General features: G+C 44.3%; 6 non-coding genes across 6 annotated transcripts; all 6 read left to right on the top strand.

Moving 5' to 3' along the window:
• Nucleotides 1-15,340: 15,340 nt before the first annotated feature.
• Nucleotides 15,341-15,431, top strand: Trnay-gua. The gene is given in 2 exon segments: nucleotides 15,341-15,377; nucleotides 15,396-15,431. It is a non-coding gene; the product is annotated as a tRNA-Tyr (tRNA).
• A 4,144-nt stretch (nucleotides 15,432-19,575) lies between these two features.
• On the top strand, nucleotides 19,576-19,665 carry Trnay-gua. Its single transcript is given in 2 exon segments — nucleotides 19,576-19,612; nucleotides 19,630-19,665. It is a non-coding gene; the product is annotated as a tRNA-Tyr (tRNA).
• Nucleotides 19,666-26,736: 7,071 nt separating this feature from the next.
• Nucleotides 26,737-26,827, top strand: Trnay-gua. The gene is given in 2 exon segments: nucleotides 26,737-26,773; nucleotides 26,792-26,827. It is a non-coding gene; the product is annotated as a tRNA-Tyr (tRNA).
• A 3,003-nt stretch (nucleotides 26,828-29,830) lies between these two features.
• Trnay-gua lies at nucleotides 29,831-29,921 on the top strand. Its single transcript is given in 2 exon segments — nucleotides 29,831-29,867; nucleotides 29,886-29,921. It is a non-coding gene; the product is annotated as a tRNA-Tyr (tRNA).
• Nucleotides 29,922-37,955: 8,034 nt separating this feature from the next.
• Nucleotides 37,956-38,046, top strand: Trnay-gua. Its single transcript is given in 2 exon segments — nucleotides 37,956-37,992; nucleotides 38,011-38,046. It is a non-coding gene; the product is annotated as a tRNA-Tyr (tRNA).
• Nucleotides 38,047-39,949: 1,903 nt separating this feature from the next.
• Nucleotides 39,950-40,040, top strand: Trnay-gua. The gene is given in 2 exon segments: nucleotides 39,950-39,986; nucleotides 40,005-40,040. It is a non-coding gene; the product is annotated as a tRNA-Tyr (tRNA).
• The last annotated feature ends 32,049 nt before the right edge of the window (nucleotides 40,041-72,089 follow it).

Below are 72,089 nucleotides of genomic sequence, written 5' to 3' on the forward strand. Positions count from 1 at the left end.
GAGGCAGCTGAAACCTCTGGACGTATGACGTCACACTCAGCGGTTGGTTTCTTGGTTTTTCTCACGTCTATCGATACGTTCGGCTCAAATTCTCGTGATACTCAAATTTACGGGACAAAAATACGCAAGAATTCACCTTTAACTCTTTTTTTTTTCCAGTAACCTCTTTAGTTGCTGTTTTTGTGTTCTTTGTGTTTCTTTTCTTGTTTTTTGCGTTTTTTTTAACGAGATGAGCGTAAACATTGGCGATACGAATTGCTCTGAAGTTTGCCGAAGACTAGGTACGTTTTTTGCAGAGCTCAACGCAAGCTCGCTAATCCAGTGTTAGTCGAATCTATCGTCAGCCTTTCATGCACGTGGTATGGACCAGTATGGACAAAGGTTGACGATAGTGCAAAAAAAGTTACCTCAGTTTCAAATTTAAAAAGAGGCCAGTATATACCGAGTTCGTCACTTTTTGCGTGTGAAACGTTCGAACTTCGTACGCAATGGCCATTGTAGTTTCAAAATCCACTTTCTGAATGGCCAGTGTTTCTCTAGATACAGACCAGATATCGAAAAAATGTTTATTACCACTATTATTACCTTATCATCCTAGTTTTCCGCTGCAACCGTGGTGACCAAAATAGATGCCACGGCAACTTGTAAAGCAACTACCTGTATACACTTTAATTGAAATATATAGATAAGGGGTGGCCAAACCGCGGCTCTGATAAGCATATCCCGCCTCCCAATCAAAATAAAATACATTTAGAAAAAAGGCAGCTTCTATTTTTCAGCTTTGTGCCATCATACACACATCGTACAAGGCCCTTGCTTTACGAAAGGGGACTTGCAATAAAGAAACATACTGAGCAGTTGCTTTATGTGTGTAATTTGCCGTGACCACCAACTCGGAAGAAAACAGGGCCAGCTTGCTAGAAACACCGTCTTTTATTCACTGCCATCAAACCACATCCTCTACAGAATTCACCGGCGACCCAGCCAGCCCCATAGTCAATGTTGTGACACCTACCCATGGCCGCGTCAAACATATTGGGCGTGCCCCCTTTACCCCCCCCCCCCCCCCCCCCCTCACCCCGAAAGCACCACCTGGGAGGAGTGACTGGCGCCACCTTTATACATCGCCGAGCAGGCTCTTCAAGCCCTCGCTGCTCATGCCAAGATCGTCTCGGCACAAGTGCTCCAGGAGTACAAGGCCCTTGCCCAATCCCCCCCCCCCCCCCCTAGGAGACCTGGACCAGGGTTTCCTGTGTATAAACGTATAAATAAAGTTAATTCTCTCTCTCAGCTGAGACTGTGAAAAAGAGAGCCCTGCCAAAGCCAGCGCACGAGCTGAGTGGTACTCAAACCGCGTCTCAACACGTTCGCGCGCCCCCGCCTTTGAAGTGCTGTCTTAAACCGATTCTCAGCGCTATTTTAGCAAGCCAGCCCAAATCTAACAAAGTGCCGCCCCCTCTTTTATTGCGGATCTTTACTATTTACTTTTTTATCTTTTTGAATATGTCCGTTTGGGCACCTCTAATATAGATGTTGGTAGAGTGTATAGAAACAAAAGTTCAAAGCTCTTCCGCCTGCTTGCCCTTTTGTGGAAAGTCGAAATCCGTGAGGGCGGGAAACTCCTTTATTCTTTTCAAACTCAGTAAGAGACGGTTTAAAGTCAAGACCATCAAACAATAATCATCAGTTCGAGGAACCTTAAAGTCTGAAGGACGCGAGACCATAACAATTGGGTGGCCATGGTAGTCCTACATCTTCAACGAGTTAAGACTGCACGTGTGTGGTATAAAACGGTAATATTTTTGAAAGCTATATTTCCATTTTTTTGGCATTTTCATGAAGCCTTAAATGCGCGTTTCAGAAAAAAGCAGTCCACAACATGTCGTTTATGCTCTACAATTCTGAAGTTGCATGGCATCCTTTACAAACGAGAAGAATTTTTACGTAAAAATGGCGACCCAAGCCTATATATATAGTTTTTTTTTTTTCAGTTAAAGCTTGCCGGTGTGTGTTTATACTTCCACGAAGATCTGTTACCAAACGCGGAGGGGAAACAGGGGAAAAAAAGGGGGGGGGGGGGGGGGGGAGGCTAATTCGTTGCTGATTCTAAAATCGATACAAACTATTTTAGCTCCGTGTTGCGCGCTACCGAGCGTTCCACACCCTCCAATCGAAGGAGCGGTATCTTCCAAAGAAACAGGTAAAAAGAATCATGCTAGGAAAATAAAATATATGTCTCTCACAAATCCATAAAAGCAGACACGCGAGCAAATAACGAAAAAAAGTGTTCTTGTCATATACTTGTTGTGGCAGGGTGATGAACGTTAATCAACTACACTATCTACTTCGTACGAAGCTGAAGAGCCTCAACTCAACGATAAGTGAAATAGCGCTCGTGGTGTAAGGCCAAACCTGCTTACAGCTGCGTCTAATGCAACTTGTGTAGGGGCGCTCAATCTTGCGCATTAATCTGACAAGGCGGCTCTGATGCGTCGCTCGCTGCACTTTTCTGGTTTGCGGCGTAATCGACATCAAATAGAAAAGAAATACGTTGCATGCTGCTTGCGTGTTACATTTTTCGTTTCTGTATATTATCCTTTTTCATAGAAGATGCGACAGCTAGGGCACACTAAACAAAGCGTCAAAAAGCTAAGACTTTGGTTTCCCTTCGTTAATCTAGTGCACACTTTTGCGAACGTGTTTTTGGCAGCAGTCGGTATGTATAGGAAACTTATTTTATTGAGCACTAGGGCAGTAAAGTCGAGACTTCAAATACTAGTATTGATTCAGTAGAAATCATACGACACCACCTCCTCTGAACAGGCACTTTTTTGTCTTCTGAATGTCCAGAAATAGGCATTTAATATGGTCCTACTTGTCGATATAGGCACCGAGATATGTCAACATTCGACTACAAATTTAAAAGGTCAGTTTATCAGGGCAGCAGCAAGTACGCTGAAAGCACCACAATATTTCCTATTATTCGTTTTTAAAGTACATCTTGATGGTAATAAAAACCATATTGCATATTGATGATTGTCAATTTTGTTTACCACTATGTTTATGTTTATATCCAGGAAATTATTGCAAGGTACGTCTTCTCATTAAGCTCAGCTCTATAATTATGTGCCAAATATTGGTAATTTCAGCAACACTTTCTTTCACATCTTTATGGCTTAGCGTGACATCTATAAGTCACCAAAGCTTGCCGATTTCCAAAAAAATATAACAGTTTTATTATGGATCATACAAGGCACCCTTGTCCGTATAGAAGCTCAAAGGAGCCTAATGACAGAAGCATGAAGGTACATAGGTAGGTTCGAAAATCTTCTGCCGGCTTCATCACTGACGCAGTCAACGCTGGATTACCAGCGTTTTTATAGGGTGCGACAAGAAATACTTGACTGTAAAAGAAGAAACAGTGTTTACGCCATTGATGTCGAAGTCTGACCTCTGCATCATATAATCGTTATGTGAGACAAATTGTGTTACAGTGATTAAGATATACGAGTGGCTTAAGAAAAAGCTGAATAGGTTCTTGAACCAAAAACCGAGTTAGAGGGGAATCCTATTTTTATGTTTATCCCTTGAATCTCAATATCACGTTCGTTTTCCCCGAGGATGTAACTAAACGCGAGAAAACACGAAAAACCTCTGACCAGTAGTTACGTCATAAAGGGATCTTTTGTCCGCCAAGCACGTGCCGCTCGTGTGGGCAGCGCTCGCAATTGCAAGCTTGTCAGGTAAATTCTCCCGCACTGACACCAGTCGTGATGTCGTTTTCTGACCGTTTTGAAACAACAAGAGTGCGCGTGCGTAGCTTTGATAGGTGCTGAAGATAGGCGAGAGCGGAGATTCCGAAAACTTTGGTTATGACGTCACGCCCCCAGTAGGAGGGGCTTCAGATGTACTTTGGAAATGATTTTCTGCAGCCCCCGTGCACCAAATTGAAAGATACTCTCGATATTCGTTGTCCTGGAGGCCAAACAAAAAGGATGTAGGTGTTTTTACTAAAATACAAAGTCGCCTCAGCTTCCCTTTAAAGGGATACTGAACCGAAATCTGGAGTCCACAAAACACGGCGGCAAAAGCGTGCAACGGGATGCTACAAACACCAGAACATCACTCATACAGCGATATCTCGAACAGATGACCCTCTTTTTCAAGAAAAGGAGGCGCATTTGACAGATATGTTTACGTCTTGTTTCTTCGAGAAGGAGAGGGAACGGCCTCGCGTCTTCTCCGCCTCGCCGCCTTGAGGGGGCGAAGCGGAGAGAGGAGGAAACGGGGTATCTTGACGTAGCGCGCCTCGTCGGCTTCGTTCAATCTCAACCTCTTTTCCCAAAAATATGGCCGTCCATTCGAGATATCGCCTTACGAGTGGTGTTGTAGAAATTATAGCGTCCCGCCTACAGCTCCTGCATTGTTTTCTGAAATCCGAATTTCGGTTCACCATCCCTTTAAAGAACGACTTGGTTTGTCGGTTAAGTAGTAAAACACTGTGGAATCATCCTATGCTCAGCCACCAAACCATCGAATGATTTCAGTTGGAAGTAATCCACTGTTATATCTTACTGTACTGTATGGTTATGACTTCTTTAGCGGCCCTGTTAAAGAGGTCACAATCAGATTTGAACCAGCGTGGCACGGCTCCGGCTATTTCTCCAGCCGGAAGCATTACCTTCAGCCAGTATATTACGACCGTTCACGTGTCAGACCCCCCCCCCCCCCCCCCCCCAAAGCGCAAGTCGCCCAAGGAGGTTGATGACTAAACTAATCATTAAATTGTCAATTATCTGCTTATAACAAGTACAAAAATGGCGTGTAAACAGGAACCACAAAGCGAAATTTCAGAATATGAAAATGTATCTGAAAATTCTTATACATTTCAGAGCTGCGGCCTTCGTGGAGCCAATTCAGCACTTGCATCGCAATAGCTGGCATTCACCGAATTCCACGATTCGTTGCCCTGTTAAAAACGCATTATCAAAATAAGCGTTTTATTATTTTTTTGTCTGCTATAAACGTTAGGTTTTTCGTGTTTTTTTTTTTTTCGTTAAATAAGCGTGGCCAAAGCATTGTAAAAGCTCTCCGTCAGAACTCGACTCGGCAGCAGGAGTCTAGCTTAGGGCCACCAGTCACTGCCACAATTGTTACTAAGGGAAATCCTTGTATGTCTCATCGTTCAGTCGACCTTCAAAGCCCTTGAGCGAAAACACGTCGGCGACACGAAAAGTACGAAAAAACTTGGGCGACACGAAAGGTACCAAAAGGAAAGGTACCAATGAAACGGCGCCAAAAGTGCGTCGTCAGAGAATGCGCTGTTTTCAGAGGTTCGCTATCACGTTTACATCGGCGCTTGGGCTTTCGCCTTCAACTCGTCTTAGAGATAACATAAGAGACCTTGCAAATTTTTTAACTGACATTTGTAGAATCCTGGCAGTTTCGAGTATGTCTCTTGTGGCCGCCATGTTGTGCTACTTGAAGTCATCTGTTAGTTGGCGGCATAGGTCGGGAACACTCGCTTGTCATTTTCGCATTTCGGGTTCATCCCGTTAAACTACATTCGCAATGCAACGGTGTTTCATATTTCTAGAAACCACTCGCCTCTAACGCGACTGAAACGTTGATCAAAAGTGTAATGCATGTGTGATAAAAAAAATCTCTGCGCTTTGCGTAGCGCCGCCGAATGGCTTAGCCTTAGCAACCTCCGCTGAACCTATGACGAGGCCGAATGTCGCGCCACCAAGTCGCAGCATCAGCGGCGGTTGCATTCGAGGGGTCATAATGGTGCAATTCTACCTGAATCATTTCTTATATTTCTGTTTCCGGAGGTGAAGATTGTAGTTATACTAATTTAGTTTGGATCAACAGAACGTAAGGGCGCGAGTGAGCTGGTGTATATCAAACATTTTAGTGAAAAACCCGAGACTGGGGTATTGAAAGACGACAACAAGCAAGAGAAAAAGAACGTCTCTTTCTTGTCGTCGTCTGTCAATACCTCAGTCTCGGGTTTTTCTCTAAAATATCTTAGTTTGATGATGTTATAAACCAGCTACTCAATGCCATCAGGCTGCATAGGAATATTAGTCTATTTATTTTTTTAATTTATTTTTAGTGACCCAGAAACAACTTGACGCCTCCTTTGCGGTGCACTTATCAATGTAAGACAGTAGTCAAATTGTTCGGACACGATAAAAAAATAGAAAGTTAGGACGAAACAATGGTAGCAACACACTCTCTAAATTTCCGCTCTGCATCAAAAATATCTGGACTAATATTCACACAAATTTGTTCTAGATGATTATACGGCACGTTTAAAAGATTAGGGAAGGTGTGTCATGGGCGCTCATGGGGTCCTACGACGGACGCCCAAGTAGACGTGACAAGGTAGCGCCGGTGAATAAATTGTACTATTTACGATCGTGTACAGAAATATCAATCCACGGATCGTCTTTGTGTTAAGCAGCGTGTCCAATTTCTCGAGCTCAGGAATCTTTTCATAAGTGTAGAAATAGTTGGGTTAAAAATCGAGCTTGATTAGCACAGCAGAAAACAGCAGGAACCCTTTCTGGCAGCTGCCCGTTTGAACCTTCATCACGTTAGCACCAGTGACGCGACGCGAATAATTTTTGCTCGCGCGTGTATCATGCTCAGCTCGAGTTAATCTTCCAAAACATTCACAAACGCGCTCCACTGCGCCGTATCCTTTAAAACCGCTCGAGTCTCACAGCTCAAGCTGAGCCATTTGTCGGCACGTCGTTTAGTGCGACGGAAGTTAACAGCGTCTCCTTACGGACCCATCGCGTTTTAAGTCGCCAGAAATAACCTTGCCCCTTTCCTCGGACGAGCCCGCCCGCGTAGGAGATCGGAAATAAAGTTGAAGTAACCTCTTCCATCTCAGCCAGCGCAAAAAGCCTCGCCCTTGATGCGAGACCCAAATATATCCACGGCTGCATATTTATAGCCACGTTAAACGTAATTCAAAGACCGGTCGTTCCTTTAGAAACCGCGCATGTCTCGTAGATGGCGCGCTGGGGCGAGCCAAGAGATGAAGAGCGATGCATGGTTGGACAAGGGTGACATGTAGTACCCTTCCAGTGATCGCATCCTACCCGCTACCATGCTGGGCCGTGGAATCCGTTCCGAGCGTGAGCAGTAACCTTTTCCCGCGGGATATGATAAGCCGCGCATTAATCCAGTAACTAATGACTCGGCTTTCTTTCATTGCCTGACTCAGGTAAAAACAAGATGCCAATGAAGAGGTGTATAGACCGTTTTATTGAAAAAGGGCGAGAAAGGAGAGGCGAAAGAGTTACCGGCGCTGTATTGTTGGGTGTGTGCCTTGTCCGAACTTCGTTCGCGCTTTCTTCTCTGTTTTAAACTCCCAAACTTAGAGCAACGGGCTTCGATGGCGACAGACCTCTGGTCATCGGGACACCATTGCTCGGTTATAGGGTGCACGAATAACGACAGAAAGCGTCGAATACTGCCCGAGGACCTATGTAGCTTGCACGGAGTCCGGCAAGTGCGGCTGCAATGTCTTTAAGCTCCATCGCTTTCCACATGACCCCGAGCTCCGGCGGCAGTGGGCTGCGTACTTTTCCCCAACGCCGTCCTCTCGACTGTGCTGCGACGATTTTTTAATGGAGCGCGCATTGAACGCTGTGGCGCCGATGAACATGGTGTACGCTGGGAACATGCGCGCAAGTTTTCTCTTGAAAATTGCTTTTTCAGCTTGTAACTTTTTGTAACGGGTACAGACAACGCCGTTTTCGCTCCATAAAAGATTTAATGCTTTCGAATTAAAAAAATGGGGGGGAGGGGGGGGGCAAACACATCGTTTTGATAAATTCCTAATCATGACGACCCCCCCCCCCCCCCCCCCCTCAATTCCCTGTTCAGCTCAGCTCACTTCAGTGCCCGAATCTTGGGTACCAGCTCAACAGGCTTGTGTTTGCGTTTGCTTGCATTACTAATCATTGATAAACATTAACGACGACCAAAACAAGCTTTTATAGAGTGCACATTCGAAGGCGTGTTTTGCTCTAAATAGAACCAAAGGTAGGAGAGGTGAAGGATGACTGTAGCTGCTTTTTTCTTCAAATAGCACCTGGAAATAATTTTCTTGATTAGTTTTAATATAAACTCAACTTAATCATACCAATTACGTTGTTCAGTTAGAAGTAAAATGAAGGTATACCTGGCTCTTAATAAAGTAACGTGTACCTTTACTGCAGTTCGTTTTTTCAGTGATTATGCAACGCGTTAGAAATCGTCTTGTTTTTGTATTCGTGTGTACTTTTACACTCCTGCAAGAGCCCTGAAAGGGCTAGCTGTATAAATAAACAATAGCCATATAATTCATAATAAAAATTAAAAACAGTGATTCCTAATGACACAGCGATAAGTCAAGTTAGTCGAGTCAAGGGTGGTTCAGAAGAGGAGGAGGAGAACTGGTGCTCGGGAGTCGGGGATAGAGCCGAGATGAGAAAGAGGTCCGCCGCCTCGAGGAAACCTATAGAATGGCCTTGAAAACCTTCATCCTGGGATCCTGGGAACCTGATCTACACGGCTGGACAAAGCGGGACCAACGGACCGGGACATCGCCACCTGCTGCGATTGGTCAGCGCTGCGGAGCTGGCCAATCGCAGCAGGATTCGATGTGTCGGTCCCTTGGTCCCACTTGGACCCGCAGTGTAGATTAGGACCCTTGGTCGTTCGCGGGTCTTTGAAGTTGCTAGTTCTGTATCAGCGCAGTAGATCAGATATTTAGTCAGGCTAGTATGACATTTAACTTGAGGTATTTAACGGACACCATAAAGGAGCCAAAGCACGACCATGTGCTGACACGATGCTCATCTACATCCAAACGGGCAGGGGCGAGTATTTCTTAATTTCTAAGATTTTATAATTTCATAAGATATTTCTCAGTGCGAGTATTTATTCCAAGATTCATTGGTTCTGCAGCAAACAAGTTTAGCTTTGTGTGGTCAGAGCTACTCAGTAAGCTTGCACACTCGACAATAACCTCAAGCGGCCAGCAGAGAACTATACTTAGAAATTCCGAATCAGTGGTTCAGAATTTTGGTCGCTTTTTTTTCAAATACATTTTTAAATAATTATTTGGGTTTATCTTCAAATTGTAGCCAGTAAGGAATCAAAACCTCGGAGCTAATTAAAACTGGTGTTTTTCGGGACGTGAAGGCGCACCCGTTAAATCTTTCGCACCCCTTAAATCTTTCAAAATACAAATGTATCAGTAACTTTCCTAAGATGATAACTTTATCACGTTTGTTTCTTGTACAAGATATGAAGTTCATTATTCCCATATATTTAAATCGATTACGGCTGAGGTCCCCCAAAACTTTTTTTTTTTTGCTTTTTTTTTAGTAATGGGCGTAAACATGCGGTTGCTATTTTTACTTGCTTTAGTGTAAATAAAGATACCGATGAACAGATCACGGTCACATAATAGCCTTTGCGAACATATTACAACAACCGATATTGTTTTGGAGATATTTTAAACAAGCCAAAACTATACAGTAGAAACTTAGCCACCCGTATTTTACTTCAACAGTAGTGTAAACTTTTTTTTTTCAATCTTTTTTTACATGACGGCCTATGTCTGCGCGGTTGCGCATTTCAATGTCTTGAATATGCATAAGTTCTAAAAATACGTGATTTTGCAATTTTTTTATTAGTGTTTTACGACACATTTACTAAAATACAAAACGTCACAATATGAAAACTTAAATATGGTTATATGTGGCTGTCTGAAGGTTTGAATATGTGCTGCGTCGACCAGTAATACCGTAAAATCAGGGAGAGAGATAAAAAAAACCGAGACCAGTAGAGTTACGTTCGGGAACGTCAAGTATTTTTAAATACATTTTATGATAATAACCTAATTAATGAAAATAAAAACCGGAAGGTCCTTTTTAAACTCTTCTTTATCTCCCATCTAAAAAAACATTATCATAACGACACTTCTTACAACGTGCCCCAGAGGTCATTACACACAGTGAGTAACTGACAGGCGCTTTATTTTAATTAAACGAAACAAAAACGGAAAGCCGCATGTTCCAGCAAATTCCAGACGGTTGCCATGGAAACTCAGCCTGAATTAGCCCAAGCGCAATGTAACCACCATTAATAGTAGTGAATGCTAGTGAATAATATGGCGTCATTAGTTTTTATTTAAAAAATGGTGTCATTACTTACTTTGTAATCCGTTGTTCTTGCAAGACACTGCTAATCCTTCGTCCCGTAAATATGAGACGAGGGACTAAATACAAATCAAATAAATATAAATACCTAAAAGCCCAGCAAAACACATCGCGATAACCGCAAAGTAGGTGTAATTGACTGACTAAGTAATGACAACGAAGGCGAAGCTAGTGAAAATATAACATCTTAACTCAGAATTGCAACAAATATGTGGGGGAAAAAAAAAGGCGCCGTGTTTTGTATTTGTCTCTCCGATCCACAGTCACGGGCTCAAAACTTCTGTAAGTGTAGGTTCTGTGTTTACCATTGGGTCATTATCGATGGGTAAAATATATGCGCAAAGAAAAAACGCCAATTAGAAGTGCTTGTTTACACTCTAAAAAGAATGTGCTGTCCTTGAAAGGTTTTTCGACCGACCCAAAAACACTTTCAGCTCTTTCAAGAACGGTTTCGCCTCAAACACTCGCACCCTTGCGCACTAGAAAGGCAACTGGGCAATGAAGAATTCCTTCACATCAAAAAAGGAACTTAAGAGAACATCTTATATGTTTTTCGCGAAGATGAGTTTTCCGGCGATGTGGAAAGGAACCCAGGCCCCATGTCTCTAGCCCAAATAGAAGAATTCAATAATCTTAAAGACACTGTTACAAAACTTCAGGCGAGTCATTCTACGCTTCAGCAGGAAGTCACTCAGCTTACAGAGCAGCAAAAGCAGTACGAAGCGACCGTTTCGGCCCTTGAGGAGCGCGTAGACCAGCTCTCAAGTGAACTGAATTCCCGGAAAGAAACAGGTGATTGCGATACATCTACTCCACCTCACCTTACGGAGGCTTTAAACGAGCTGTCTAAATTAAAAGCGCGCTGCGACGACGCGGAGGGCAGATCCCGCCGTTCTAATCTAATATTTTTCGGAATCGCTGACACTGACAAAGAAACTTGGGCTCAATCTGAGGGCTTGATCACAAGCCTGTGTTCCGAGAAACTCGGTATCGAAGTTTTATCTTCCGGAATTGAAAGAGCTCACCGGTTAGGAGCATTCCATCAGCAGAAAATTCGTCCCATCATTGTCAAGTTTTCATCGTTCAAAGAAAAAGAGGGCATTCTTGGTTCTGCGCACAAGCTTAAGGGCTCACGCGTTGCAATTAGTGAAGATTTTCCACTTTCTGTAAGGCTCGCACGACGTCGTCTTCTTGATTTTGCCAAACCAAAGGGAACGCCTTTTCGGCTGCGTCACGATAAACTGTTCATAGATGGCAAGTGTTTTGTGTTCGATGACGCTATCGGCTCGGTTGTTGAAAAATGTACGTAGCAATGCCGGCGTTCTTCGCGTTTGCCCACTCACAATCAAACTGCCAAACCTCACGTTATCAACAAGATATCTTCTATTCATTCTATTTTGTTTACTAACATTAGAAGCCTAATCCCAAAGAGAGATGATGTGAATTCCTTGATTCAAACATGCAACGCCGACTTCATTGTTCTTACTGAGACGTGGTTGAATCCCGACATATCAGATGCTGAATTGTTTCCTCCTTATCCAAACTTTCGTGTGTACAGGTGCGACAGAATTACTAGAAAGGGGGGAGGCGTACTTTTGGCTATTAATAATCAAATCACGTCTCGGCTCATTCCACTTTCAACCGCACTAGAAGTCGTATGGGTTTATCTCCCTACGGCGCCCTCTGTTGTACTGGGAGTATGTTATAGGCCACCTGATAGTAATAAGGAATTCACCTTTGAGCTTAATAAGTGTCTTTCTGAACTCGCTACTCAATATCCTAACGCTTCTGTTGTACTTCTTGGGGATTTCAATTACCCGAATATTAATTGGTCTACCTTCACATCCACTTGCACTTCCTCTCAAGAATTTATAGATCTTTGCCTAGATTATAACCTAACAAATATTATCACACAGCCTACTAGAATTACCGACTGCTGCAGCAATATACTCGACTTGTGCTTAAGTCAGGATCCTTCTCTTTTTAGCAACGTTACCTACTTAACAGGAATCAGCGACCATCTTGTCATCGACATAACACTCTCTCTCACTGTTCCTCGAAAATCACATTATTGCAAATACATTCGCGACTACGCGAGGGCCGACTATGTGTCTATCAACGCATGCCTCGAAGACTTTTACCAATCATTCTCTGTTAATCTCGAGGAAAGAACCGTCAATGAAAATTGGACGCTCTATAAAAATAAGCTATCCCACTTAGTTGAGCGCTTCATCCCATTGACCCGCATCATATCAGATAACTGTCACCCATGGTATAACAAAACGGTGCATAGTCATGCTAACAAGAAAAAGCGACTTTATAAACGAGCGAAATCTGTCAACAATGCAGCCTCGTGGGATGCATATCATGCGTGTGCTAGAACATACAAAACCGCCATTGCCGATGCTAAAATTAAGTTTTATACTCACGACCTCCCCAACATTTTAACAAATAAACCCAAAAAGTTCTGGAAAGTGGTCAACCCAGCTCTGTCTCTTCCATTGCAGTTCATTAACGACAACGGCATCCCACTTTCAGACGAAGATAGCGCTCTTTACCTTAACAATTTCTTCACATCAATCTTTACTAAAGAAGACTTGCTAAACGTTCCCGACTCATGCCCATTAACTCACCCCCAGATGAATCCTATCATATTTGACCACGCAGGTGTAATGAAAGCAATAGAAAACCTAAAGGTTTCCTCGAGCTCTGGAGATGACCAAATTAATTCGAAGGTATTAATAAACACTAAACATATTTCCTCTGTTTTTCTCTGTGACATTTTCTCACAATCGCTCACGCTTTCCATAATTCCACGTGACTGGAAAATAGCTAACGTAATACCTGTTCACAAAACTGGTGATCGCCAACTAATAAGTAATTACCGTCCCATCTCTCTCACCAGTGTTCCATCTAAGCTCATGGAGCATATACTTTACTCAAATATAATAAACTTTCTTGACTCTCATAACCTTCTTTTTAAACATCAGCACGGATTTCGTAAATCTTACTCTTGTGAAACCCAGCTAACCGCCTTCCTTACTGATATTTACTCAAGCTTTGATTCGAATATTCAGACCGACGCCATTTTCATTGACTTCTCCAAAGCATTTGATAAAGTACCCCACCAACGTCTTTTAACAAAGCTTAACGATATTAATATTCATCCCTCTGTTGTTAAGTGGATTTCTGAATTCCTGATTAACCGTAAGCAATATTCCTCCGTTAACAACGTAAAATCTCCCACCTCTACCGTAACGTCAGGTGTCCCCCAGGGAACCGTACTGGGCCCCCTTCTGTTCCTAATCTATATTAATGACCTCCACCTTAATATCGCTTCTTCTGTGCGGCTGTTCGCCGACGATTGTGTCATTTACCGACCCATTCTTTCAAACCATGATCATCATGCTCTCCAGGAAGACCTAGAGTCTGTAATCCATTGGTGCGAAAAATGGCAGATGACATTAAACTTCAATAAATGTAGATCCCTATCAATTTCCCGCAGTTCGCGTGCCACACCATTTTCGTATTACCTCTCTAACACCCAAGTAATAGCATGCTCATCTTATAAGTACCTGGGTGTTCATCTCACCTCTGACCTATCATGGACTACTCACATAACTTCTGTTATTTCTGATACTAACCGTTCTCTCGGATACTTGCGCCGTAACCTTAAACTTGCTACACCCTCCGTAAAACGACTAGCGTATACTACTCTTATAAGATCGAAATTAGAATACGCCTCATCTATATGGTCCCCATGGCAGTCCTACCTTGCAAATAATCTAGAATCCGTCCAAAACAGAGCCCTTCGTTTTATTTATAACAACTACTCACCATATACCAGCATATCAGGATTACGCCAATCAGCTAACCTTCATTCACTTTCCCTTCGCCGCCGAGTATCACGCCTTTCTCTCCTCCATCGAATTTTCTATCACAATAGCCACCTTAAAGAATCACTGCTATCACCTCCCCATCGTATTTTCCCGCGTCTAGATCACCTATGTAAATTACGTCCAATTCGATCATCAACTGTTTCTCACCAGACTTCCACACTACCATTGGCCATCGAGGATTGGAATTCACTACCTCATAACATCGTTTGTATTAATGATACTACTAAATTTGTTGAAGCCATTACCCTCTTTTTATCTAACCTACCTAGCTAGCTTACAGTGTTATAATTGTGTTTACTGTTCTATTTGTTTTTGTTCTATTGCCACCCCCTTGTATAATGCCCCACGGGCCCTCAAGGAAAATAAATGATGATGATGATCCCTTTCAGGGACTGCTTAAAATAACTTTTTAGGGTGCATAATACGGGACAGGCCGAAGAACCCATAAGAATTCTTTTACGACCAGACTTTATTTTATATATTTTTAGAGTGTATAGAGACACCGTAATTTCGGTCTGCATTTCACGTATGGCGACGCTGGCTTAAGCTGTAGTAGGTAATTTTATCCAGTACAGTACGACTGCTCCTCTGGGGAGTTTAACGTGCACCACAGAGTAATGCTAGATGAATGCGCGCCGGAACGACGCTCAGAATGATCGAAATGGGCAGAAAAGGGCAATCGAACCCAAGATCCGAGCAATCCCCGCCCCAGTGCGCTTCGCGGTTCGTTTCGATTCCTGCCCTTGCCTGTTTCGCACTGCAGAACTCCCGATACCCGGGTTCTGCTGCGCTAGCTGTCGCTCCACTTTTTGCAAGCTGCGGTGAGCTATACCACACACGCCCACGCTCCAACGTCGAAGTAAAATTGTTTCCCTATGAAGAGAAGTTCGCACTCTCCTAATCGACAGGAACGTTGTCCCCAAACGCACGCGTCATTGGAATAATCTTTGAACACCGCATGCTCCTCCAGAATGAATCGCGTTCGCCGAGAGGAAACAGGTGTTTCTAGCAATCCGTCCAGAACAGAACGCCAAGACAGATGCTGGAGGCAAAAATTTCTCCATTGTGTCGAGTCCGCGGTTGCTGAGGCCATTTGTGACGCAATTGTATAAACAGGTTTCACGCAGCTCTTTATGTACTCCCTTTCCTAACGGTAGACCGCATAGCCTATATCGTCGCTTACGTAGGAAAGCAGGGGCGACGGCTGTGTGCCCGTCGATAGCTCAGTTGGTAGAGCGGTGGACTGTAGAGGCTTTCCCGTGCGGACATCCATAGGTCGCTGGTTCAAATCCGGCTCGACGGACGGCATTTTTTTTAATATTTTAAACAGTTTTAGTTGGATGAGCGAAACCCCCTAGTAAGTTAACAATTAAATACAAACGAGAGGAAATGAGGGATGACAAAATTACTCTCCGGAATGAATGATATTATTACTGGAAAGATATGAGAATTTGGTTAAATTTTCGCAAACTGACAGTAATTACAACACATTACAATTACTCCTCAAATGTAATAAAATTAGTTTTACATTAGTTTTCAATCCATTAAAACAGTAATTCGGGAACATTTGATCTAGAGTACGAGCTTCCTGTTGCATCGTCCCTGCCACATGCACCTCAGAGTGAGCCATGCAGAGCAGTCGCTTTGCTGGTGCAAACGAACAACTTTCTTTTTTTCTTTTTTAGATGTGACAATATAAGGAAACGTTTTCTTTTTATCTCTCCCATAAAGAATATTTCGCATTGGGGACAAACGTAATTACGTAAGTAGTCAGGGATTTTCTCGAATTTACCGCTTGGAAGTCATGAATTATACACATTTTTAAATTACAAGCCTGGATAAGTATTTGATTACATTACTCATTAAAACAAGTTAACTGACATACTGCAGCTTTCACAGTAGTGTAATTACAGTATTGTCATCAGTGCCACCTCTGCGTGCAATGAAGATGGGTCTACTAAGCGATGCGTAGGCATACAGAGGACGCGTTAGGAGTAACAGCATTACATTCACGACTGCTGGAGAGTCACCCTTTTGACAGGGTGACCGTACACCGATAACGCTTGAGGGTTGAACGCAGAGTGTTACGGGATTGCTTTTCATGAGATGAGAGTGGCGTCACAAATAAACGTCACAAAAAAGGTACGACACGACCGCTAAATCTACCAAGTCGTACTAATCAATAGTTATTATTGATTAATTATAAGAAAATAAATATAATCCTCTTTCTGCTCCAGAGTCTTTGTCTCTCTACTTCATCCGTACTATTAAGATAGTTTCTTTTTTTTTTCTTTCTTTGCCGAAGGTTACACTGTTTAATGCCTAACAGCTACCGTATTTTCGTTGTTATTTTAAGATTCCGTCAGCCATATTACGTTACTTGCTACCCGTAACAAAAATTTAAAAAAAAAAAAACTTTTCTTCCTCATCTCGACTCAAAAAACAAAAAAGCGTTGCAGTGCACTTCCCATAACGTCAAGTATTTTTTTTAAATAATTTTGTGGTGATAATTTCATCAATAAAAACAGAAACTGAAGAACTAGCTTCGGAATTAAGTTTTGTTTAAAAACTCTTCTCAACCAAAACATTTTAGAAGCTAAGGGGTCAATGTATCTTCCTATAAACTCCATAAAATAATGAAAAAAAAATAAGAAAGGCGCATGTTCAGAAATTTGCAAGATGACCATCAGCCCGCCAGAAGCGCAATGCACAGTCGTGGATAAGGTAAGCTAAAACCACCGAGCGACGACCGAAAGATAACGGTGGCGCTTCCCCGACAGAAGAAGCAAAACCAGTAGCGAGAGATAGCGTGTGAACGAGATTGCGGTGGCAGGCTACCTGACTCAGCCTGATCTCACTTGAAAACTACACGGTTTTGCTGCGTGTTTGCTGCTATACTGGACTCGAGGAAACTCCTCCCACCTCTTTCCCCTTCAGCACAGTGAACGCAGGAGAGGAGGCCGCCTCCTCTCCAGCGTTCGCTGTGCTCAGGTGGAAAGAGGTGCGAGCAGTTACCCATAAACTCTTAATCTGTCACCGACTACAGATATTATCACTTTTGCCTAATCTGAAACATTATGCAAGTGGCACAGGAACGAGCTGTCAATAAATCGTCGTATGTAACACTTCACCACTCCAGAATTTCAAGGAGTAAACGGACTCGTCATTTACAGGAATACAGGTATAATAAGGAATGTTTGAAGATAGGAGTGAGTAGACAGGCCAGCTAATTTGTGTTACACCTTTCTGAAAAATCGTCACCTCCGGTGTTTAAAAATGTGTAATAAAGAATGTCAAATGAGAATTTTTCGCGCACAATACGTGAGTGGAATTTATTGCCCGAGAGTGTTGTGGCCCGTAGCGAGAGCAATTTTTGGTCTTCATGAGCGCGCTTCTTGAGACTTTTAAAAAATGTGATCTGTATACGTATGAATGGGTCTGCTATTGTTGTTTGTACCAGTGTATGTTCCTTTCGAAGTGTCCTTTCTTTTTCTCACACCTATGAGAGTCCTATTGAAAACCAGTAGTATGTAAAAATAAAATAATAAATTAATAAATAAATAAGGCCGCGGCAAACTTGGGTAGGCACTAAAAATAGTAAAGGCAAGTAACATAGAAATGCTCCTAAAACGCGGGAAAAGAATAGTCAGACAGAAGTGCCCAGCATACCCTCATCCAAATACTAACTTTTTTTTTTTTTTGCTAGTACAATTTTTAGTTTTTGGTAAACGCGACTGGTATCTTCTGGTCGTTGCTTTGTCGTTTTATTTTACCTTGTCCACTCTTGAACCTCCCTAAGTAGGCCCCTTAGCGGTCAATTGTGTCAATCGTTTTTTTATTCGATGTGTAGTATTGGCAAGAGACGTATCTCGTAAAACAAGGCTATGATATATACCTTTGGAACTCAGCAAAAGCGCAACACCGTAAAATCAAGGCAGGTATGAATGACCGAAGAAATAAAGAGTAAGCAGGCAAAGTTGGTGGATATTTATAGCATCTTGAGCCGGAGACGGCGGCCGAGAGACGACAAACAAAATAGACGATTTCGAAACAATAGATAGTTCTTGAACCCGTGCCACAGGCACGGGCTCGAAAAAAATTTAAGTCTTTTTTTTAGATTTTCGCATTTGGCCGTCAACAAGAGATTGACGGCCAAATGAGCGAAATTTGCTCAAAAATACATTGCTTGTTAAAGAGAACAACTTGCCACCCTATAACTCATGATCGTGGGCAAACGTACCACAGGAAGGCACCACGAAGTGGCTGCGTAATGACCCATTGAAACAGTTTTTCAGCATTGCATGTTTATGCTATCGGATTCCTTACACCTATTATTATCCTCACATTATTTTTCCCCGCGTGAATCACTCATGTAAACTAAAACACATAAAACGCCACTCATTTTTTTATTCAAAGTCATTCATACCTTGAACAATGATCGATTGAAATAACCTTCCTGCACAAACTGCGATGAAGGTGATATAACAAGATTCTACAGTCTGATGTGCAGCGAAAATAACATCTAGATTTTTTTGTGGCTTTCTTATTTGTATTCTACTTGTGATTATCTAATTTATCCCTTTTATTGTTTGTGCATGTTTTCTTTTGCTGTCATGTCTATGGTAGTTGTTATTCTAGCAATTTTATGCATTGTTAAACTGAAGTCGATTTTGAGATTGTCCTTTTGTGCTGACAGCTCAATTTAGACTCTCTAAGCATCCCAGCAAACCCGAAGTCACAACCGTGCGTAGCTTATTTCCTCGTTAAAAGCGTGTTCAAAGATCGCGACACAACCTTTTTGGAAAGAATTTTCTTCCGAGTGAAGTGGTCGACGAAGGGCGCTTGTCGGCGAGTTGCAAGCGATGGCTTCGCCCGCGGAGAAAAAAAGGAGTCTTATCCGAATGTGTATCTATCAGACTCTCTTCGAAACTAGTTATAATAAAATCATTCGAAATCTGCGCGTATTGTAGGGCTTTCATTGGTTCACATAATGTGGTCCGCGAGAAAAAAGAGTCCACATGTTTTTCCATTGCCCTGAGATGAATAGGCGGTTTTGTAATATAGGACTTGGTATATGTGGCAACTAAGACATCTTAAAAAATATAAGAACAAAAACAACCTTTTTCAAAAATGACTTCAGTGCCCCTTTAAGTCTTTTTTTCCCCTCCATGTGATAGATCAGTTGGTAGGCATTTAGATTACTTATGAATATAAAAAAAATTAAAATATAGATCATGTTTTATACACAAAACAGCTGTTACAGACAATTTGACTAGAGAGGACGCACTGACATTTGCCGGCGAGAAAATGTCACCATTGTCATTTACGTCGAAGTTATACAAACAGGTTTCCCGCACCTCCTTTCCTGTCCTCCTTCTAACGGTAGACTGAATAACCTACATTTTCATTACTATAGATATATGAAAGCTCCAGGGGGTGTGATGTGCCCGTCGATAGCTCAGTTGGTAGAGCGGTGGACTGTAGAGGTTTCCAATGCGGGCATCCATAGGTCGCTGGTTCAAATCCGGCTCGACGGACGGAATTTTTTTATGTGGCTTTCAATTAGATTTTGGCACAATGAGTAAAACACGTCTCAGAGCTCAATAAAATACGTATTAGAGGCAGGCCTTCCTTATTATAAAGTTGTGTTTACTGAGAAACGTGGTTACTGGCAAGACGCTGTAGGAAATGTGCTAATACCCTTTCTGGTAACTGCGTTTCCTAAAGAAAACGCGGCTGAGCTTCTGCCTCTAAAGGACACACGTACTTTATTTGTAATGTGATCTATAGTTTGTGCTCTCGTGTCACTATTTCTTTCTTTTTTTTTTACATGTTTATTGTTCTATGTCCTCCTATCCTTTCCTTCCTCTTTTAAAGGGATACTGAAGCGAAACTTGAAATACACCTATTATGGTCAGAAATAGGTTCAATATGATCAATGATATTCATAAATCGTAATCGCGCGTTTGTATTTTGAACGGATGGCTATATTTTTCACCCTGATGGGCCCGATTGGGCGCGCGCTCAAAAATCGGCCATCGGAGAGCGCGATGCGTCTTGGGATATTGGGCGCATTCGTGACGTCACTTGTGCCGGTCGGGAAAGGCTACGGCGTGAATGTTGTGGTTACGAGCGTTGCCACTTGGTGGCGCGTCGACGATTTACGACCTGTGACAACGTGGCCGTTTGAGATGTGCAAGGGCTGCACGCACGCTGCACCACGGGACCACGGCCAGTCGGCAACCACGGCAGCACTGACAAAACCAGCTCTGAGGCCGGATTCTCAAAGCGAATTCACGACGAAAAAAGTGCGTACGACAAATTTGAGAGAAAACCCGTGCTCTCGAAACGAAATTGTCGTAACCTTTGCGCAGGTTACGACAGAATCCTACGACAGCTCCGAAGCTGTCTTACGCACTTTTTACGATCAAATCAACAAGGCCGACAGCGTCGCTCAGTTACTTGGTATCGGCCACCAACGGACATTTATTTTTCTTCGTGCTCTTCTCGTGCGTCCCGACTTCAACCAGCAAGAAAAAAGGAAGGAGGACTTAAAACAGACCACGCAGGATCCACAAACACACGAGAAGAGCTACAACAGCCACGATTCTGCCGACCGAGCGAGCTCGGCAGAATATAGTAGGCCTAGCAGCAACATCGACTCGGCGCACCGTTGCTCCGACGGTCCTTGGCCAAGACCGTCTGTCCATGACCGGCTGGCCTGCTGAATGGAATATGCCCGCGCGACCCTTGTGGACCCTTACCGGATGAGTAGTTTGATCCTTGAACTAAATTTCAGAGGTCAATATTTTCCCCTTGTCATCTCGATCTCCTTGTTTTCCGAGACAGCGGTGACGAACGCTGTCGTCGAAAAGGGGCTCTCATTGATTCTATCTCCTTGTTTTGTGTGATATAGAGCTCAAATAAACGCCATACGGATTACCTTGGCAGCTCGGTATGTACACTCTGTTATTAGTATGCCATTTTTATTCTGACTCGACGCTACGTCAGTGTCGAGCTATAGCAGTTCGTGGGAGCTACGCGATGTCGGTCTAACCTTTCTTTGCCGAGTGTCATGTCAGTATCGAGTTGCAATCGTAAAAGATCGGTCCAGAAGCGCTTACCGAAACGCGGTCTAACAGAGCGAATCCAGCACTTCGATCAAACGCGCGTGTCCGCTCCGAGTGTGAACAGGTATTTGGCATTTGCGTGGCTCTTGCTGACACCCTCGTAGTTCAAACATATCCTTTTTAACGTCGGCTTGCAGCTCGCGACTCGCAGCAACTAATACCGGCCGTGCCAGAAGCATGCTCGGGCCGTGTCGTGCAAAGAGCCGCAACGAGAACGAGCTCACTGTGGCCAACTACGCTTTGGCTTTCTCCGCCAAGGCTTTGCAAACGCGTTCAGGCCTAGGCGAATTCTGCCGGCACGCCGTATTGCCGCAGAACGGCGCTGCTATTTTGGCACAAGTGATGTCACGAGAACTTCCCCCCATCCACCAGATGAGAATTTGAAATCGTTTAATTATGTTTAAAATTAGTTCTCCTGTGTTTTACAGCGCAATATTTATATTTCCGAGGTGGTGCCTGTCCCTAGCCCATATTTATGCAACAAGATCGGCGCTAAAATTTCGTTTCACTACCCCTTTAACTCCCCACTACCCCCTCCCTAAAACAGAGTAGCCAACCAGGACTCCAACCTGGGTTAACCTCTCTGTTCTTCTTTTTCCGGCTCTCTCTCTCTCTCTCTCTCTCTCTCTCTCTATCTTTCTGGTAACGCGTTATTCTTATGGCTGCCGCAATTGTGGGATTTATAAATGGCTATAGCGAATACCTCATTCCCGTTGTTAGTTTATGGTTTTGTTAATTAAACTACGTAAACTCGTTACCCGCTAAGCTTTGAGTGAACTTCAAATCACACTTCGATCTGAATAAAAAAAGTATGCTTTCTGTCAAAGAAACAAATATAAAAAAGCGAGTCAGCTCAAACATATGTCAAATACGCGTATTTTAGAAAAAGAGAAATATTCTTTACAGTGATAAGACGTCACTGAAAAAATAAACACACGGGCCGACAAAACAACTTATCTGTTTTGTCCGTCCTTGTTCTCATGCTTTCAGTAACGTCTAATTGCAGCGAACGTGCTCACCTCCCAGGTAGCATAAGGTGTAGCACACATGGCCCACGTGGGCCTCACGTTGTCCAAATGAGCTGGGACAGAACCTGCAATACCCCGGCGGGTATTGCGGGGGCTATTTCGTGCCTGTGTCGGCACTCCGTGTGGCTTAAGCATGCCCATTTCGGGCCGCCCGTGCAATACGCACGAGGGTTCCTCCTCGGTTATGCGAGGGAAAAGTTAGCGTTGTGGAAAAAATGAGGGCGCGCCCACTTGGGCTGCCGACACAGTACCCCCGTGGGTCCCACCACGGCTACGCGTGGGCATGCCCAACTTGGGTGCAATGCATCTGTGGGTCCCACCTCGGCTATATGGGGGCAGAGTTAGCACACAGATGGGCTCCATAGGGGCAACGCGTGGGCATGGGTAACTTGGGCTGCCCGTGTAATAGCCCCGTGGGTCCCACCTTGACTATACAGGGGTGTGGTCCACGGGGGCATCCCCCGCTCGGGGTGCACATGCAATGCCCCCGTGGGTCCTACTTCTGCTATATACGGGGGCAGGGTTAGCAGAGAGGTTGGCTCCACGGGTGTATGCCCAACTTGGCCTGCCCATGTTGCGTATAACCGAAGTGATACCCTTTTGGGTATCACTTCGGTTATACGGGGGCAGAGTCGGCGCAGGGGTGGGCTCCATGAGGTTACCGCATGGGCAGGCCCAACTTGGGCTGCTCTTGTGATGCCCCCGTGGGTTCCCCAACTCGGCTAAACCGGGGCAGAGTTAGCCCAAAGGTGGACTCCGAAGGGGCACCGTCTGAACATGCCCAACTTGTACTGCACGCGCGATGCCCCCGTGGGTCCCACCATGGCTATACGGTGGAAAGTTTAGCACAGATGTGGGCTCCAAAGGGGGGAAAACGCGGCCCAACTCGAACTACTTGTGCAGCTCCTAAAATTGCACTTTCCGCTGATGTTAAGAATATTTACTGCACGTTCTGGACATTCAACATAAGAGCTCGGCTTAACTTCATATCAAATAACCGAGCATTTTAGCTTTAAGCGTGAAAGAGAAATCTTAGCTAACTTACTACTCAGCTTGTATGTTGAGAAGGCCTTTTTACGAGGAGCTTAATTTTTTATACGCCGAGTATTTAATTAAAGGGTGAATTTCAAACACTCTTCTGGGAATGTCGAATATGCTCTAACACTACAGTCCTCTGCACCTCAATAAGGTAGAACGAGGGTAAGACGGACCGGGGAGGAGGAAGCAGACGGAACGCTGGAGAAGAGAGGGGGAAACCTCCTTCTCTCGTTAGCGTTCCGTCTGCTTCCTCCTCCCCGGACCTACCTTCTTGAGTTGCAACGAACTATTGGGCAGGAGATCGAACTATAGGGGGCGTTCTGACCCGTTTGTTTTCCCCACGCTCGGTGTTTACTCAACACAAGGCCTGTGCACATGCCGACAGGCCTTATGGGCATGGGCATGTCATCTTCTACAATAGAGCGCGGGCACAGTTTAAAGGGGTCATGAAACGCTTTTCCAACTTTTTCCTGTTTCGCTTTCCTCCTCAACTCATAAATCGCGCATTCCACCAAACAGTTAAAGAAGACGAAAAGGGGGAGTCCCCTCTTGCTCGCACTCTCGTTTGTGTAATCCCGGACACATCCATTCTCCCCCTCGAAGATTAGCACGTCGCTCAAAATTCAGACAAAAGTTGCTTTCCCCACCCCGTACATTCCGAAGCTGACAGTGCTGTTGAAGCTACGTGCTCGTTGGGCCAGCCACACTTGCCACGTGAGCGTGGCAAATGTGGCTGCAGAGAATGAAGTCAGGTGATGAAAGGGAGGCGGCTGATTGCTCCGGCAAGCGCGTAGCTTCCACCACAATGTCAGCTTAGGGGTGAAGGGAATAAGTGAGGTCCGGTTGCGTGTGACGTCAGTTTGGACCCGATAGCGCGCTTTTGGGACCGCGGATGTATCACAGTGAAAAGGCAGAGAGGTTGCGAAGGGGAGGAGGTACGAAATAGTCCGCTCTGTTTTCAAATTTTCGCACTGAAAGTCAGCCTTTTGACTTTCTAACTTTTTTCTTTTGGTCCACTGAACGATGTGCTATTAGTAAAATCCCAATCTAAAAAAATTTATCCCAACCCAAAAATCGTTTCATGGGCCATTTAATGTAAAAAAATACTAAAAATCGACGAAGCGACGTTAAGTGCCGGATCTATCCTCAGAGAATGCGAGCTTGACCCACTTCGGCTTTTGTGCTGAGCTGGGATCGTGCACGCTGCATTGTTCATGCAGGCCGCAGTGGAAACAACAGAGGCCCTCCTCTCCCTCGCCGGAGAACACGAACTCCAGCCGAACGCTGACGCCGCGTTCGGTTATGTCGGCCGAGCGCTGCGTCGTTGTATTTATTGTCCCCATCCGTGTAGTTGTTAAGTTAACCGCTTGGGGCGTCACGGTCTGTCCTCCTCCCCAATATGTGTCTGTAGCCGGCTCTAAAGTCGCTGGATTGTAACTTCCAGATCCAGTGACTTTAGCCGGCTCGAGCTGACTCTGAATCGCGATTATCTGTCCAACAGGATTTTATATGAAAATATGCACAGTTCTTTGTTCCATTTCGTACACATACAATGCCCAATCTTGTCTTACCCAATCCGTTTTATTTATCTATCAAAATGTATCAAAATGGTAATATATATTTTATATATCTGTTGTCCGTCCCGTTTTTTTTTTTTTTTTTTTGCTGTTGGGTTAAAGTTTTAGTATTGAACCTGCTCGCTTGCACTCTTTTTTTAATGTCAATGATTTTTCCACTGGACGTACGGGAAAATTGAGGTACGCTCAATTTGGATGCACCGTAATACCCCACACAGTAGGGAAATGATCAAATGACCCCGAACGAGATGAGGTTCCCAGTGGGACATCATGTGGGCTGCCCGACGGCCCACCGTGGGCCCCGCGAAGGTGGCCCACGTGGGCTGCCTACCTAGGCCTCCTGTGGGTCCCACGAGGAGGGCCCTTATTGGCTGCCCAAGTAGACGCACTGTGGGTCCCACGAGGGAAGCACATGTGCGCTGTCCAAGTAGGCATCCTGGAGGTGCCCTGAGGCAGCCAAGTTGGGTTTCCCATGTGGGCCCACTTAAGCCCGACTTGCAAAACCGACGTGGGACACACGTGGGATGCTCGAGTGGGACACTTGTCATAATAATTTAATTTTAGTAAGTCAAAAACCAAAGCCATGTTGTAAAGCTAAAAAAAATTATGACAAGATTTCCTGCAAAGTGACCACAAAGGTGAACATAATTGTAAACCTGAGACTGGGGCAGGAAGAGGATCTCTTCCTGCCCCAGTCTCAGGTTTACAATCATGTTCAACTTACACCAGCTCGCCTGCATTCTGACTATTTTTTCGTTGACCACAAAGGCTTACGACGTGGCGGGTTCTAAGTGCCTCAATTTAAGCTAAAGTAACTAAAAACAAAAAGTCCCATGTTTACAAAAACATCTGGGCGGGCACCATGGGGTCTTTGTCTTAATCGTTCTACGAGCAGGTCCCCTGCTCACTATGTGACGTTTTTGGGTTTTTTTTCGTGCGATTTGTCGTTTTTGCAGGAAAAGACCTGCTTCCCTCTAAGTAAGTCTTTATATAAGTGCGAAACTCGGCAAAAAACAATGCAGTAAAAATTAGGAAAGCGTAAATTACTAAAAAAAATAAAAACATGCAGGAAAAGCTGGTGGATATCTAACACAATGAGCCCAAAAAGGCGACAAGAAGGTGGCAAGCAAAATATGTTGAGGTTGTCTTTTGAGCTTGTCTCCCTGTGCCATAACCAAATGCTAGAAGCTGGTATAAATGTATTTTATTATACATTTATTGATACTGACAATCTGAATTCAGGTTGTAACCGGAGTGATAGTTAATCAAAAGGGTATACATCACAACAAAGGACAAGACATTCAGTTCTCAAAAATCACATCCAAAACAACAAATACTAAAAAGCAACCCCGTAGCGCTGCAAAACAACAAATGCATGTTTAGGTTCCCGCTTTGTACCGTCCACAACGGGTTCAATGTATCTGCACCAGGACAAAAAAAAATTGAATTCACCCGAATAAAGAGAAGTTTGCACCCTCGTGATAGACAGAGGGGATGAGCGCAAAGACAGTCCAGAAAGGCTCCAAGAAGTGACGGCGTAAGACGCCATCAGAGCAGTCTTTTCGCAATGCATGCTCAGGCCACACCGCTTTACTTTTATTCAACATGAATCGTGTTCCCAGGAGAAAACAGTTATTACAATCCGACGAAACAGACAAGACATGGGCTGGCCCGGGAATATCTTTACTGAGTCGGATATGGTGTTGCTGGGCCTATTTGAGACCTTGTTAGACAAACAGGTTTCAAGCAACCCTTTACGCAGTCGCTCACCTCACGGTAGACCGAATAACCCATATTCTCGCTTGGGAAGGAAAGTGCAAGTAGCCGTTCTGTATCCGTCGATAGCTCAGTTGGTAGAGCGGTGGACTGTAGAGGCTTTCCCGTGCGGACATCCATAGGTCGCTGGTTCAAATCCGGCTCGACGGACAAAAGTTTTTTTTTTTTTTTTCTTTGTTGCAGAAGCGAAAGTCTTTGTCAGGGTGGCAGATATGACTCGTACTGAAAATGTGCTTACTAAGCTATGTGGACGGATGACAAACAGGGCCGACTGTCGAGTAGTGTTAGAACATGTGCTGTTACTGGTAACGCAAAAAATAGTTGGTGAACGCGTTGGTTAGAATTTTTTTTTTAAAGGCTAAGTAGCGCATGTCCCTTGCTATATTACCGTTTCGTGAATCAAATTACTTGCACTAATTACCCACCTCGTTCTGTGTACAATTTTAGAATATATATTTTATATTAAATAAGAGAACTTGAAGAATGAGTTTAAGATTGTAAAATTATGTTTATCTTCCTAATTAAAAAAAACAATTTATGGCGAGATTTAGAACTGGTCTACGAACGTAATAACAAAGTGTGAAAGTGACAGATTACAAGTTCAAACCTTAATTTGAACTAGAATATATAAAAACAAAAAGCCGCATGCTGAAACGAATTCAAGACGACCGCCATGTAAACTAAGCAACACTGTTGGTGCGAACAATGATCACCAGTTTTTATTCCGTTTTTTTTTTCTAACTTTAATGGCTGTCATCAAAAAAAAAAAAAAAAACTATAGTGGTGGTAAGCGCTTACTTTGTGCACTATCACAAGGTTCTAAATTTTATGCCCGATAATACCCTCATGCAAGAAAATTTGAAAAAATCGTTGACTTATTGTTTGCATTAACGCTGTCCCGCAGTCTACCGCCCGAATTAAGGCTCTCGAATGATATCGCGTCATTTTTTTTTTTTTCTTGTGAGATGTTTAGCTTTTGCAAAAAACGGCCTGCATCTCGTGAAAAAAAAGCCATAAAATATCGCAACGGTACTCAGCAAGACGCATCGCAGTTAAAACTACGTTAGTGCAGACGACTAAAAAATAATCCCTATGCAGGCAATACCGGTGACTACATAAAACCTTGAGCCCGAAAGTGCGGCAGAAACGTTCCAAGCAAAATGAACGCTGTCTTTGACGTGTGTTACAAACAAATGCTAACTGGTGCTATAAATATATACTGAATTATTTATTTTTTGATGATGCTAATCCGAATTCCGGTTGTATAGGAGTGATGGTAATTCAAAATCATACAAACCCTTGACATACGACAACACAAATACCAATCTCGAAAATCACAAGCAAAACGACGAATACCAGTATAAAGTAGCATTGTTGAGCTGCGTAACAACAAATGTGTGTGTGTATATATATATATATACCAGGACGGTCCGATAAGTACTTAGCCTCACCGCCCGATGGCACCGCTATCGCGAGACAAATTTACTATCGCGTTGTACATTCTCGTAGACGGCTACTACCAAAATTTCAACCGAATCGGACTCGTAGTTTTGTTTTTACCGCATGTGGAAGCGGGCGTGTCTGCGAATTTTAGAAAAATGGAAAAGGAGCATTATCGGTCGGTGATTCGATTCTTGTCTTGGGAAGAGAAATTGCGCAGTGAAATTAAAGAGCGCTTAGATACTGTGTACGGTGACTCTTCTCCTTCGATGGCGACCGTCAAAAATTGGTTTAACGAGTTTCAACGTGGTCGCACCTCGTTTTTTGATGAGTCACGCCCAGCTGCCCCGAAAACGGCTACCATGAAGGATAATGTGACAAAAATCCACGATCTCGTATTGGCAGACCGCCGATTGAATGTGCGCGAGATAGCTGAGACAGTAGGCATCTCAAAAGACCGCGTGGGTCATATCCTGCATGAAATTTTGGGCATGGGAAAGCTGTCGGCGTGATGGGTGCCACGTTGGTTCACTCCGGACAACAAGCGCAACCGTGAGACCACTTTAGAGCAGTGCTTGACGCTGTTTAAACGCAATCCGAAGGCGGTTTTGCGTCGTTTCGTGACCGTCGATGAAACATGGATCCACTGGTACACACCAGAGACCAAGGAACAGTCGAAACAGTGGATTTCACCCGGGGAACGCGATCCGAAGAAGGCGAAGACTGTCCTATCGGCCGGAAAGGTGATGGCCACCGTTTTCTGGAATTCACAAGGTGTGCTCTACATCGACTACCTGGAGAAGGGCAAAACGGTCACAGGGCTGTACTGTGCCGAATTATTGGGCCGATTCAACACCGATTTGCTGAAAAACGGCCATATTTGGCGAAGAAAAAGGTGCTCTTCCGCCATGAAAACACACCGTCCTACACCTCCGCTCTCGCCACGGCCAAATTGGCCGAATTGGGCTACGAACTGCTGCCCCATCCACCGTAATCTCCATATTTGGCTCAGTGCGACTTTTGCTTGTTTCCGATTTTGAAAAAGTCACTCGCCGGGCAGAAATTTGAGTCGAATGAGGAGGTCATCGCCGCCACGGCAGCCTACTTTGCAGACCTCGAAAAAACGTATTTCAGATGGGTTAAAGAAGTGGGAGCATCGCTGGGTCAAGTGTATCGAACTAAAATGAGACTACATTGAAAAATAAATCGCCACTTTTCCAAAATTTTCGTTTTTTCTTTTGTAGGCTAAGTACTTATCGGACCACCCTCGTATATATATGATTAGATTCCAGATTTTTCCCGTCCACCGGGGGTTTAATATATGCGCTCCTCGAGGTAAAAATAGTATTGTAGTTTTACGAAGAGAAATTTTCACTCTCAGCATATACAGTAAAATTTTTCGCAAGCATACCACAGGACGCCTCCACGAAGTGGCTGCATAACGACGCCTTCGGAAAAGTTTTCGAGCACCGCGTGCTCATGTTACCGGTTTATTTTTATTCAATTTGACACATGTTCCAGGAGAGAACAGACGCTGCATGCGTGGCGGCCTGGGAATTCCTTTGTTACGTCAGATTTGGGGTTGTTGCGCCTACCTGGGATGTTGTTAGACAAACAGGTTTCGGAGATCTCCTTCTGCAGGCCCTATCTAACGGCTGACCGAATAACCTATATCTCCGCTTGCTTACGAAAGCGCCAGTGGTAGCAGTGTACCCGTCGATAGCTCAGTTGGTAGAGCGGTGGACTGTAGAGGTATTCCCATGCGGACATCCATAGGTCGCTGGTTCAAATCCGGCTCGACGGACGGTATTTTTTTTTTTTTCTTAATTATGTTTTTAACAAATGTTTTAATTAGCGAAAGCGTCACGCACAGTTCGAGGAAGGCGAGGTGTATATACTAGGCCATGCGGAAGCAGAACTAAAAGGGGGGTGGTACTCCAGCAGTCTTGACAATAGTACCGTACCGTTGTCGCATTCGTTTTAGGCTGACACGCTGGTTAGAACCTTCGACGTGTAAAGTATTTTCGTTGCTATTATACCGTCTTTTTCTAATCATTTTACGTTACTCGCTATTCGTCTCACTTCGATTATAATTATATCAACATTTTGTCTGAAATAAAAAAAAAAAAATTGGTAGCAACCTTTATCTCCAAAGTCCTATAGTGTATTGAATGCGGTAATTAAGTTGCGATAGTTTAAAGTTGTTTAGAAGACATTAAACCGTCGTTTCGGCGAATCAAGAAAAGCCTTTATTGCTATCAATTTCCCGCTACTCTAAGCGGGAAAACTGGTTGCCTTCGTCTCGTGACATCAATTTCCCCGCTAATTTTAGCGGGGAAGCTAAGTGCGGCATGTCAAATGACGTCTATTTCCCAAATGACCTCTATTTCCCTGGTAGGTTTAGTGAAGACATTTTATTGATCTGTCCTTCGCGTTTCCGTACAGATGTACGTGTCAAGTGTCGTCAGGTTACATGACGTTAGTTTCCCCGCTAAATTTAGTGGGTAAACTGAAGCTGTTTAGGTCACGTAAATTTACCGGAGAATCTTAATTGTTCAAAAGGTAACGTGTTATCATGTCCCGTGACGTCAATTTTCCCACTAAATTTAGCGAGGAATCTAAATTGGTCTATAGGTCACATAACATCAAATTTCCCCTAAATCTAGCGGGGAACGTTAATTGGTGTACGGGTCCAGTAAGGTCATGTTACGTGACATCAATTTTCCCACTATATTTAGCGGGGAAACTAAATTGGAGTATTGGTCACGTGATACCAATTTCCTCTCCAACTTTGGCGGCGTAACTTGATTGGCGTACGGCTCACGTGGCGTCCAGTCACGTTACATAACAACTCAGTTTCCCTGCTAGAGTTAGCAGGAAATACACCCACAGACGGACGGATGGACGACATTTTTACATTGGGGACGTTAAAAGGCATTTCATCCATTAAAAAAAATCGCTTTCTTTCATCCGCGCACAAATGAAAAATGAGCAGTCATGTGTTAACCTATAGAATAGTCACATTCGTCAGGCATCGGCGTGCGTTGTGTTCACTCACCGTGAAGTGCGCGAACCAGAGCGTTCGGAAAAAAAAAAAATGGACATCTGACCATTGACCCCGTAAGTGATGAAGTCACAACAAGGCGATGTGCTCCAAAAAAAAAACCGTTGCTAGGGTCGTTGTTATGGGCAAATGCATGAGGGCCCGTCGCAAAGTTAGAATGTGTCTGCTAAAAAAAAAAAAAAAATATGAGAGCCGTTTACGACTAACTCTAACGCTGAATTGGAGCGCAGCTCTTGAGGAGGAGGTGGGAAGGGGGAGGGGGGGGGGGGGTCACGTGACCTTACGGTTACGCCGACGGCGACGGCGACGGCGACGCCGCTTAAGCCGGAAACGGGCGCCTAAGGGCTGCGCTCTAAAAGTGAATCATTCTTTGTAAGCATTGTTTGTTCTCGATATCGAATCATCAAGATTTCTTTTTTGATCGTCTCAGTGCCATATTCGCGACTCCAACTAACTATAGGTGGCGCCACTCATTTTCCAAGATGGCAGGTTTAGTGAGGGTCAGAGATGCGTGCCGCTGTTGAGCCTGTCTAGTGTGCTGGCTTCACTGAGCGACATAAATTATTTCTGGTAATTCGAGGAAGATAATGCTTTATGAGCGTAGGTCACCTCTTTAACCTGAAAACAAGAACGGTGTTTAGCGTATTAATTACGGAAGGATGCGCGTTTTAATTCTGGAGCGAAACCGAAACTAACCTCTATTTTGGATTTAATTTCTCGAGAGATGTCTTAATTTCGGATTCTTTCATGACTCAAGATGTGTCTCACATCGTAATTATTTACTTAGAAAAGTTGTTCGCGGAAACTTTATTTTGTGACATAGTGTTCGATCCAGGCTGATATTCGTCGTTGTTGAAAAAATCAGTGCTGATATCTGTGCGTTCTCGCTGCCTTTTTCTCGCTCAGATAATTGTCATGGGAAATAATGACAATTATACCAGCACAAGAATAAGAAAATAATTCAAATTTTTACAATATGTCCACGAAACGCATAAACTAATAAACGCTGCTCTCACTGCAACAGCCCAAGACGAAATCCGAGTCAGACGAAGTGTGTGTGTGTGTTTTTATAGCACCGCGTGACGCGTAGGACTTCATATTACATCCAGCGTTTAACTGTTTGTCTATCTTGATAACTATGTTAGAGTTTTTCATATCCTACAAAGAAAACAGATATTATACCTTTCTGGAAAGACTATTATGGTTGAATAGAGTATTCTCGTGATCTTGGCGTTAATTAGAGGCATACATTGCCGAGATTTGTATTATAATAATAGTATTAAAATTCACATATTTGAATAAGTAATTATTCAAGCTCTAATATAATTTGCTGCTTATGATCTAATTTTAAACTCGCGAAGAAATATGACAATGAAAACTGTGCTAATTATCATCACTGGTTCCAATTGCTGCATTTTAATTACAAATAAAATAAAAATAGTCTAAAATCAATGAAAACATTCTAGCTAATGTGAGAAATCCATGTAAAATTACATTAATTGTGGGTAATGTATATTGTGCTATCAAAGTCGCGACTTTTGACAATCGGCGAAACGTCCAAAGTAGCCGCCAATATACTTCCAGACCAAATGCCCAAAACTTAAAAAAAGCCTTTTTTTTAATTACTAGTTTTTTCATAACATTTATTTACTTTTGTATTTGCTCGCCGTTGTTTTGCCAATCTCAGCCTTTCCAGTTCGAAGGAACGCCTACCTGCTTGCACGTCTGCTCACTGCAGCACGTTTCGTTGGCGTTGGAAGCCGGTGAAACAGTAGTGAGTTTTAATATTGCGTATACGAGCGAACTCCAGCCCTGTGTGTTTGCGTTAGCTTTGCGCGTTCCACACTGCGCGTGCGCGGAGCCCGAAATTGCGGTCTTGGATGGCGCATGGCGATGAGGCGCACGCACAACGTGGGGCACGCAACTCTAACGCAAACGCACACCGCTTGCGTTTGCTTCTATGCGCAATATTAAAACTCTCCAGTAAGGTACAATCCCATACCGGCTGCAGCACTACGTTGGGACAGTGAAGAGTGTTGTTTGCATTCGGAAACGACATTTCGAGAGCCATGATCGCGAGCAGTTCCGCCATGCCCGCTGAGCAGGAGAATCGGGGGACCCTCACTAGAGCGCTTCCTGTTTCCGCCGCGGGAGGGCGAGCGTCGAGCTGGAGACGCGAATAGCGATTATAAAAGCTCGTAATAATGTTTTACAACCGGTTTTGCCTTGCTGGAAGGCTACACCAAGGCCCTGCCGGTACACTGGTACTTTCTGAGGGAGTACGCGATTGCGTTGAATTAAGTTGGTGACAAGCGACGAAACCTCTATTCTTGGGGTCAATTTTCTGTGGGATTTCGGAAGCGAAGAATGTCCGTACACACCTTACATCGACGCTCGAGGCGCACGAGCGCGAGAACGCCCGTAGACATTTCGCAATATTTGAAAAGGAATGCACTGTGAAGCCGAGTCACGTAATGATGATGAGGTACAACGACGACGTCAAGTGTATCAACCTCGTAGTGCAGGAGAGCACGCGTTTTAAGAAGTGACGACATCTGCGCGATCAAATGCCAACTCCGTAGCAAATACAAACTTATCTAATGTTTTTACCCAGTTCTTTCGCTATCTGGGGTCTTGCTAAAAAAAAATATTAAGCAGGATCTTTTTTTATGTGCTGCTTGCAAGCAGATACAAAACATAATCTCCCATTGCGAGCCTGCAAATAAAATTTGAGGTATGAAACCGATTATCTTAGAGTCAAAATACTGTTCCTTCATTACGATGCACGTCAACCGCAAAATGAAAAAGAGAGCCTGGCGCTGCTTTGATATCCTGTACTAAATAGATGCGGCGTATTTTTGATCCCCATAATCGTGATGACATTCGTAAACCCGTATCGCACGCAAATACAAATCGTTCTTATAAACCTGACGACGTTTCTTAGATCTGCCATGTTCCTAAGAAATACACGCTCGAAATCGTATCATTTTGCAAGTGATTCAAACTATTACATACATACAAACATACATAAGCTTATTGCATAATAAACGTCAACATGAATTATCCAGGCCCGCAAAAGCACGTGTGTGTATGTGGGTGGGATAGTGTTGCAATGGATAGAATGTTAGAGACTAGAGGTTGCAAACTTGGTTAAGCAGCAAAGTTATTGCAACACTCTCTCAGCCCACTCTTAGCAATCCTAAGTTACTGCAAATCCAAACGTCTATCTGGCAACATGTTGTAGTAACGAGAAAAGAGTCAAAGTACAGGCTAGCTGGTGGAAGTCAACCATTTCGTCGTTTACCCTGAGACTGGGTTTTTTTTAGAAGAGCAGAAGTAACAGAAAAAACAGACAGGTCTCAAACTCAGCTACACGTTTATTTCAACAACTTCCTCTTATATAGTTCGTTTTCGTCGTCAACAACCAATCACATACGACTTGTCCTTTGCACCGTGACTTTACAGGTTCCACTCTATCACAAAAGAAGCGGACACTCCCAACGTTTCCAAGTGAAAAAATTCTAGCAGAAGATATGCCTCACAAAGCTTCAAGCAACTCTTTTGTGTCCTCACAATAAACAGGACAACAGCCCACAACAACATCCCACTCAAAACTGGTCACCTCCAAAATTGCAGAAAACGGACAATACACACCAGTACACACCACAGACAATACACACCAAACGTAAGTACTCACGTTACTATACTGCGAGGTTTATGGGCGTATTAGGTATCGCCTGCACACGTTTACAGCACTCGTCAGGCGGCCAAAATCTCCAGAGCCACCGGACGCAAGCGCATCACATGATATTTCGAAGGAGAGCTACCGCGCATGCCCCAAACGCGTCTCACAACCCAGTAAAGAAAAAATGACAGCAGGCAGAAGGCGACTATTGGAATGGTCTGAAGACGATAGCACCTTTCAGTTTTTCGCCCGAGATGCTGCACCGAACAAACGCACAAATATTGCCTGGTAACGTGGTATTTCTTTAAAGAACATAATTTTAAAATGAATTGCTTCGTTTTGTCTTTAAAACGTATTTACCTCGTTCACCAGGTGAAGGAGCAGCAGATCAACCAATCACGACAGAGCCTATGTCGTGGAACTGCTACGCAGTGTACCCTTTTTTTCTTTTCGATGTACGAGAGATAAGACCTGTCATCCCCTCAAATCGTCCTATCGTCGCTAAATCCGATCAACCGAAACACCGGATGAGCACACGGAAATGAGTGAGACGATCGGTCCCCACCAATATTATCCACCGGAGATGAGCGCTTCCACGAAGCCGGGTATGCTTGGCGCGCGCAAACTAATCGCCTACGTTGACACGCGGCCGCAGACGCTTCCGTGCGACCGAAGTTAATCAGGTCGCTGCTAAAGATCGCCTGGTCGATATAAAGCCGATTAGCCATTTCCCATTCTTGATGTCGCCTACTGCTCACTTTTCTGCCACTGAAAGCGGAGGCCGTTGCATAAAAACGCATTCTTACGTGCACTAGGGTGCCTTCGTGAAGGCTCCCTAACCTGCACTCTTGTATGCTATACGGCGTGCCAGTTCGTCCGCTCCTTGCTCAGCTCGTGCATTTGTCTACCCCCCCTAAACGGGCCCAAGTGCTTCTGTTCCGCCCCGACCTCAGCCGATAAGGGAGCTCACTTGGCTGCCTCGTCATCGCGCGTTCCCTGCGCAGTTCTTCATGTTTCCCTTTTGATTGGCGCGCTTGTCCTTGCATTACGATGCGCCAAAGTCGTATTTTGGAACACTTGCTCGCCGTTTACACTCCGAAAGCCGGGGTCACACTGCTTATAGACCGGGGGTGGCCAAACTGAGGCTCGCGAGCTGCATGCGGCTCTTCGCGGGTTCAAGTGCGGCTCGCGGCTCCCTAGTAAGCGTGCCCCCCTTCTTCTCCCGTGTCCCTAAGACGAAAATAGTTCTAACATATTTTTGTTTTTAATTCAGTCTTGGCTAGTTTTGTATTACACTACAGACATACAGCTGAACTGCTTTTTGACACATAAATGTGTCAAGTGGCCCTGTTTCCTTTATTATTTTAGAAAAAAACTTGGAACCGCATAGACCCTTTTCACGAGGGAGCCGCCATTTTGAATTGTCGTCACTTCCAGTATGGGCGAAAACACTGTTTTGCCGTCACACGTTCTCGTTTTGTCTCCTCTCTATTTGCTTACTATTTACAAGCTGAAATGTGTTATCATTTTTGTGTCGCCCATATCGGATACGCCTATTAGCTGGCTGGGGACGAGAATATGCGACAAAAGGTCTATGCGCATAGCGGGCGTCAGAAGCAGTGGCTGGCTAACGAACCATGCATTCACTTTTGTTTAGTGGTTGAAGAAACGTTCTGCTGCCTGTTGTGATTTGTTGTAGTCAACAATTATACTTGTCTCCTTTGGAAAGGACTGTTCACTCGATGTCGTTTCTTAGTAAAAGTAGCCCACCACCCCCCTCCCCCAACCTTCCCCCCCCCCTTTTTTTTTTTGTCTTCGGTTTTAATTTCCTGTCACTCTGCACACCCCTGTTATCGCCCCTTTTCTTCGCATACGCCACCAGGCGGTGCTAAAGTCTTTGACGTCTCAGCGAACTTCCTGTTCGTAAAAGGAATGAACAAAGGCCACCTTAACACCGCTGCTTGAAACGTCGATAAAGAATGTAACCACCTATTTTCTGGGCGAACGCCAAAAGAACTAAGAAGCGCGAGATTTGTTAACTTTTTTCTCCTCCAAGGCGTTAAATCCCCGAAGGCACTCGCTAAATCTCCAGCTTTGTTTTCCAAGTTGTATATATGCTTTCTAGCACTGGAGGCATAATCAAGCTCGAACAGGCTCGCAAAGACGAAGCGACCGGAAGTCGGTTGGGACGCAAGCAGCGGTTCATGTTTGTGAACAGTAAAAGGTTCTTATACATCACACAAAAGCCCGTCAGCATACAGATTCGAACGCGAGTCACCGCTAGATCCTTGCTTCGAATGCCGCATGGCAATGATTTCAAAAAAGAAACTTGGCATGCGGCATTCGAATATTACGGGGACTCGGGTCTGCAGACTGCCTCCTGTTTGATGTATGAACAGCGTGACGCCGGCTAAAGAAAACTTCTGTTTCCACTTCCCCGCAAAATCGTTTGGAACAGCCAATCGCTGCCATCTACCGAAAGAGCGCTCAGAAAATGACGCCGGCTTGCATGGAATCCGACAAGGCGAGTGCTCGCCTTGCCGGATTCCGTGCATGCTACATAGGTACTCGGACAGTATTCGACACTTTCTGTCGTTATTCGTGCACCCTATGACCGAGCAATGGTGTCCCGGTGACCGGGAGACTATCGCCATCGAATCCCATGGCTCTAATTAAGTTCGGGAGTTCAAAACAGAGAGGAAAACGCGAACGAAGTTCGGGCGAAAGTCTGTGTCAGGAGGAACACATCACATGCCTTGCCCCCCCCACCCCGCCCCCTCCCCCCCCCCCCCCCCCCCCCCCCGCTCTGAGAACTGGATGGCAAGCGCCCCCAGCTTTTGAGCACCGCATGCTCATGTTACTGCCTTATTTTTATTCAATTTGACGCATGTCCCCGGAGAGAACAGACGCTACATGTGTGGCGACCTGGAAATCCCTTTATTGCGTAAGGTTTGGGGTTGTTGCGCCTGTCTGGAATGTCGTTAGACAAACGGGTTTCACTGAGCTCGTTCTGCAGGCCCTCCCCCAACGGTAGACCGTATAACTTATATCTTTGCTTGCTTTCGAAAGCGCCAGTGGCAGCAGTGTGCCCGTCGATAGCTCAGTTGGTAGAGCGGTTGACTGTAGAGGTTTTCCCATGCGGACATCCATAGGTCGCTGGTTCAAATCCGGCTCGACGGACGAAAGTTTTTCTTTTTTGCAATCAACTTTTACTGAATTTAATTGGATACAAACGGGTGCAGGCATATCATGTAGTAAAATTACGTGTACGAATGTACGGGCGACCAAAGGAGCGATGGAAAGAATTGGTTTTACATCTAAAGCGTAAAACTGTTTTTTTCCCCTCTAAGGCACTGGTTAGAATGATAAATGTCGAATGATTATCGTTTTTTCTACAACTATGTTGTGGTTAAGTCGATCGTATGAAAACATCGTTACCTGATACATTTTTACTAAAATTAAAGTCCCAATTTCGCTTCAAAGAAATAATTATCTAGTAACGTACGTGGCTGGGCTAGTTGGTTTGTCTTGTTAAACATCTAAGATAGCGAAAAGAAAAAAAAACAGGGACACTATGTAAACAGGACATGGGCTAACTTAAACTATTTTTACTAAGTAAAATGCAAAGCATATATACATATACAAACCGGCAACGCATATAGCTATCAAGTGCGCATCCGATCATGAGAAAAACTAAATTCATTTCCATAAAGCACAATTGACGTGTCACTAAAACATGGCATCCCACTTTCTTTTTGTCTTGCTTTTTTTTTTTATAAAAAAAAACGCTTTTAAAATCCACCGAGCAATAGTCTCTCGGCTTTTCCCCAGAATTCTTAACTGCTGAAGTCGCAGAACACAGCCACAAATGTTGCAACGTAAAAAAAAGAAAAGAAAAAAAAAAAAAGTGAGCCACGTATAGCTACGTTTCGCGACTTCAGCAGATAAGGGTCCTGGGGAGAAGCCGTGAGACTGTTGCTAGTAAACCTTGAGAGGTGTTTTCTTTATCAAAAATTTCGATCAGTATGTGTCAGTGATATGTCAGTCGTGCATTATAAAAATGAATTTCAGTTTTTGTATGAGTGAATACCAACCTAATAGCTGTAGGGATATTGCCTCTCTGTGAATGTAATCAGTGTCGCAGGCAACGCGTTACCGGTAACGAGTTACTTTTATCGGTAACGTAGTAACGTACTCGGTGCTTTTTCAAAACAGTAACGGGTAACGTACCTACGTTACTTATTTTGAGTAATGGGTATAACGTAGTTACGTTACTTTTTAAAAAGTCCTAAAAAAGTTACACTTCGATTTTGTTGGTGTGCTCGCAAACTGATGAGAATTTCTAACCTTTTTTTGCGTTTTTTTCTTTGTGAGTATTTAGCCGAAACCATAGAAAAGTATAAAGGAAATATGTTCAGTCTCTGCATAAACATGTTGGTTCTTGAAATATAGCACTTATGGATACCTGTACCGTCAAAACAGTAAATCGTGTTCATTTATAATTTAAAGAAGTAACGGAAAAGTAACGTGCGTTACTTTTTATCTGCAACGGTAACGATAACGCGTTCCTTTTATTTTGAGGTAACGTTGCTCGGTAACGCCTTACTTTTATTTGCAAGTAACGTATTTCGTTACTTTTTTCCGGTAACGTCTACGACAACACTGGTACGCATACAATTATGCTTAGCCTTTTCCCGAGTAAACATAGTTGAACGTTAGCGCTTGGCCTGTTTCCTTCGTGTTCCTGTTTGTTTCCGGCTATTTTTTGTTTAAATAATTGTTTTTCTGTCCACTAAACCTTACAAAAAACATGTCCCCACATGCAATTACGAAAGTGACGACGTGATGCTTTCTAAGTATCCTAATCTAAATTAAGATGTAAGGCATTCACAATATATTCTCATAAATACGCGCGTGGTCAAGACCGGATGACTCCCAGCGTGCGCTGTGGGACATCGTAAGGCGAAGCGGAGTATCGACAAACGGGTTTCACGCAGCTCTTTTATACAGGCCCTCCCCTAACGGTAGACCGTATAACCTACATGTTCGCTTGCGAAGGGAAGTGCGACGGCTCGTTGTGTATCCGTCGATAGCTCAGTTGGTAGAGCGGTGGACTGTAGAGGCTTTCCCGTGCGGATATCCATAGGTCGCTGGTTCAAATCCGGCTCGACGGACGTTTTTTTTTTTTCTTCTTTTGTTTAAATGCTCTTAAGAAATTATTGCATTATCGAAAGCGCCACGACACAGTTTAAGGAAGGCGAGATGTGTTTACTAGGCGATGCGGAAGCATTACTGAAAGGAGGGTGGTCCTCCAGCAGTCTAGAAAAAAAGTACCGTACCGTTGTCGCATTCGTTTTACAGCTGACGCGCCGGTTAGGACCTTGGACGCGTAACGTATTTTCGTTGCTATCGTACGGTGTATTCCATCAAATTACGTTACTCGCTATTTGTTACACTTCAATTATAATTATAACCGGCATTTTGTTTGAAATAACAATAATGGCAGCGACCTTCGTTTCCACAGTCCTGTAACGCATTAAAATCGGTATTAAGGTGCGATAGTTTAAAATTGTTTAGAATAGATTAAACCGTCGTTTCGGCGAGTCAAGGATAGCCTTTAATTATAAACCGCATGTAAGTGATTTGGCGAGCGACGAGACAAGCGATAACGACCCGCCTCGCTGTCACTCGGCCAGTCGCGCGACGAGGCAAACCACATGAAAGCGACGCGTGAGCAAGCGAGCAAGACGATGAGCGACGTTCTTATTGTTAATTATTAATATTATTATTATTATTATTATTATTATTATTTATTATCCTTATTTATTTATTTATTATCCTTATTTATTTATTTATTATCCTTATTTATTTATTTATTATCCTTATATATAAATAAGGATATATTGTCTGCTATACAACTTAAAGAGATAGCCTGGAGACGAAGCCGGCGCTCACCTCATAACTCTAACCTTCAAGCTGAATTCCGGACTCTTCGGAACAGAGTAAGCGCACTTATTCGCTCGGCTAAGCGTCAATATTTTCAAAAACAATTCTGCGAATCAAAGTCCAACTTTGCTAGATCCTGGTCACTGATTAATGAACTACGCGGAGTCGCACCACCTGGTTTACAGGTTGACACTTTTGGCGAATTTTTCGGACCCGATTCCCTTGCTATGGCGAATACCTTCAATGACTTTTTCGCCAAGTTTTCGGGCAAAGCCAAGCAAAGCACAACACCGCCCAGTCTTTTACCCCACTCCAAATTAGCTTCTGCATTTCTTCCACTGATGACAATGATCGATCTGGAGTCTATAATATCAAGTCTCAAACCTAGAAAATCACCAGGGTATGATGGAATTCACCTCTGCGACATCCGAAGAAATTTTATGCACATACAAGACACACTTCTACTCATGTTTAACGGAATAATAGAGTCGGGTGTCATTCCTTCAGGATTAAAAACCTCAATTGTTAAACCTCTTTTCAAGGGAGGCAAACGTGACCAGGTGGAAAACTACCGACCAATATCTATTCTTCCGTGTCTTGCTCAAATCTTGGAAAAGTATATTTATATAGTTATGTCTTCTTATATCAAAAAATATGACATATTTTCGGAATCCAAATACGGTTTTGTGCCGGGACGTGGGACACAACCTCTTCTTGAAGCATTATCAGACAAGTTAAATTTTGGTTTTGATCACAACTTATTTATCTGCGCATGTTTTCTAGATGTGAGTAAGGCATTTGACACGGTGTGCCATTCTATTTTGCTTCAAAAACTTTCCTTTATCGGTTTCCGGGGACCATTCTTATCCCTGTTAAACAATTTTCTCCAAGGTCGATCGCAGCTTGTTTCCATCGATGGCATGCAAAGCCTAAAAGTTTCCTTAAAAGCGGGGGTTCCACAAGGTTCAGTTCTTTCACCATTGCTTTTCAATATTTATGTTAATGACATGAGTTTATCTGTTTCAAACTGCACCATTTATCAATACGCAGACGATACTCTTTTGCTGACGAGCCATATCTCCTATGCCAGAGCAATGGGTTTGCTCCAAGACTGTACCTCTGAGCTAATGAACTGGTTTGCGAATAATCTAATCAATATAAATATTTCGAAAACTAAGCTCGTTTGTTTTCACAATCCCCTTAAAGTTGTTGACCTCAATATTCCTCTCTTGCTGCACACGTCTCACTGTGTCCCATGCCAATGTGTCCCAATTTTTTGTTCATATACTGTGAAGTACCTAGGAATCACATTCGATTCAGATCTCTCCTGGAACTCACACCTATCAAAACTCTGTTCCAAATTAAGAAGCGTTTCCTGCCTATTATACCATATCAAGACATTTCTACCTTTCAATCTCAGGAAGCTTATAGCCCACTCGTTAGCTTATGGTACACTCCGATACGGCATAACAGTCTTTGGCAAATGTTCTGGATTGTGGCAGGCCAAGATAAATTCAATTCTAAAATGAATCTTACGGAATGTTCAGTATAAACCTGCATCCTCAGATCACGATCTCTTTAAGGCTTTGTCCATGCCAAATCTGCAATCATTGTTTTTTGAATCAGTCGTGCTTGAACACTACTGGAAGGATGATTTTAAAACTCTTCGTCCGAATATGAGACAATTACGAAAAATATCAAAGTTTCTTGTTCCCGCTTACTATACACGTTATGGTAAGAACATGCGGTCGGTCTATGTGCCTCAAATTTTTAATTCCCTACCTCCCAGCATATGTGACTTTACCTCAAGAAAAAAGCTCAGAAGAGCGCTTCGACATATTGATATGACCGACGAACCTTTGTGAATATTTCATAATTAGTTCTTCCGATATTTTTTTTTTTTAACAAGTGCGTTTTTTTTATTTTTTTTATTTTTTTACTGTCTTATGAGTTATTTTTTTATTATCATTATATCAAAACAAAAAAAGTCATCAAGATCTTCAGTGTCACAAAAACTGGACAACAATTTCTACTACTTTCAATGGCGAACAATGGCGAAAAGTGACGCCAGTGCATTGTGTGTGTGTGTGTTTTTAATACTTTTCTGACTTGATTTTTTTTCTTTAGAAAGGGAAGGGGGGAGGGGGGAGCTTTAGTATGCAGTTGGAACTGCTGAAAAAAACTTAGTGATAATTCTGCTTTATCTTTTTTTATCTAGAACTGACTCTTTTATTTTTATTTCAATTTACATAGTTGGTTTTGCCGCACAAGCCCATGATGGCTTTGGCGAACCTGCACTTTTCCTCGATTATGTTCTTCCGTCGCAAATAAATTTATTATTATTATTATTATTATTATTATTATTATTATTATTATTATTATTATTATTATTATTATTTCAGACATCACGTCCAAAAAGAAACTTAAAAAAGCTCTACGCCATGTATATTGGAATGAAGGAGATACATAAATAATTTTTGTCTATCGCGAGAAAGAGGAGGGAAAGGGGGGGGGGGTGGGGGGGGGGGGGGGGGGAAGCGGCGTAGTTTCATTCTGGGTTAATAAGCGTTTTTTTTTTTTTTCCCTCAGCCATTTAATTCTTACTTTCGACGCTATTTGAATTGTCGATGCTGTTCTGCATCTTAAAATATTTTTTTCTATTTTTTTTTTAATAACAGACGCGTCCATGACAAAAGCTTTCGGCTTGTGGGTGTAACCTTCCTGTGACTTTCATGTGACATTCGTGTGACTTTCACGTGACTCCAGTGTGACTTTCAGTTTTTGTGAATGTTCTTTTTTTATCGTGACAACTGACGTCATTTTGCTCAAATCCTCCACTGTTTTCTTTTCGTTTTTTTTTTTCTTCTTTCCTTTTTTTTTGAGAATATTTCGTCACCAGTGCTACCATGGTTCAGTCACACAAGCCCTTGAAGGCTTTGACGAACCGGCCTTGCTTCATCACTGCACCCATAATGTACAAATAAATTTATTATTATTATTATTATTATTATTATTATACAATTTTTATGGGACCTTTGTCATGTCGCTGCCGGCAGACATGAGTAAATTAAGTATATATTATCAAAATGTCCACGGTCTACGCACGAAGGCCGACGAATTTTTTGGCAATGTTTGTTCGACAGATTTTTTAAGTTTTTTTCATAACAGACGTAGTTATGTCACGGCCACTCGATTAGGGGGATCGAGTGGCCGTGGTTATGTCCAGATATTTTATCATGGCGATGAAATGAAAGATGAAAGATGTCCTGTTCCCGTCCTCGTCCTCTCTGTTTTTATACTTTCAAGTTTTGTATCTATTAACCAACACGCTCGTTTTCAACTGTAACTGATATTTTATCAGATGAGTATTTTCCTTCGCGTTACAGCCTACATCGTAATGACCGCCGTTTAACCGGCGGTACGGCGACAGGAGGTGGTGCGGTAATTGCGCAAGATCCGTCCTGCGTTAGGCGCCATGATCTTGAGCAGCATTACGAATCAGTCAGGGTTGATTTGGAATGTAGTGAAGTCGAGAGCCTTCTAATAGGTGTCCCATATCTTCCACCAGATATGCCCCCTGATGAGTTCCAGGGTTGCCTTTCAAGCATTGAGGAGGTTCTTTGTTCAGGAGTTCCTTGCAGGATATTGATAATTGGAGACTTTAATGCACCCGGAATTTGCTGGAATAGCCTAAGAGGTTCTTCCGCCAATTCTTATGGGGCCAAGAAAGGCTGTATTTTAACCGATTTTGCATCTTTTTTTAGCTTAAATCAGTTCAGTGGCGTCACAAACTGCAAATCCAATATACTCGACCTTTGCCTCTCAGATAGATGATATCGGTGTGACTGAAATTGAATTTCCAGCGGTTCCAAAAGACAGATCTCACCATTTCCTTGAGTTAACTATACGTTTTCCTGTTGTCCTGAGGCGGATATCGGTGGCCCCTCAGACATAGGCGGAAAAGGCCTTTAACTTTGCATCGTACCGGCGTACGGTACGATACATTGTACCGGCATGCGTCGTGTATCACTACTGCGTGGTGCACGTTAAAGACCCCAGGCTAGTGGTCTATACCGCAGTAGCTAAAATTCTCATCTACAGCTGGGAGAATCGTCGCCCGTTGAGGCAGACCAAGTTCTAGGCTGTATACACCGACACGCGGGCTTGACGTCACGGAGCTGCGGCGGCGCTGCGATCGCGCCGGAGCCCGGGGGTGTGGGCAAAAGCGCGCACGTTTCGCATGGGCGTCATAGCATTTCAGCATGCCGCGAAGCTGTGTTGCCGTCAATTGCACCGAAATGTACAAGAAAAGCAGCGGAGTGAGTTTCCACAAGTTCCCGGCAGACTCTGAAAGGCATAGAAGGTGGATAATATCCGTGGATCGAAAAGAATGGTCGCCTCGCGCGAACGACCGTTTGTGCGGCAAACACTTTCTTGGAGGCAAGTGCGGCTTCCATTTCAATCTCCGTCCCGAGGCTTGCATATGTGCAGGGAAACTGTTGTCTGATCGAGACCACCCGGATTTTGTTTCCACGGTGTTCACGCACAACGCACCCGGGCACCCCCCAAGCGCTCGTCGGAGGCTCGCTACGCCCGTGCTACCGAGCAGAAGGGGATCGACGACAGAACGGCAGTGTTGTAGGCGTTACCAAAAAAAAAAAGTAACGAAATACGTTACTCGCTACTTGCAAATAAAAGGTACGCGTTACTGAGCTACGTTATCTAAAAATAAAAGGACGCGTTGCCGCTACCGATAAAAAGTAAGGCACGTTACTTCTGCGTTACTTTTTTAAAATTATGATGTAACACATTTTACGGTTTTGACGATACAGGTCATATATCAAGAAACATTATGTTCATGCATAAACTGAACATAATTACTTTAGCTCTTTTCACGGTTTCACCTAAATACTTAGGGGAAAGACGCAAAGAAAAACATGGCTTGACGCCTAAAACACGGAAACAATTGAAGTGTAATTTCTTTAAGACTTGGGAAGTAGTAACGACTAATGTAACTACGTTACTTGAAATAGTAACATAAGTACGTTACCCGTTACTGTGCCGAAAACGTAACGGATAGGTTACTACGTTACTAAAAAAAGTAACGCGTTCCTAGTAACGCCGTTACTTGTAACCTGTTACCGTCAAGACTGCAGAACGGACAAACCTTTATTGGTTGTAATGCCTTGTGGTCAAGAGGGTATGAAAAATATCATACCTTGACTTGAAGACGCTCTGTGTATTTAATCAATTAATGAATACACACACTTCCGCAGACCCACAGTCTGCTGATCCCGCCGGCAGTGCGGAAACCGACTCGATGTAATCGTAGACCTCGAGAGACTTGTACGCCTGCACCGTGTCGGCCGTGAACTGGCTTGGCGAAAAAAACTGAATAAACGACGACCTGAGCCGTTGACTTCCGTGGCAGCAACTTTACGTCGGAAGTCCAGCAGGCCTTGTTTACGGCGTACGAATCCTCGTAGGCAACGCCGTCCACGCACAGTTTGCTTCGATACCGCTACCGTTCAGGCTCGGGCAACGAGCTCAAATAGTCGGGCATAGCATACGACATACGTTATGAGGAAATACGACGCACAAATAAAGATACAAGCGTCCCTACAACGTCAACAACGAGCGCACGCCATAGAGCGCAATGGCGAAAACACGGACAGCCGGGCTGCTTTTGCCCACATAGCTACCGCGCATGCGCGGCCTTCCGGCCGTGTTGGTAAACAGAGCCGCTCCGCGTGTCGGTCTATACGCCTCGCAAGTGGGCTCATTTTCGTCTTCTGCGCATGAGAAAGAAGTGGCGGTGACGTCAGAACGCCGAGCCTTGATTGGCTGATCGCGACCCCCTATTTGAGCGTCGTCTGCTCCTTTGCAACGTCGTCTGCTCGCAACGTCGTCTGGGTCTGTCTTACCTTTCCTGCGACTTTCAGAAGTCGAGCAAGCTCGACTTCGCCTTTCAGAGAGGGCAGACGAAATAACTTGAACGGTACGTTGTTTTTGTCTAACAACTAGCAGACGTGCATCAAGGAGGGAAGTCAAATGACTCACTGGCGAGGTGCCCGGAGGCGCCGAGGTTTGTTTGCGAAGAACCGAGAGTGAGGGTAGTTACTGGTTAGTGCCCGCAAGTTCCCTCCCAAATATTTTGCCCTCCTTTCGTGTGCGGCGAGACCCCTCATTCTTTAACGGCGTCGGCGGGTCGGCGCAGTTAACGTCGTCTGCTTTACGTCTGCTAGTCAAAGCGATGGCTGCTTTACCTTTCCTGCGTCTGTCGGAGATTCACCGCTTTTTCACCGGCGAGAGTCACCGTTGCCTCGGGAAACAAGGAGATAACAAGAGGAAGAAATTGACCTGTTAATCTAATATTGAGGTCAGCGATAAAAGTATAATACGGGAAAAGTTCACAAGGGTCGCGCGGGCATATTCCATTCAGCACGCCAGCCGGTCGTGGGCGGACGGTCGCCGAGTCGCGGAGTGCCTGCTAGGCCTAACTGCCGTACTCGCTTGGTCGTGTTCGGTGGAATCGTGGCCGTTGGAGCTTTTCCCCGGTGTTTGTGGATTCAGCGTTCTTGTTCGTCGCGGTCTGTTTCAAGTACTTTTTACTTTTTTCTTGCTGCTTGAAGTCGGGACGCGTGAGAAGCGCACATAGAAAAATAAACGTCCGTGGGTCGTCGCGACCGCGACGCTGTCGGCCATGCTGATTTGATCGTAAGAAGTGCGTAAGACAGCTTCGCAGCTGTAGGATTTCGACGTAACCTGCGCAAAACTTACGAAAATTTAGTTTTGTGAATACAAATTTGTTCTTAAGTTTTGTCTTACGCACATTTTTGGCGTAAGATCGTTTCGTAAATCTGGCCTCTGCACTTCCGAAAGTCGCAGGAAAGGTAAAACAGACGCAGACGACGTTGCGAGCAGACGACGCTCAGATAGGGGGTCGCGATCAGCCAATCAGGGCTGGGCGTTCTGACGTCACCGCTACCCCCTGCGCAAGAAGCAGACGAACTTGCCCTCCGCATAAACATACACACAACAATCTGCTAGTGGTGACTATGTAAGTTTGTATGAACATTTTTCAAATTTTGACTGGTCATCTATTATAGAATCGACTCATGTAAATCTCCAGGTATCGCAATTTGCGGGAGCAGTTCAGTCAGGAATGAACATGTTCATTCCTACCAAACGGCCGGGAACCAAGCGGTCGTATTGGATCACTCATTAGTTGAAAACGTTGTTAAGGAGAAAGTTGTTTGCGCAGAAAAAATTTTAGAAGACATGATTGGTGAAGTGGGAGTAAGAATTTAAGCACTACAGGCGACTTTGCAAAAAGCAATATTTAATTGATCACAAAGAATATGTAGCCTTTGTTGAGTCTGATCTGAGCCGTGATCCTAAAAAGCTTTGGTAACACTTCAGACGTCGTTCTGGGAAAAGAACTAGGAAGGACATTCTTCTTGTCGACGAGCAAGGCAACGCCTCCTCCGATGTTTCTAATGCTATCGCTGATCATTCGAAGTCTGTGTATAATGTAAACCCTTCGAGCAACTCGCCTCTGCCACTATTGGGGGAGGGAGGGAGGGGGGTGCTTTTTCTCCTTGGTTATGAGTATGTAAAAAATTAAAGCCAAACTTCTTTGCTGGTTATGATGGGATCCTTAGTGCGCTCGTCAAGGCATATCATGAATTTTTCACCCCTGTACTTGTATCTATCTTAAACAACTCGTTGAAGTCGGATGTGTTTCCTGAGGCGTGGAAGGCTGCCGTAGTTATCCCTGTGCACAAATCAAGTAACAGAAGGGACGTCCGCAATTGCCGACCAGTCTGGCTACTATCCACCTTCTCGAAATTATTTGAAATGGCAGGTAATAAAACTGCCATTTTCTTTCAAAACTGTAATAGTGCCGGTCCAGCACGGATTCATACCCGGACGCTCTACAACAACAAAGTGGGTTGCTTCTATGTCTGCGGTCTCGAAGGCCGTGTGCATTAGGGACAGGTGGATTCTGTATATTTTGACCTTAGTCAAAATATATAGAATTCTTTTGATGTTGTTGACCACGGCATTCCGCTGTCAAAACTATCGCAGTATGGTGTATGTCGGACATTGCACCACTGGCTGCAAGATTATTTATCGCAAAGAGCATGCCTTGTTCAAGTAAACGAAAAATACTCGTTGAGATATGGTGTCAAGTCCGGGGTCCCTCAGTGGTCGGTGCTGGGGCCTATACTTTTTTCTATTTGTGTCAATGACGTATCTAAGGTTATCTCTAATTCTTCAGTTTTGCAATATGCAGATAATATTAAGATCTTTCGTGAAATTCGCAGTGTCAGTGACTGTATGATGCTTCAGGAGGAGGCCTGTTCATTCTATAATTGGTGTATGACTAATAACCTCATCTTAAATAAGGCTAAAACTAAAGTAATGTCCTACACGCGAAAAACGCACAGCATATGCTTTCCCTACACTATTCACTCAGAGGTTCTGAGTTGTGTTAGCGAAGTTCAAGACCTTGGCGTAATGTTTGATTCTTCTCTCCGCTTTGACGCGCATATAGACCAAATGATTATGTTGGTCTTGCGTACTTTGGGTTTTCCCTGTAGGATGTCTAGAGTATTTTCAAACCCGAAAACATTCTTTGTTCTCTACTGCGTTCGCTCGATCCCATCTGGAATACGCCTCGGTGGTCTGGAACAGCATCTGTCCCAGCAGCTCCTTCAGGCTAGAGCGAGTGCAAAATAAATTTTTGTCAATCTATAGCCAGAGGTACTTTCGCGATAACTCCTCTTTGTCACAAAATGATTATTTAATGAGCGCCCTACATTCTTACATCCACGCCGTGAAAAAGCTGATCTTTCATTTTTGTTTAAAGCCATTCACGGCTTTATTGACTGTCCTGACTTGCTGGCTCAGATATCCCTTAGGGTTCCACAGACGGCTACCCGTGCGCCTATGTTTTTTTATGTTCCAGTCGCGTCAAGTGTACACAATCCAGTGTTTCGTATGGGAAAGACCCATGCACAATGGTCTTGCCACTCACCTGAACATCTTTTGCGGACGTAAAGATTTTTTTTTTAAATTCTTGTGTCTGTTATGTGACTTCAGATAATACTTTCGTGGACGTTGGTCGTTAATGCTGATCTTATTTCTTCTGAATATGAAAGTGTCGCTGTCTTTTCAGGCACATATCTCTTCACTGATTGTATTGCCGATGTGCAACTTTACTTCATTGTGAAAGTTTTTATTTGTTGTCCGAATTTTTTATTGGCTTATGCAATTTCCACCTCATGAGTGTTACATATAGAAAATATTTGGGTGTGCTAGTAGTAAGACCGAAAGGTTGTTCCTAGGCACCAAATAAAGCCGATTCTTGATTCTTGATTATTATTATTATTACGCAACCTCTTACCCTTGCATTGTGTAGACATGCTTCTAGTGAAAGTGTGTCTTTTGTCACCGATGTTCATCTTTCATTCTGTGTATGTGTTTTTTTAATATTCTATGCCGCTGCAGGGCCCAGCCCCACAAGCCGTTTTTGCCTTTTGACGGGCCCACGTTCTCATGTACTGATATGGAATATGTTTGATAAATATTATCATTATAATTATCATTATTAATATTATTAGCCACGCTGTACTTTTTTTTAAGCTGTCAGATATTGCATGTAAAGTTACATGCCACAATGCCATAATCTGGTGGAAGAAAACATCGTGATTTGATGCAACTTAGACATTAATATATTTGTGCGTGGGTGGAAAAAGAAAGGAAAACATTAAACAAAAATCGAGGCATCTTCATTCCGTCGAGACCTCCACAGGGAAGTTCCGCAAAATGCCTGTTTCTGTGTCCGTTACTTTAGCCAAATACCTGTCGACTTTGCTAAGCCTCAGGAAATGGGACCTTCTAACCTCGAGGGAAGTATGTGCCTCAGAACGGCGGAACTGTGTGAATATAAAAACATCATGGGGGGGGGAACTTAAAAGCTGATCCCAAAATGTGTGCTTAGTCATGGACTTATCGAGGGAGGTTAAACTGCTATATGCATATTTTTCTCTATTTATTTATAATCGCTTCTATTAAATGTTTTCGTTTTTTTTTTTTTTACAGTGTACTTTATTTGCGGCCCCTCAATTTTCATGCAAACCAGTTTCCCATTTAGTTCCTCTCTGCGCAATGACCGGTGGCACAATTATCGTAACGGCAGGATCTGTCCAGGAATTTGAAGCGATCTAAGGGCGCTCCGCGATTGTGCTTTCAGTCAATGGTCGATCGCTGCGGCCACGAACCAGGGGTTTTCCCAGGAATCGAAATTAGGGGGTGTCTAAATTTTTAGGGGGGTGATGGGGGTGGGGTTTAGGGGCAGGGGGCAATGAGAATAGAGGAGTCGTTGCGAATTAAGGGGGTGTCTTGGAAAAAACAAAGGAGGTGCACCCCCTCTCCCCCCCCCCCCCCCCACCCTAGGGTATGTGGGGAAATCACTGTCACAAACATAGGAAGAGATAAAGTAGTCATAACCCTCCCCATACACACAACAAAAATCTCCGCGATATGAATGCCAAAGGAGTGCATTAATTACATAGCCATTAGCTTGAGACGCTTTTTCTTTTTTTTAACCTGGAAAGAGCGCAATTCATAGCTGTATGATATTTGTTTGTGACAACATACGCAATAAATTATCGTCTTCGTTACACTAATGGAAGTCGCTTGACTGGCGAAATAGGTGCCACCAGGTTAAGTTTTGTTCTTGCACTTATAACGGTCGACATGATCGAAAGGACACGCATTTCTTAAATTCCCGTTATAATTTTTTCTGATGAGATCGTTCGCCAAAACTAAGACGTTTCTTGTAGAGGTGGCGTTTTTAAAAGGCCTCTCTTTCTTCTTTCTGGATTGAATATCCGCCGTATATTGTTTATACAACAAAAGTCCGCAGGCACAAAGTGAATTACCGAATACATTAGCGAACACAAAGTTCAATGCACGCCAAAAAAAACGCCTATTTCCGTACAAAACTTTGTAGGACGTCAGAGGTAAACGATGCAATTTATTATTAAAATGTCAAGTGTATATCTATTTGTGCACAATATTGGACGCCAGCGATTGAGACAAACAATAGTCAGAATGCAGGATGTGTGAGTCTAAGAAAAAACAGTCGGAAAGAATCACTCGATTGCATACATAATTCATCCACCTCTCAACCCCCTGAAGCTGCGAGTTTATACTCCATATTTCTCGCGTCTGTCGGTGCCGCCTCTTTGCCTTACTGCTTATGTGTGTTACCGATTTTTGCAGAGAACCGGCGCCTGGCTCTTGTCTTTCTAACTTTTTTCCTTAAGTCCATCCTTCGAGCGCATGTCCCTTAACTGGATTCGTCATAAATTATAGCGCCAATCCGCTATAAAACGAGATTTCCTTTCCCTTTTTCCGCTCCTCTTCTCCGCGTCTTCGGGGTCGTTCGTGCTATACGGTCGCGCAGCTAGAGCCCGTCGCCCCACGCACTTGGTTCCTAGTCGAATCGCTTTGCATCCTAGCTGGTCGTTATGTTATAAAACAAGTCATCTAGTGCCTTTCGCGGGGGCCGTACCCCTACACAAGACAACATATCCCGTTGCATCCTACACATTCTCTATATCCTTCTTTTTTCTTATACAGTATATAGATACGTAAATGCTCGGACCTTCGCCGCCTAGAGCCGTAAAAGCAGCTCGTACGAGCCGGAATCCAATCAGAGTGCTAGGCGCGAGGAGCGACCTTCAGCCACCCGAACCGCTCCGCGACAAGTTCCAACGAGGAACGCGGGGAGTCAACGCACAAACAAATTACGGGGTTCGGGGTGTCCCAAATAAGGGGGAGATAACGAGAACCAGTCTAGCTCCCGCGACAAGACAGCGATAACGAAACGAATGGTTGTAAACGGAGCAAAAACACGCAGAAGCACACAAGCAACAGTTGAACCCAAGCGGGGCGCCTCGTTTGGGGGTTCAGAAGTACATCGCGCAAAGTGGAGTGCTGAAGGCGTTGCATTTAGCGTTGGCCCGAAGCAGCACTTAGTGGTGCTGCTAAATTGGCAGGGCCCCTGCCAGTCTGGCAGTGGTGCTATCAATTTGCATTCAGCTGAGGTATTGGCAGTTGCTGGCGTTGTATTCAAGTGAGGTATTGGCAGTACAATGGCAGTGCAAGCTCCAGGCTGCCTTCGTCCACACAAGCGTGTGTTTGCATCGGCTCATATATAGGGTGGTTCAGTCACCAGGCTCGATCTAAAATGTGACGTAAAAATCGACGCCTGCACGTAGCAATCTAAACTTTTCGCCAAAGCTGTATTTCACAGGTCGGTTTTCTCTTCTAAAATTACAAAGCGTAGTTTTCTTTCTGTAAAAAATAAGGGCAAGAAACTAGCTAGGGTCTACGGCGGGCAGCGACGCAGACGACAGGAGTTCAGTATCGCCTGAAGAGAATGTATACTTTTTGCTTCGACACGCGCAACTCAGTTACGTTTATTTATTTATTTATTTTTTCTTCACACGCGAAAGTAGCGCCATTTTTCCTTCCGCATGACAATCTCTCACCGCTTTGTTCTTTCCAAGAGTTTTCTTCATTCCATCCTTCAATAACTGCGCTATCTTTAGAGGTTTCGGCGCGGAGCGCGCCGAACGGTGGAAAGAAGTGGCGTCTCGAAATCAACGTGGAATTGGTCGAGCCAAGTCGATACCGCTCAGCAAGTAGAGCCCTTACGGTACGGGCACTTGGAAGGTCTTCGGAACGAACTTTTGTAAGCAATCTAGACTGCGAGTTGATACTCTGATTCGTTAAAAGAGTTCGTTCTAAGGAGGCTATGCAAGATGGCGGGACGAAGAGACCGTAACATCGCCGCCTGCTGCGACGTGGCGCTCACCAATCGTAGCAGGCGGCGATGTCCCGCCGTCTGCTATACAGGAGGCCATGCTGAAACACGAGCATCGTGCATGCGAGGGTATCTTCCGCAAGCTTGCAATCACTTCATGAGCACGGAACGACTAAACGCCTGCCAAAGGTACCATGGCGAGCATGCTGCATATGTTTGAACCACGGTGGAAGAAATACGTTTAGGTGATGACTCTGGCCGCTCTTCCCGCGGAGATCGAGCGACCAGATTGTGTTCGGAGCTAGCCTAGCTCGAACCAGGAGTAGTTAGTTCCGCGCCACCGCGCAGGGGGCTGAGCTATGGGCACCGTGGGTATACGAGGTCCCTCCTCGGCGGCCACGGTATCGGCGGCGTAGCGTGCTCGCCTTTTTCGCGGTTTGGTGGTGTGGTGGTGGTGTGCGGCCAGTGGCTGGCCTCGTGTTTGGCTTTGGTGCTGTGTCGATCACAAGTGCCACCATTGCGCACGAAGGTGAGCCTTATAAACCGAAGAAGTTATGCTATAAGGAGGGGTTGCTTCGTTCCCAACTGCAATTCGGGGTACCGGAGCTGTGCAGAGCGAGTGTCCTCGTTTAAAGCTCCATCGAATGACGCTCGCCTGGAGCAGTGGCGTCGTGCAATCCCGAGGGCCGATTGCAAGTTACTACCTAGTGATCTTGTTTATGCCAAGCATTTCCCTGGCGAACTGACATACAAATGGTATCATGCGGAGTTCGGAACCGCGGGCGAGAAACACTGGATTTAGGAAATTGCGTTCTTTGGTAGTATGCAGTGATTTCAGCTTTTGTGTACATTTTAAAGGGAAAATATTTTCAGGTATGTTTTTTTCTTTACCTGTAAGACGGGGTGACACCATATTGTGAGAGTATACATGAAAAGTGATTTATGTCCTATAACCACTAATACTGTTTGACTTTCAATCACTACTGTGTCATCATTTCAGTCAGCATGGCATTATACTGCGCCGTCATTTCTGTCACTATGTCATCATGAATAAAAATGTTTTCTGCTCACGTGGTTTGTATGCACCACAGTACAAGTTAACATCGTATGTATAAACCATTCGTAATGCTAATACCTTTCTGCGCATGTTAAAAACTATTTAGGCCCCACTACGTAACATTATTAAAATTTATTGTTTCAATAAGAAAACAGGAGCAAAATAACAGGCTGAAGTTGAGCTAGTTGTACATAATACAAAAGTAAACCGTCAGCTAGAACGATAGGGACAAAACACAGAGAGGGAGAAACAGAGACATACACACCGCTGACTATCAACTAAGACTTCATACTTCTTCTACATCACTTTGATCCAAAGATTCACACCTAAAGTAATGCACAATAAATCACCCTAAATCCTTAATTTACACTACTAAACTAAGAAACTAAATAAAAATTAAAATAACATTAAGGATTTACATTAAATTACTAAATTTGGCCACTAGCACCTCCCTGACCCAACCCACAAACCACCGACCGACAGATATCCCTCTTATCCCCTTTCACGGGGCCGTGCCACACTGCAAAAACTGCCTTTCTCTCTTTCTGAAGCCTGGTTCAGACAGTTGCGTTTGACTGCGTTTGACTGCGCTGCGGCAGCGAGAAACCGGGATATCCCTGTTTCTTATGTCGCGTGTTAAGATGATTCCTTGAATTGGAATCCACACTTCATACGAAGCACAGGTGTGCCGGTGACTCGCTTTCCGTACTCGACGCAACGCAGTCAAACGCACTCAAACGCAAGTGTCTGAACCGGCCTTGACTGTTGTGGAGGGCATGCTCACGCAGTCATCGGCGGTCATCGGCGTTTTTCTCAATGGCCAGGGCCTTGAGAATCTCGCGCGCAAACGCTGCTAAAACTTCGCCTGCACCCGCACTTGCGGCAAGGGGCTGCAAGGTGCCCAGCTCCCGTGCCCTGCACCGACGTCGCGTGCTCCCTGACTCTGTCGTTAAAGGGGCTATGCAACGACATTGGGTAGGAATATTTTTTACGTTACACCAGCTTCCTGGCACTTGTGGGACCCGAGAACACTCGAACGCAACACCACTGACCAGGAAGCGTCTTCGTCGCGGCGGAATTCAAAGGATGAAATCGGAGCTTTTCTTTCAGTCTCTCCTTCGCGAAATTTGATGACGGAGCTGTGGGGACAATGACAACAGTACGATCCCCGGGAATGCGTCATCGAGCGTTGCGGTGACGATATTTAAATGCTGCTCACACAGTGGACGCGAAGACTGCGTACGCATTCGATCTGGGGTCGTGACAATCGATGCCTCGACACGCATTCGGGTAGTGGCCCGTGTCCAATCGCTGCAACGACGACAATAGCCGAGCCATAACAATGTCTGGAACTCAGCGCGCGTCCTGTGCTTTGCTAACCCCAGAGCCGTATATGTAGAGAGTTTGGCCATTCGTTGGGAAGTATAGGAGACAAATGAAGCGGCGCCATTGGCCGAAAGCGGGCTGGGCGTGTTCCAGGGCGTCTTCAGAAATTCGAATGTGACCAACCAGAAGCCGGAAAGAATACCCTGGCGGTGGTCGCGAGAAACAAACCTGATAACTGCATTGGAGTAACTCTCGATGGCTGAAAATATGGTACACGTGATGTTTCAATCACGCTCATCTAAAATGATGGTGGAAGAGTGCGACTAGCGGAAAGATCGACATAATCCTTACGCCAAACGCCGAGCGCCGGGAATCTGCCATCAGAGCGGTCACACTCTGTCCGCGCAAAACAGAGTTAAGCGGCGCATTCGTTTCTTACATCTTTCCGCATGATCATGATGAAACAACACGTGCACTCTATTTTTAACCACAAAGAGTTACTACACTTCACTCTTACGCACTTATTAAAACCATATACGAACAGAGACCTTCGATGATCGATCGGCTCAGAAATGTTTCTCGCTACCACCGCTAGGAGATTCTTTTCGGCTTCTGGTTGGTCAAGAGAGCATGCCAAGCCCTTTTTCTGAGTCTGCCGCACGCCCTGGCTCTGCCCGCGCCTCCCATTGACCAAACTCTCTACATATACGGCTCTGGCTAACCCCAGCGCGTGGCTATGATCAACATTGGCAGCATATAATCGGCTACAGATCACGTGGCCGCTTGTACTGGCTGCAAGTAAAAAGCTGGAAGTTGAGGGGGTGAACGGTGCTCGTTTTTCTTTAATTTTTTTCTGGAACTTCTATTGCGTGGGATGAAAAACGAACGCGTGTTTCATAGGTCATTAACGTTAGGGATCCGTTTTAAGCGGTATTTGCGCAAAGCACAAAAACTGTTGCATCGCCCCTTTAGTGCAGCATCCCGTCTGCCCAGTGTAGCAGCTCCCACATGACATTGGAATCTTGTGCACAACACCGGTCTGGCACATGGCGTACTTAGTCCTGTGCGCAGTATTGCAGGTTGGCTGGCGGTTCTTGACCTGATTTATCCTGCGGCACATAGAGTTTCCTCTGCTTGGTGCCGAGATCACAACCCTGACACTTCGTCGTGCAGCAAACTTTTTGAGTCGGTGGGTGACACCGTGGATGTAGGGGACTACCGCGAAGTCTCAATCTCTCTCGGTACTTGGTGATCCTTTTGAAAATGTTTTGCATATCGTTTCACATATGGCTCCAAAGAGGACATCTGGATACCCAAAGTCACGAAGCCGGGCCATCTGTTTCTGAAAGCTACCGTCAGCTTGATGTTTGCATGACTTGCGCAGCGCTGATACGAGTGCCGTGTTGGCAACACTTCGCTTGACGGTTTTCGAATGGCAAGATGCAAACAGAAGAAAACCTTTACTTGAACAACGTTTGTACCTCCAGCACACATGTCCATCCTTAAACTCAAGTGCGAGGTCCAGAAACTTAATAGACATGCCCACGGGTAGTTCGTGAGTGAAGAGCAGGTCAGGGCAACATTCTTGGAAGGTTTTCATGATCGTGCTCCAGCATCCGTTTTCTTCACTCTCGATGTCTGTGCTGCACAGGATTAGGAAGTCGTCCACTTACCTAAAGATGGCTTTAACTCTAGCATCGTTCAGTGTGGATTTGATGTGCCTACCACACGCCACCAAGAACAGATCGCATAGATGTGGCGCCACCCTAGAAACAATGCAAATCCTACTTTTTTGGACGTAGTCTAGACCTTGATACGAGATCACGGTCGCCGTTAAATATACCCCGAGCAGTTCTAAGAAGGCGTCTATGCTAGTCCCTGCTGCGGTTTGAAAAGGCGTTACGCCGTGTTCCTCGATGGTCTCTCGTAAAATTGGCATGAGGCTGGTGCGGGGAATAGAATAGTACATGTCCTGGATGTCGATGGAAAAACCAGATACTAGCTAGGATCCATGTTCTTGAAGATAGGCAATAAGCTCTTCTCAGTTGGGAATTTTGTAGAATTCTGTACGGATCATCGCAATGCACCTGGGACATGTGCTTTGCAAGATAGGTTGACATATGAGCTTGCCAGGTTTTCCTCTCGGAGGCAATGGCACGAAACGGTACCTCTACCTTATGTGTTTTGGCCGAGAAAAAAACGTCAAGGTGTCCGCCCTTCGCAGGTTTCACTTTGGTGCCCAGGCTGGTTAGATTCTGACCAAGCAGCCGCTTAATGGCAAGCTTCGTTCTTTGGCCTCGTTTCCCATCAACCTGGATGAAGTTTTTTGCTACGGCAGCAGTGGCCTTCTCTCTGTATGTCCCAGCATCAAGGACTACAAAACCTCCTTCCTTATCTGAGACACAAAGCCGGAGATCTTTACTTCGTAGTTCTTGTACCGCACTGCCAAAGCCCAAGCCTGGAGGCGCCGGGTACCTTTGGGTTGCAAAGCATTCAATGCCTTCCGTGATAATTTGTGATTTCTGCTCTTCCTGAGCTCGGGACGCAATGGTGCGAACAAGAGTAACCTTGTCTACCGCCTCTAGCTGTGGTGGTACAGCATACTCAGGTCCTTGTTCGAGAATGGATGTTGTCCTTTCTCAGAGATGGACATCACCAAAGCTGCGGAGCGGCCACCGTTTGGTGTGTTCTTTCACTGCCACGATCACTGCCTGATACATTGGGCAGAAGGGACGCTGCATTAATTACAGAGTCAGGGAGCACGCGGCGTCGGTGCAGGGCACGGAGGCTGCGCACCGTGCAGCCCATTGCCGCACGTGCGGGTGCAGGCCAGTTTTAGCAGCGTTTTCATTATTAAAAGACACAGAAATGCCTTTGCGCTCGAGATTGTCGAGGCCCTGGCCGTTGAGCAAATCGCCGATGACTGCGTGAGCATGCCCTCCATAACGATCAGCAAGAAAGAAAGGCAGTTTTTGCAGTGTGGCATGGCCCCGTGAAAGGGAATAACAGGGATAAGTGTCGGCGGTGGTTTGTGGGTAGGGTCAGGGAGGTGTTAGTGACCAAATTTTGTAATTTAATGTAATTTATTTATTTTATTTAATTTTAATTTTTATTTTGTATTTTAATTTAGTGGTTTAATGTAAGGATTTGGGGTGATTTATTGGCATTACTTAAGGTGTGAATCCTTGGGTCAAAGTGATGAAGAAGAAGAATAAAGTCTTAGTTGATAGACAGCGGTGTGTATGTCTCCGTTTCTCCCGTCTGTGTTTTGTCCCTTTCGTTCTAGCTGACGGTTTACTTTTGGCAGGAGCAGGGTGAACAAAAATCCCCCGACCTCCTAGAATGCCACGCAATGTGTGTAAACAATTTACGGAACTGTTACCAAACGTTCTGTCGGACAAAACAAGCGAGCACCACCCAGCTGTTCAACGGAATTAGTTTAAATTACTCTAAATTATTGAAAGCCCAGTAGATTCTGTCGGGATGTTTTGTATTTAAACGAGTATTTTTGTCCGGAAAAGGCAATTAGTGCCAATGCGCCAACATAAATCCATCATTTCACAACGGAGTACACAGGGACCGAATAAATAATGCATTATTTCCCTCATAATCCCTCTATACAAGCCTTCACAAGCCCCGCTATACTTGGGCGCCCTCTAGCTTCGTGAGAGTGAAGCGCGCTTGGTGCGGCGCGTCGGACAGAGAGTCATCATCTAAATGTATTTCTTCCACCGTGGTTTGAACATAGCCTCCTCTATACTCACAAATCCTGGCAGTTCCCGAGTGTAGGTGAGGATCTGGTATAGCACAGAGAATTTCTCGGGGAACCTGGACGTCAGCTCACAGTTTTTGCAGCGGCGAGGACCCGAAACATGGTTTCCAAACCCGACAAGAAAAGAAGCAGTAGCGCGTGGAACGCGAGGAGCACGAGCGGACATTCCATCGCTTGGGACAAGTGTGTTTCGGCGTCTCGCCGCAGCGGGGCGACCGTCACGTGGCTCTCCTCTCATCCGTTGTCTGCCGCTCCATCTTTTCACTTTCGGCGGCCACTTCTCGTGGCGATCTGCCAGGCATTGTCAGCATAGGGGAGGCTAAGTATGAAGCTTGTCGCTGTCGTTTGTTTTTGTTTGTCGCTCTACTTGGGCACAAACACTGCACGCCGACAAAACAACCTTACTGTGGGCAGCCTTGCACGGTACTCATTACGTGTAATCAAGTGACTCGTAATTGATTAATTTTTAAATAATGTTGAAATAATTTGAATAGATTCATTGGGAAGCAATCACGAGAGTAAGCTTATATTACTTTTGGAAGTACTAAAATTACTTTTAACCGTGTCTATGTTTCGCTTCCCGCGCCCTTTGTTTCTTCTACAAATTTGCTGCCAAGAAATCCTCGAACCAAGTCTGTGGCAGAAGGATGGTTGACCGAGATTTGTGGATTTAAAAGACAAGTGGTTTACAATTTGGTGATTTTAATCCGATAATAGGCAGTAAGAAAGACCCGTTTTTAAACCGGCGGAAAAATTTGTCGTTTTCGAAAATCTGTAATCGTAATCCCTTTTTTCTTTTTTTCAAGTAACGGACAACTTTTCTACTTTTCTTTTTAAGTAATCAAGTAATCTGATTGAAAGCTTTCCAGTCAAAAGGTATTGTAATTGTAATGAACTGCATTTTTCACCTCGTGCTCTACGCTTTTTGTAAACTCAGTTTTGCCAGTGCCATATTTAGATTTGATTTATTTATATGATACACTTTGGACGCTGACCAGATGTGATAACAAACTATAAAATGACACAGCCCTGCCAACGTGCTTGCATTTTTAAGAGAACAAGACAGCAAGTACTCCGTCGCTCCCGTTGCTCAATTCACTCAGGAATTAAAGCAGCGGTGCGACAATATTCAATTGGAATGTTTTTCACTTTACACGAACTTACTGGCACTAGTGGGACACAAGGATACTCGCACGCAACGCCACTGGCCAAGAAACTCCTTTGTCGCAGTGCAATTTCAAGGACAAAAGCGATCATTTTCATTTTATCTCTCCTTTGTAAAATTTGATAACGTAACGTGGGGATCGTAGTACACCCCAATGACGATATTTGAATGCGGATCATAGATTGGACCCGAGCATTGCGTGGGCACTCGATTTGGGCTCGTGATAATTACTAGCTCGAGAAGCATTCGGGTAGTGCGCCCGTGTCCAATCGCTGCAGACAATAGCCGAGTCAGAACAATGTCTGGAACTCAGCGCGTGTCCTGTGCTTTGCCAACCCCAGCGCGTGGCTATGATCAACAATGGCGGCATATAATCGGCTCCAAATCACTTGGCCGCTTGTTCTGGCTGCGAGTTGAGGGGGTGAACGCTGCTCGTTTATCTTTAATTTTTTTCTGGGACTTCTATTGCGTGGGGTGAAAAACGAACGCGTGTTTTATAGGTCATTAAAAGGGCGATGCAACAATTTTTGTTCTTTGCGCAAAAACCGCTTAGAACGGACCCCTGACGTTAATGACCTATGAAACACGCCTTCGTTTTTCACCCCAGGCAATAAAAGTCCCAGAAAAAAATTAAAGAAAAACGAGCAGCGTTCACATACTCCCTCAACTCGCAGTCAGAACAAGCGGCCACGTGATCTGGAGCCGATTATATGCCGCCAATGTTGATCACAGCCACGCGCTGGGGTTGGCAAAGCACAGGACACGCGCTGAGTTCCAGACATTGTTATGGCTCGGCTATTGTCGTCATTGCAGCGATTGGACACGGCCCACTACCCGAATGCTTCTCGAGATAGTAATTATCACGAGCCCAAATTGAGTGCCCACGCAATGCTCGGGTCCAATCTATGAACCGAATTCAAATATCGTCATTGGGGTGTACTGCGATCCCCACGTTACGTCATCAAATTTTGCAAAGGAGAGATTGAATGAAACTGATCGCTTTTGTCTAGACCCTTTCCGAGATTCAGTCTGGCCACTTTGATCACCATCATTACCGGAAAAATGGCATATGTGCCGTACTATACTTCGTTTCACCTTATGTTGTACCGAAGCGAAAGCTAGAAGCGCGAGCTCATAGCGTTGGCAGCTGCCCTTGGTGCACGAGAGCTTGTGCCGCCGAGATGTGCCCTAGAGCAAGGAGCTCGAGCTTGTAGCCTTTCCTGCGGTACAACACAAGGTGAAACAGAGTATAATGGCGGCCTTCTGTTTACTAATGAACGAAGAAGTTGAAGATGCTCCTTAGCAGATAATTCGAGGCTTATACATTCGTGACGTTAGCACGATGCGAAGCAGGAATTGGAAGCTAGATTTGCGTAAGCGTTCATTTCTAGCTCGGGCCCGGCCAATCTGTTTGTAGCATCAAGGTGCTCGAAAGCCCCTTGATTTGTAGAACTTTATCAAGCCGTGTACGTGGGTTGACGCTTCGTTCTGACTGGTTGCATCTTCGTTTCTTTCGTCACTGAAAAAGATTGAGAAGGAGATGTACTGTGAAGCGCACACTGTCGTTTGCCGTTGACTTGCCAAAGTGACGGTGCCCGATAAAATACGGCAGACTTCATTTTCATTGCCGCCATTAGTACGGCAAAGGTTAAACTGCCATTATAACCACCACATGTCACTGAATTTCGGGAAGGGTCTGTTACACCGCAGCAAAGGAGTTTCTTGGCCAGTGACGCTGCGTGCGAGTAACCTAGAGTCCCACTAGTGCGAGTAAGCTCGTGTAAAATGAAAAACATTCCAATTGAATATCGTTGCACAGCCCCTTTAACGTCAGGGATCCGTTTTTAACGGTATTTGCACAAAGTACAAAAATTGTTGCGTCGCCCCTTTAACCAGGATTAACATGCATCTAAAAAATAACAATCCGTTTTTAACAATTCTTTCTTTTCTGGCAATTTCTATTACAACACCTATACTTAACTTTTAATAGTTTTTTTTTTTTGTTTGTTTCTTTTTAAAGGGAAGAATCCCCAGCTCGTACCTTTATCTTCAGGAGTAGCTCCTACTAATCGAGAGTTCGCGCAGCCGAAATGCAAACTTCAACAAAAAGCTCGCGCTTGCAGCCTGTGTAGCGGAATTGTTGTACGTTACGAAGAGCTGGGAAGCAAAGATATAAAGCGAAACAAAGGGCAAGTGAACACAGATAAGTAAAAAACTACGTGAATACGTTAAAAGAGCGGAGCGACTTTTCGAGTGAAAATGAATTGGCGAGATGAGATCAAAAGGGTGCATGCCATTTCTAGAGCTCGAGACATGGGAACCAGGACTCGTAGCCGGTTGCCTTCGGGCGGCATGCGGCCCGCATGCCGCGTGTTTGAGACCCCTGCTCTAAGAAATGCCTGCGCGTCTACTTACCCGGAAAACACTCAAAGAGCCTCTCTTTGCGATCTAAGAAATCAGCTCAGCGAATGATGAGGCGTAACATCTGTTTAGACCTCAAAATGAAGTATGCGCTGTGGCATTACGCAATGCAAAGCGTCATGCTTCCATTGCGTTGCGTAATGCCACGGCGCCGACTTAATTTCGAGGTCTAAACAGATGTTCCGCCTCATCATTCGCTGAGCTGAATTCGTAGATTGCAGAGATTGGCTCTTCGAGTGTTTTGCGGGTAAGTAGACGCGCAGGCATCTCTAACACTCTAAAAAAATGTATGTGCGTCTACTTTTACGCACAAGACTCGGAGAGCCAATCACCGCAACTTACGGAGGCAGCTCAGCGAATGACGATGCCTAAATATATGTTTAGACCAAAAACGCAGTCTGACTTGTGAGATTAAGGCATGCAAAACGTCACGCTTGCATTGCTTAATGTCACAACTCAGACTGCGTTTTTTGGTCTAAACATATGTTTCGGCATCGTCATTCGTTGAGCTGCCTCCGTAAGTTGCGGCGATTGGCTCTCCAAGTGGTGTGCATGAAAGTAGACGCACAGACATTTTTTAGAGTGTAGAGGTTGAAGGGATACTCAGACCGTGGGTTTGAGTATCCTTCAGCCTGCGCTATCTCACTAATATGAGCTGTTTTGTAGCCTGCTTGTGACACTCAGGCGTAAAGTAAGACTGGACGACAGCAATGTATATACGATATGACTGCGGCTATATTTATTCTTTGTTTGCTTACGTGGAACAAAAAAGAAAAGAAAATCGTTTCTGCTGCTGTCATGTTTAGCCTCGGCAATCCTACAATACGTCTTCGCTTTTTTTTTTTTTCGTGGCTTACTTCTTTTTTTTTTTTCGTGGATTTATTCTTTATTTCTATTAAAAATTCGACACAGAACAAAGCGAGCCACTTTTCGTTTATTGCAATTACGCAAACACCTTGAGGTGGAGGGATGATCGGATTCGATCATGCTGATCTTCTTAGTTCGGTTCCTCCTTGCGCGAGTGTGATCATTGCATAAAGAATTGCGCGGTACCACTCCTGATGCGAATTTGCATTGTTGTTGTTACGTGGCTGATCCAAAGATGGGCAGACAGTCGGGCCGGGTAAGGGATATTTATAATGAATGTTCACACGCGCGTTTACACACACATGTGATGAGATTCGGCTATCTTGGCCCCCCTTCTTTCTTGTTCAGAAAAGGGCGCAATTATTCGTAACTTGGTGTCTCTAAGCAGTACGCCGTCTTGCATTTATTGCCGACAACCCCAAGTAATAACAAGAAGTAGGCAAAAAAAGATCACGCTTTTCGTTTGTTTGCTAAAGTGCAAAGACCCACAAGTATATACGGGTCGAAATATTACTGATCGAGGTGTACATATTTTGATACAGCTACATTGTAACAATGCGTGAAAGCTGTTTAGGGCCTTATTTTACAGCCTTATAATTCAGTAATCAGGGACCTGATTTTGTCGCCATAAGCAACCTTCTGTAGCCATTTCCGCAGAATTGTTTCTTTCCGAATTGGTACAATAGATTTTTTTTTAAAGTGGTCAGAAAATATGTGTTGATATTAAACCTCAGAAAGATGTCCCCAGAAAATGACAATGGCCGAATAGGCTGTCATCTCAGTAATAGTTTGTTCATCTTGCGTACTAAGCGATGAGTTGAACCGTGGAGTGGATTGTTGATGTATGATTCTAGCGTAATTATGGCATTTTCACTTACAGTGCCTAGTCATTACTGTAATTGACTATATTCGAAGACTAAACCTAAAGGTTGGAATTAAATCGAATCTAAATAAAAATAAAAAAAATTAAAAGTATCTTCTATTTCTAAACTTTTAGAGGCACCACACGGAATATGTGGTGCATCACTAGTACCCTCGTATCTTACAGAAATCTCACTATTTAAAAAAAAAAAAAAAGATGCCGTGAAAATACCTCATATATCTACATAAAATGTTTGGAAGGTCTAATAGTTTCTTCTGCTGTTACTGAAAACACGGACACTTTGATTAAGGTTTTGCCTTCATTTCATAGCTAAAAAGCGCTAGTAACTCTTCTCGCCAGATGTACAAACATCTACTTCCCAAGAAAAAAAGAATGTAATAGAAAAAGGGGAATAAAATACAAATGGCACACGATCTACAGCTCACCTACTCGTTCAAAGGTAGGCTCCCCGCGACTAAACAAAGTTAACGTTAACAAACAGATCTGTGAAACAGACCCACAAGGTCTAAAGTTAAAGTTCTACAGATGTCATCCCCAGGTATACGAACGCAAATCGCTACCACAGTTTTCCATTAGGGCAACATGCTCACTTTGGCAAACGTGTAATGAGGGCCAATGAAAACGAGAGTCGAACACAAAGAGATGCTTTGATCTTTTCTTCTTTTAGGGTATCTTGTTTTTTCGTCCTCATCTTGCGTTCAGTTAATGAGCCCGATTCGTTCGAGATTCCTCCGAAATCATTGCTGCTTTAATGCGACTCAACCCTAGGTATTTATGGCGCTAATGTGCATCGTTAATAAAACCGTCGCGTTTCTATACTTTCGATTCGTCAAAGAGTATTATAATGGAAACGATGGAATCTTAAAATGAAGACAAAACGAGATTCAATTTGGCAAGAGATGTCAGTTCTACTCGATTTTATTTTTCTTTCTCGTTACTTGAACAAACCTTGCGCCAAGCCACCATGACTTGCGCATATAGATGTGCGTATACATCAACACGGTGCTTCCAAACAAGCCCGTGTTTTACCACACCTGTCGCGGACACTGCGCTTGCGCGGAAACCCGATTCCCGCCAAGTCAAGCATTTGCGCATGCGCTGTGCTAACAGCAGCGCCACCACGGTGGCGTGGCCTCACAGAGTTGAGTTGGGTGTACAAGGCACTGCAATAAACATGCGTCCAGTGCTCCTAAGGAACCACGAGGGGTGGACAACCAAGGCCAAGATTCAAAGCAAGGTCGCGCACCAAGGTCCTGCGCAGTCATCACCGAAGACGGACGGGAGCTGCGTCGCAATTGCCGGCACCTCATCGCAACGCCTGGAGATTTTGTCGTTAGTCCCCATCTCGATTACTATGACGCACCCGTGGCGACGACTCTTCAGCTACCAGGAGCCGTTTAGGGAACGTCTAATGTATACCAAGCCCGACTGTACAGCTTCCAGCAGGATAGCTCCGCGAACCGCCAGTGCTCCAGCGCTAGCACAGACCTTAACGGGGTGGCGAAGTCCCCCTCATTGAAATTCTGTACGATGCTAACCTTCACCAACTTCTCTAACAAGTTTTTTTTTTTTTTTTGCAAATTAACAACAAAAAAATGTGTAACGCCTTACGAAATATCCTTGACGCGAGCCACCATGACTTACGCGTATTGATGTATATTTAAGGCGCTTCAATAAATATGCGTCCTTTTCGCCTCTCGGAACTCATCCATACTGGTCAGAACTCCCTTATTCGTCGTCGCAGATAGACACAAATTTCTTTGCACATCTGATGTTTTTTTTTTTTTTCTTTTGTGTTACGAGCACATGCAGTGACAGGCAAATACCTGTTCGTGTTTTAGGATACGTACATAGTCTAATTCACAGCGCTCATACTAAAATCTACTTGGAGAGGTACTGTAAAGGTTTGAGAATGGTCAAATCGTCCAAGCAACTTCACTCGCAGGAAACTCAAAATTATGAAAAGTAACAGATTGAACACCATTCTTTCCCCCTCAATTTCTGCGATCATGTACTATTGCTGACAATATTGCCGCGTGCATGCATGGTCGAGTTGACATAGAGCGCGGCTCCCACGCGAAGGCACGAGGTTTTTAACCTAACCAACCTAATTCGCTATTTCATCTTTTCGTTCTAGAAGCTTCTTGTGACGCATTGCTTTTTCCGGTTCAGAATGTTCTAAAAAGCGCGAAAGAATGAATAAAGCACTTTGCTGGTGGGGTTCATACCCCGTGTCGTGGCGTAGGAGTCACGCGCCATGCCACTCGGCCATGCACGCCTCAGTATGTGCTGAAACAATTCTTCGTGCTCTTTTGGCGTACCTTCAAGCTTTTGAGCTCCCAAGCTTCTTTTCAGAGCCGAGTGCCGGAGCAGGAGTCGCCACCCCCGATATGGCGCAGCAGCAGGGGCCTCAAACACGCGACCCGCGGGCCGGATGCGGCCCACGACTCTCTGTGACGCGGCCCGCGAGTGCCCCGTGGCATCTTCCGCTGCATCTTGGGGCTCAATATAGCCTTGTTAAGTCTCTCGCTTATCCGGCCTTAAGATGCAGCGACAAAAGGAGTCCCCCCGCCGTCAAGTTAAGAGTGGGAGATGGGAAAACGGGAAGAGTGGCGAGGAGGATTTTCACCCTGGTTGAAAAATATTTTGCGGGTCGGCCTTTAAGGAGATCCTTTCCTCATCGGACACGCCTACATCAAACACCATCACGTCGTCCTCTCTCGTCCCCGTCACCACCGCGCTTTTTCTTTTGCCGCCCAAGGCGCTAACATTTCGGAGAGCGGGCGAGGCGAGCCTCGGCAAACAACCTGGAACTAACTTGGGGCAAACCAGGCGGAGCCGAAGTCGGCCGAGCCAAAGCGAGTCTGAGTGGATCTCGGAGCCCATTTCTTCGAACCCACCGCGCGTGTGCAGAGCTTCGCTTCTACACCACCGCAGCTTAGTGGAGGCTTACGAAGGTCGACGCTCGCTCTAATGCCACGTCCCGCAGCGCTGCTCTATGGAGCACGTCTGGTGATATTCTCCGAGACCCGACACTGAGTTAACTTGCAGTCACTGGTGCTGTTTCGCGCCGACATAAGTTGTTATTTATGCACAGAAGCCAATCCCACCCAGTAAATACACCGCAATTCTGCGCTGTCCTTTTTTCAGCTTTTTTTTTTTTTTCAGGATTAAACAATTTTAGCTTTTTTAATCGCTGAGTTCCTTCCGTATACTGCAGCGATTGGTTCTCCCATGTGAATGGCGGGAAAGTTGTCACTTCATATCTCTTGGAGTGTAAGTGCCAGAGCAACTTTGTCGCGAAGTAGATTATGCGGCGACACCTTGTTTCGAAGTTTATATATGTAGTCACACACGTATCTTTAAAAGAAACCCGGGGCCTGGCCTATGATAGTGTGCATAGGCTTCTTGCTTCGTAATTTATGTATTTATTTAATTATTCGGGAGTCTACATCACCCGATTCTGGGCATTATAGTAGAATAAAAGGGGCGGGGGGTAGGGGGGGGGGGGGGGAGCAATGCAAAAACAATAGACGAAAGAAAATACAAAGGTGCGCACTAAAATTGTGTGATGCAGATGGATTCACGAAAAAATGGGATTGAGCGGTAATTTCAACGGAGGAGAAAAGAAAATGGGCACCATTAGGCAAGCCAGGCAATAATTAATCCAGCAACAACTTTTGCGGAAGAGTAAAAAAGAAAGGATGTAGGAGCTCTAGAGACAACTTGAGCGTTCTCGTCTACAAATTCGGCAATCTTACTGGTTAGGGACCGATAATTAAATAAACAAAACTCGCCACGCACTACGTTTTTTTTTTTTCGGTTGTTAATGATTATTATTGATGTTTACTGTAGGCTGGATTGCGGATCGAGTCTTGACTTACTGGGGTTGAACGGCACCACCGGCAGCCATCTCTTGACACCAGCTAATGCATGGGTCTCTACGGGAGAAACGGGGAAAACTGCAATTTCTGACCTTTAAAGGAGCTGTGCAACGATATTCAATTGGAATGTTTTTCTCTCTACACTAGCTTGCTGGCACACCTCGGACTCAAGGATACTCACACGCAACACCATTGGCCAAGAAACTCCTTTGTTGTGGTGTAATTTCAAGGACAAAAGCGATCATTTTCATTCAATCTCTCCTTTGCAAAATTTGATGACGTAACTCGGGGATCGCAGTACACCCAAGTGACGATATTTGAATGCGGCTCATAGATTGGACCCGAGCATTGCGTGGGCACTCGACTTGGGCTCGTGACAATTGCTAGCTCGAGAAGCATTCGGGTTGTGACCCGTGTCCAATCGCTGCAACGACGACAACAGCCGAGCCATAACAATGTCTGGAACTCAGCGCGTGTCCTGCGCTTTGCCGACCCCTGCGCGTGGCTATGATCAACACTGGCGGCATATAATCGGCTCCAGATCACGTGGCCGCTTGTTCTGGCTGCGAGTTGAGGGGGTGAACGCCGATCGTTTTTCTTAAATTTTTTTCTGGGACTTCTATTGCGTGGGGTGAAAAACGAACGCGTGTTTCATAGGTCATTAACGTTAGGGATCCGATTTAAGCGGTATTTGTGCACAGTACAAAAATTGTTGCATCGCTCCTTTAATAGGTTACTCTCGACGATGAAACGTGCTTTTCGGGAATGACAGCAAATCTGGGCGCACATATCGAAAGCGTTAGAATACCAGTCTTTTATTTATTTTGTGTGTCTGTGAGTGTGCGTGCGTGTGTGTGTGTGTGCGCGTGCGTGCGTGCGTGCGTGCGTGTGTGCGTGTGTGTGTGTGTGTGTGTGTGTGTGTGTATGTGTGTACTGTGGTTGAGAGTCGACGTTTGTGACGTTGTTGGTCATAAACTGCTATGCAGTTCAATGAGACAAGGGTTGCGGGAGTCAATGTGGAGTCGTTTTTGATCTTGAAGTTATCAGCGCTTAGCAGACGATAAGCTAGAAGTCCTTTACTGGTGATATTCGCATCGTTTCAGGCGCCTGTATAGAGTATTCCTGGTGCAAGCTTTTGTTTTGAACCGCATTGAGGTCTTCTGTGACGAAGTAAACCTCGGAACGTGTCGTTCATTTGTTGCACGTGTCATTTATTCAGACACGCACAAGTTACCCCAAAAAAGTAATTTAGTTAAGTTACTGAGTATTGGTCTCAAAAGTATTTTGAGTAGAGTAGAAATTACTCAGATGAAAAGTAATTTAGTAAATTACTAACTACCGTAAAAAAGTAGCGAATTACTTTTGACGTTACTTTTATATTTTTATGGTAATAGAAAGTACATAGGTTTCGATCTGTTAGGGAAATTCTGCTAGCCAAATATAAAGCAGCTTGTGTTTCCACAGATCGGCTTTAATAGCTGGTTCTGCTTCTGCGTGCCTGATTGTTCTGAGCTTTTTTTTTTTTTTTTTTTTTTTTTTTTTGTCAACGATATGCTGCGGATGTATCCTTTCTACTTTGAAGTTTAGCACTGCCTGAGCTTGATTTTGCAGGTAGTGCTTGCTTGTTTACAGGCTTGCGTAAAGTACATCTAACAAGCGCTTGAAGTAAAGTACAAAGTAAAATGAGAGGTTATGTACTTCAAGTAAAGTAGTAAGTACACCTGGTGCAATGTACTTGAAGTAAAATTTTATAAATAAAATATACTTTCAATGTAAAGTACAAGTACATTTAACACAATCTTTCATGATGCCCTTTCACCCCCTATGCAGTTTTTTTTTTTTTTTTAACTGATGTGCATTACTCCAGGGGTAATCGGATGTGCATCAGTTTTGTTTCGGAAAGTATGGGTCTGAAACGAAGAGTAAGGGAATAGCTATGGGTAAATAGGCCTTAGGGTCTATTCCCCATTGGCCAAAAGCCAACCCACACAGCTCAACGAGAGAAAAAAAACTTTTTGTTGACGGAAATTCGTTGGGCTGTTCCTTGTTTCGAGATTCGTCCATCGGGGATCTTATGGGTGAATGCGGCAACCTCATTGGCTGAAGAGCAATAATGAGAAGCTAAGGAGTCGCCTTGCCCTGCGTATATTAAGCTGTCAGTAACCATGAATTATCGTAAAATTATGCATTATAATTTTAAAAAATCGACACGTCATTTTGCAGTGATGATTGACCGGCATAACGTGGCTCGAGGCCCTTTCAAGCAGTCAGAAGGCATCAAATAAATTATTTATGTAGTAGGTTTTGCTTTATCTTTGTAAGCCATGGGCGTAAAAGCCATTTGACTACTTCATCATTTAATGAAAAGTGTGACTCACGTTATAGTTCTTTTACTAATTCCATTGTCTTTGTTTAATTTATTTTCATGTTCGTGCCATCTCATTTCGAGTGTGTTTGAAATAGTGATTTTTTTTTTTTTTTTACATCCCATTTTTTTGGTTGTGCACAAGGAATGCGAAGAAAGTATAGTGTTAAGAAGCAAAAAAATTAAATCCCGAAGCTTTGAGCTCGACGTGCGGAACATATCTATGCGTTCCGCACCAAATCCGATTGTTCACTATACGATCTTCCGATAAAGAAATGGGAAGGCAACTTTTCCCTTGGGCGTTCTTTGGTGATTCGCTTACTTTTGTTAATTACTTTTTCATTGGTTTTATTCTTGTTGGTTTTTGTTACTATATTGCTACTGTTTTGTCGCTTTTCTGTTGTTGTTTTGTTTTTGTCGGTTTACTTTGGGTTTTTATTTTTATCTGTATTTTTGTTTATTGTTGTCCTTAGTTTTGTTTTTGTTCACGCGCTTGTTGTTGCTATAGTTGTTTTTCGTATTGGATGGGAAGAAGAACACGAGTGTGCCAGCGCGAGGCAGCATTCAGTTATTCTTTTATTTGTTTTGTTTACATGACCATATACAACTAAGGCCGTAATGATGATGCACTGCGGATAAATAATATATTACTTTAAACAACCTAAATTTTACAAAAGTTGAGTTAAAAACGTC

This window comes from Ixodes scapularis, unplaced genomic scaffold, assembly GCF_016920785.2.
Source record: "Ixodes scapularis isolate PalLabHiFi unplaced genomic scaffold, ASM1692078v2 PGA_scaffold2__306_contigs__length_199485367, whole genome shotgun sequence".
NCBI classification, from domain to species: domain Eukaryota; kingdom Metazoa; phylum Arthropoda; class Arachnida; order Ixodida; family Ixodidae; genus Ixodes; species Ixodes scapularis.